General features: G+C 33.8%; 2 protein-coding genes and 1 pseudogene across 3 annotated transcripts; 1 reads left to right on the top strand and 2 right to left on the bottom strand.

Moving 5' to 3' along the window:
• Positions 1–12,901: 12,901 nt before the first annotated feature.
• LOC138312510 (prestin-like) lies at positions 12,902–38,525 on the top strand. 2 transcript variants are annotated; one of them, XM_069253357.1, is made up of 19 exons: positions 12,902–13,101; positions 17,921–18,312; positions 18,579–18,689; positions 19,173–19,423; positions 19,781–19,945; positions 20,746–20,901; positions 22,589–22,671; positions 30,465–30,612; positions 30,833–30,946; positions 31,143–31,220; positions 31,723–31,818; positions 32,095–32,201; positions 32,372–32,441; positions 32,602–32,766; positions 33,076–33,255; positions 33,492–33,546; positions 34,398–34,519; positions 35,772–35,851; positions 37,246–38,525. In XM_069253357.1, coding segments are annotated over exons 2-19 (2,334 nt in total). In that variant the 5' UTR covers positions 12,902–13,101; positions 17,921–17,960; the 3' UTR covers positions 37,247–38,525. The 2 variants fall into 2 exon arrangements, with proteins under 2 accessions (XP_069109458.1, XP_069109459.1); XM_069253358.1 differs by lacking the exon at positions 35,772–35,851.
• A 536-nt stretch (positions 38,526–39,061) lies between these two features.
• LOC138312511 (serine/threonine-protein phosphatase 6 regulatory ankyrin repeat subunit B-like) lies at positions 39,062–47,382 on the bottom strand (annotated as a pseudogene).
• Positions 47,383–56,325: 8,943 nt separating this feature from the next.
• LOC138312512 (microfibrillar-associated protein 1-like) lies at positions 56,326–61,628 on the bottom strand. Its single transcript, XM_069253359.1, has 3 exons — positions 58,339–61,628; positions 57,779–57,907; positions 56,326–56,713 (listed from the first exon to the last, which is right to left on the bottom strand). Exon 1 carries the CDS (start codon positions 61,562–61,564, stop codon positions 60,608–60,610), a length of 957 nt encoding a protein of 318 aa, XP_069109460.1. The 5' UTR covers positions 61,565–61,628; the 3' UTR covers positions 56,326–56,713; positions 57,779–57,907; positions 58,339–60,607.
• Positions 61,629–61,666: the final 38 nt, after the last annotated feature.

Genomic DNA, 61,666 nt, shown 5'->3' with positions numbered 1-61,666 from the left:
AATCTACAACTACTCCTATATCTTTTTCTTGGTCTATATGTTGCAGTGTTTTTCCATTGAGCTGGTATTGTATAATTTCCTCACGTTGGTTTCTTGTTCTCTGTTTGTGTATCCTCATGTGTTTGCATTTATCTGGGTGCATTTTTAGAAGCCACGTTTCACTCCATTTCGACATTGTATCTAAATCACTTTGCAGATCTAAAGCATCATCTTTGCCACGGATAGCCTTGAATATTTTAGTATCATCCGCAAATAAGTATACGTCTGACTGCACTATATCTGGAAGATCATTAACAAATATCACAAATAATAAGGGTCCAAGAACCGATCCTTGTGGAATTCCTGATGTTACACTTGACCATTCGGAATTTTTGCCATTCACTGTTACCATTTGATGTCTTCCTTTCAAAAAAGATGAAATCCAAGTTTTCATCTGCTGGTTGAAATTATATGAGTTTAATTTATTCAGTAAACGGTTGTGCGGAACTGTATCAAAAGCTTTCTGATAATCCATGTATATACAATCGACTACGTCACCTTTATCTAAAGCAGTTGTCCATTTATCCAAAACTTCTAAAAGTTGTAATGTTGTTGATCTACCTGATAAGAAACCGTATTGTTTGTTGGAGAAGTACTTGTTTTTCCTCATAAATGTTACTATATGATCCCTTATTAGAGTTTCTAGTGTTTTACAAATAACTGACGTGAGACTTACAGGCCTATAGTTTCCCGGTTCACACTTATCTCCTTTTTTGAAAATGGCACACACTCGAGCCCTTTTCCAATCATCCGGGAGAGTTCCTGTTGAAATTGATTGGTTGAATAACTTCGTTATTGGATATGATATTGTACCAGAGGTGTTTTTCATATGTGACCACTCATTTATGAAAAAATACTGCTAGGGACTATTTACATAATGATCAAAATACGAAGCCTCACTCACTATCAGCTGAGCAGGGAGTACCGGGTAGTAGGCCTTGGTACGTACAGAAGCGGTCCGGAGCCGCGTGCTCGTTTGAACTGTTCTCTTCACTATAACAAGTTGTATTAACACTCTCCATGCGTCGTAATGTTTACCGAGTCAGTTGTTGGGATTGTCGCTGCTCCATTGCCTTTCCTTTCGCATTTTAGGTGAGTCAGTTGGTTGTTTTGGCGGAGAACTTTTGGTTCAAAACTACGGTAGCCATATGTTTTGTTTACTACGGAGAGTGGTGGATGTTGCGCATGCGTTAAGATTGAACTGCACTCATAGCCGGTCGGGAGGACTTTTAGGATTCCCATAGATATTATTTTCTTCGCATGTACAGCGATTTTGACGGAAAGTTTTATTTTTCTAATTCATAAGAAATTATACCGGATATATTAATACCATTTTTACCGATTTTACAGTCACTTGCCCGACTATTCGCTTTAACACACTGTATTTTACTTTCAAACAATTTTGATGTAAGTCCGAAATTTCTGTTTTTTACTGTTTTCGACTTTCATTTCGCCCCAGACGTTTCGCCACATGATTTTTGAACATTTAACATTCAAGATTTCGATTGATTCAAATTCTAATATATTATTTTATTTATTATTTTCAAAATGCAAATATATTCATTAAGATTAACATACTGCAGTTTACTATTCACAATTTTGGTATTAGGTCAAAACATCAATTTTATTTTTATGTTGGGCACTGAGTGTCGTTACAATCGGAACCCCTCAGGCATTCTTTTAAGAATTTTCTCGTTTACGGAAAGTGCCGAAGGTTTTTTCCCGATTGAGTGTCGTTAGTGAGCCGAATGTTTGTGTTTCTTCCAAATCACTTGAACGCTTGAAAATAAAAAGCAATACATGAATAAAACGTTCGTCGAATCATAAAAGCGTTTTAACCGCTCGATTATATAATGAGCTGACTTCAAAGCATCGCAATCACGCTGATGAGATTTTTTACAGTGGTTAAATAATGGCGCCCGCAAACTGAAGCTGTCAGTGTGGTTTTTTCTTATATTTTCATTATGTGTTACCTTAGACCGAAGGACTATTACATAGATATAGAGCTGTCCTTTGTTCCGTTATCAAAGCGTTGGTGTCATTATTACTTTAAATTCCAACGGACAATAAAAAACGCTTTTACAGATTAAATGTTATGTGTGCACCTGCGTGATTCTTACAAACACTTGCCGTTAAATCATTTGTGCATAAGTTGACAAAGGTTTCGTAAACTAAGAGACAATAAAAATATGCGTTCTGATTTATTTCTTCAGTTAATCTTCGCCACTCTTTCAACTGATTTATTATTAATAAACCATTGGGCGTCTATGCGGCTCTATTGACGACACATTAGCGAAAGCAAAGGAACGTACTGATACTCCGATACAAAACAAAGACATCAACTTGAAGTGGGCAACCAACTATACGTCATGTATAGTTGTACAGGCGTCATCATCCTTGTATACGTTTACATCTATCGGTTACGTCAGACCCGGATGTTTAAACTACTGAGGAATGCTTTTGTTGACTGTAAATACTACCTGCACGTAAAACAAGTTGTCATACCGCTTACTTGTATTTGTTAAGTAACTTCCGTTAATATGATTTAAATGAATAAATATACCCGAGGACAAGACTGCATATTCTATTGTTGAATTAAGTTGGAATAACTCCTACTACCCGTGTTTTATATCAAGTCTATCACATAATTTTCTAATTGTCTGAACTGTTGTTTAAAGTATCTCTTTTTTTCGAAACATCTTATTTGATGGATAACTTCATCAATATACAGCATCTGTTGGCATCATGGACACGTTAAAGACACGCCTACAATATACAGTTAATTAATCGATCTTCTTACAACATGATACCTTGTTCTAAAGACAAAGGTCTATTTGTCTATTTTGTTATCTATTTTTCCATTAGTTGGACAATTATTAAATACGCTTAAAACTCGTTTTTTGTAACGTTTTAGCATTTTTGTCTTAAGCAGGTTATCTTTGACAAAATCGGTTTAAACAGCATAGTTTTGATACTGAATAGGTAAGACGATTTTGTTTACATCCAAATGTAGAATTGTCCATGACATCATTTTTCGGTTTCCTCTATACTATTCGCGGACGCCATTTATAACCATCCCAACATACAGTTGGTAGTAGACTAAAGGTTACACCCTTGTGCACACGGAGTGCACTACGTTTAGACTACAGGTAGACACGGAGTGCACGAGGTTTAGACTACAGGTAGACACGGAGTGCACAAGATTTAGACTACAGGTAGACACGGAGTGCACAATTTTTAGACTACAGGTAGACACGGAGTGCACTACGTGTGAACACGGTGTCCACTACAGGTGGACATCGTGTCCAGGTACATTGAGACCTAGACAGACAAGGTGATGTGTTACAGTTAGGGATCGGGGAAGAATAAGTTCTTCAATTTGAAATAATACATAATTATAATTTTTAAGTGTTTATTTTTAACTCTGGAATGATACATAATTAATACCGTGTGGTTGATAAACAGGCATTAAATTATTGCCATCAGAAACATTGTAAAAAATAAACAAAATATTGCCATCAACAGGTAAATATCTGTGATGTCTGACATAGTGCACGCGCTCATGTTCTGACATGATAACATCAGCCTTGTATAATTCCACAGGTGTCCGATAGATGTCGCTCTGTTACAGGTGTATAAAACCGTTAACGCAAGGTTCATCACTCTATGTTCAATAAAGATACTGTATGTACGGTAAATTTACTGAACTATATAGACGGTAATGAATGAAAAAAAATTAACGTGCCTTATTTAATCCGATAGACTCATATGAATGAATTATTAGACTTGTAATTATGAAAACGTAAGCACACATGAAATTACTCGCTTCAGGTTTGCAATGTTGGATGCGAAAAAGTAAATCAAATACTGATTCTCAATTGTGTCCTACTTCACACATCATTATTTTCATACATCTCCTTTTAGGACAAATCCTTGTAATCTGTAGTTGGTTATCGTAATATTGAATAAATTGAAGAAAAACCATCACAATTTAGTATTTTTATTTTCTTAACTTTTACAGTTTTCTGTTTTTTATAAGGCGAGGGATTTTACAATTTATTTATCTAATTACATTTTGAATATTAAGTTCATATCAAGAAAATAACACGAATACGAAACCAAATAGGGTCTCTCAAAAAAGTTAATAAAGCGTTAATGCACGGAGAGTAACTTAATATGAATGGCAAACATTGGCCAAGTCTTCAACATGAAATGTAAAAAAAACCGAAATTTATTAACATGGAAACTGGAAACTGAACATTCCACAAAATAACAGCTTCTGTATACGATTAAAATCACAAAAATCTATACAGTATTTTCTGTGCTCCAAGTGAAACTATATGAGTGCAATTAGGCTTATCAATTGTATAACTTGGAAATAAAAAACTATAACACACATAGTTCACAGACTGTAAATAACTCTAAACATGGAGGTATCTATGTTGGAACCCTGTATAAAGGTGACACCAGCCATGACATCTAACACCTCGGTCTGTAGTAGAGATGCTATAAAATGACGCCATCTATTACATGGATGGTACAGCCTAATCTCCCAGGTGCACCTACCGTCACAGTAAATCACAGTGATTTATACTAATGGACCGTCACTGACCACCGAATTTGTTGATGACGCTCGGCCGGTCACGGATGAATGACCGTCTATATCAATATCTGTTTCCACATAGGAAAACAAACCAGTCGATGGTTACAAGTACAAGGTGCCGGGTCGTCTGGAGGTAAGAAACTGATTGGTTATGTTTCTTGGTTTTGTTACAGATACTTGAAACAAACATTGATTGTCCTTGTAATACTGCAGTTAGCATACCCATATTAAATTATATTTAAGAGAAAACGATTTAGGAATTATTCAAACAGAACTGCAGAAAAAATAACATGGTGTCGTGTATTTAATTTAAACATTGAATTTTTATGGAGTGTCATTATGGTCATTACTGAGGATTTTTGTTCGTTATGTCTAGGTAATGTGGATTAAGAAATTAATCATTTTCAAATTAGGAAATGGCTGGTTTCCGGTATATTTTTTGTTTATATTAATTTTATAAACAACATCCAATTCATATATATTTTCAATATTTTTATATATATTTAATATTTTATATATATATTTTTTTAAATATATATTTTTAATATTTTTGATGAAACCATGCTTTAGCATTAATACCATGATCATAAACTTGATTTTTGTGAATGCTTTTGAACAAAATATTATCTAGGAATTCTTTATTCTTGGTCAATATTTTTTTTTCGTTTCATATTGAATGTATTATTATTTAAGTCATATTCCAAATCGGAAAGCGTGACAGACAATATTAAAATGCGTTGATCATTTCATTAACATGACGAGTTTAATATATATTGCAGACACGAAATTATAATTAACGCTAACGATATATAACTGGTAATATATCAGTGTGATCAATATCATAGATATACATATGGTGCTGCTTCATTAATAATTTTCAAAAAGTATTAATATGCAAAACTGTGTATTGTTTCCGACAATAACCAAAATGGTTACAATTACTTATGCGAACAGAAAACAATATCAAATTGTAAAGAATAGTGTTTTCACAATTATACACGTGTAACTTGAAACGATCAGTACATGCACACTGCAAGAGCTTATCACTTGCTCAAACTGATTGGTATTTTAATATATTTTCCTGTTTAATCAAAATGGACTATACTGCATACTGCAAGCGAGTGCGGTAAAAGGAATATATCGTTATTGTCATCAATAAATGTTCTTTTCTTCCCTCTGATCTATGGACTGATTTATGTACTCAGAGAGATACCAAACACAAATACCCCACGGATTGTCAATGTCGTTATAACAATACCCATTCTCCTTACAATGGCTTATGGCGATTGTGGATTGATATGTTCCCCGTGTATGTTTGTCCCTTCTTGTTTCCTGGCTGTTTGTCTTAGCAGAATCTTGAATGTGGATTGCGTTAATGGTAATTATTCAGTATTCCCTCTTACCATTAATTTGATGTAATATTGTAACAGTTTGGTAGGTATTATTTGTTTTCACCATAATTTGCGGTACATCTATAGAAAAAAACATCACTTTTAATAAACATTGACTCGTATGTATACATGTTTTATGTAAATAATCCGTGAAGATTTCTGTGTTATTTCTAATTAGATTAAGAAACTATGCAAAAACATTCTTATAATTCAAACTATAGATAATCTCAAAATTTCGATTGCATTTTGTAGTTCTTTTTTCTATGATATCATTACGCCATTTTATCAGCCAATCACAAGCGACGTTACAGTTGGCGATGCATTTTTTGTTTTATGGAATGATAAAGTAAATAAGCATATTGAATTATATAGATATAGGCATGATGACATGCGCTATGTAATAAATTATCTCAGACTTATGAATAAATTCATTGTCCGTGCAAAAATCAAGGAAAGGGACTGTTGAATTTAAAGGTAATCAGCCAAATATGAAAATGTGTCGTTTCATGATATATACATGTACAATACATGTATTTAAACAATCATAGTTTCCTAATTTCCACATTATCATCGGGCACGCTGTGTCTATTCCATCTTTCATATGCCTCTGACATTGTGACCTTCAAACTGAGCCCCAATGTCGGAGTCAGGAATGCGTCCATAGATTTATTAATTTCGTTATGAGGTATACATCACAAATGACTATCTGTAGTGTCAGCATCTTCTGGTTTACATTTGTCTTCAGTAAGAAGGAAATGTCGGCTGGAACTGATATGAACATAACCTCGTGTGACTTTAACACCACCGTGAGTCCATCCATCGTCTAACCGCCAGAATTATGAATAGCTCTGTATGACATTCTCACTTCCATTAATAGTAGGTCCCATGGAAATATAATACAACCTCAGCTCAAATAGGATTCTATACCAATATTTGTATTTATCAAATTATGAAGGATAAATGCCATTTGGAATAGGACGGCTGCTTGCCGATTAGCTACATATGTAACCGGGATTAGCGAGGTGCGCCCCTTTAAATGTATTCCTTTAAAAACTTAATAAGCATCTGTGGATTATAATTATTAAAGCGTAAGCGTCTCTAACTTAATTATTAGTATTTAATTTACAGATTACCCATATTATGGCTGATGTCAATGCAATAACGTACTTCAGTCAGGGCACAATTTCAAAAGTCACAATATGTTTGTTCCACTGGAGTTAACAAAATACTAATGGAAATATCCGCTACAATATCATACTTACTTAAATAAAAAAGACGTTTATGAAATATTTTAATATCTATATTTTTTTTAATTAACAAATAATCCACTAGTTTCTAAAGCATCCGCAGATGTAATATTCAAAATTCGATACAAAAGAACTCCTCTTTATAGACATGGTTAATTAGAGAATGAACATCTTTCTGTAATGTTGTTTGGTGACTGTGACCACACAGAAGCCGATAAAACACTGGTGTAGGACATTATAACACAAACTGTCTAACAACAGACTGTCTGCTCCATCAGGACAGTGACTCACACATCCGGTGATTTCCACGACAGCTAATGCTACTATACCTGTCCCGTATGTCCGTCACAGACAATAGACCTGTCCGTCAATCCCCAGGTATCACAGGTAATACATGGTAATTGATTTGTACCTTCTCGTAATCTTATATTTTATCGTTTATAAGATTATGGACTAAAATATCAGTTATTGTTTCATGTTTTCGACCACAAATGTTATGTTAAAAGAAACTTTGTCTTTGCCTTGATGTGTTATCGAACGAAAATGTCCATTGTTAATTAGTTTAAACAATATTTATTCATTTAGTGATAAACACATCAAAGAAACACAATTTAACAAAGGATGACAATTTATTGATTATTACTCGTGCCCTCTCCGGGCCTCGAACTCACGATCTACGGCACCCGAATAAAGGACGTTTCAATGACGAAGTTCGATATGCTGACATGATCACTGAGAAAATTGTCAATTATATTTATTTGGATTCCTTGATCGCATTGTACAAACATACATGGATAGTGAACATTAAATATTTGGGAATTGGAAAATGAGTTTAAATCGTATATAAATTCCTTTCCGAGAAATTGTTGACTACTTATCATTATGATAATTTTGTGGAGAACGTAAAAATGAAACTGACGCTTCAAATATGTCGGTATGGCGAAATATCCTGTTTTTTATTGTTTCTTTAATCGAAGAAGTGTATTTACTGCTGAAGAGGTTATGATGTATCAATAAATGTGTTTATATACAACATATGGATACATGGAACTTTTTATAAATAGCTAACGACCGTAGCAATTGAACATGGATTCTTCACCCAATTTCATAGGTCACTAACCCGTAAGAATAACTGGTACATTGTGTACGTCTTTACGCAAATAAGAATAATAGCATTTTATTCAAACGACACCGTTATGCAGTGAACAATGTATTTTATAAGCAAGTACAGGTAATATCTGTATAGCAACAGCTGTTGGCCAAATAATGCCTGTAGGGTATAAAATCGATTACTGTTTGGAGATTAAGGTTATAGATATTTTGCAACATTTCGCTATACACAAAAACACAAATCGAATCAACTGTTTATATGATTCTGATCTAAGCTTCATTTTTGTCTTGTTTCAAAACTGAATCATATAAAAGTTGCTTAATCTATATTTAGTGTAATGGTTGTTTCATTCAATCTACCAAGTAATGGAAATGGAAAATATATTGACACTATTAAACTTTTTTCTATTTAATTTTTAATGTTTTTGATTGATGGATGATGACAAATATTTTTTTTTTAAATATACACATTTTAACCCCCTTATCAATTGTATTACGTAAATAGATGTCACGACAAAATTACCAAATTAATGACTGCGTCTTGAAAGCAATCCAGATCTACGTAAGTAAACAACCCGGTAAACAATACTGTATCCTGTGGCCATAGTACGAAAATATCACCATGGATACCTGAAGGATATGGCCTTTGTATCCTAATTACGTCATAAGTTCTACAATGTAAAAAAAACAACTACGACATCTCTGACGAAAAAGTCTGGATTACGAATTAAAATCCATATTAACTTACAGAGAGTTTCAGGAGAGAATACGATTTACCTTAACATTTGAATCACAGCTATGTAATTACACGTAGTTCGAGAGTAGTGTAATTAACAGTACATATTTAGACTAATAAAGTAAGTGTTCATTCCTAGAGAAGAAACAATGAGGTAAAATACATGCATATCATGGTCATTCTACACTTTTGTTTTTGTTGAAAATCGGAATTGTTTAGAACGTTCATAAGCTCTGGCTTCGCAATAGACGTTTTTGAATAATTTTCGATTTTGTGATAGATGCGTCATTTGCATGTTTCTTATTCCTGCTGCTGTTGCGACACTAGTTCGAATTATGTGATCTGTTCCCGTTCATGTTTGATTTTATGAATAAATCTCATCATGAAATCGATATTATTCTTTAGATTTTCGATACTACAATAACAGTTTACTCTAATTCCAAAACCATAGAAACTAGAGTATAATGGATAAACAGTAACTATAAAATGGTCAATTTGAAAATAATTGTATTTTTCGTATGGTCATTCATAAGTATTGGTAAATTAAGTATCTTAGAAACTCGACATTAACACCAATGCTATCAAGTTTTTAGAAGTATCACGTGTGAATAACTTTATAAATATATCAACACAGTTATGCCAAGTATGTAAATATACCTGGTGTGTAAATCATGTTAGTTGGGTATAAATTAAAGGAGACAGATATCATTTTACAGTGGCGGTTCTAATGATACATGCATTTAGTCGCACATCATCGAGAAGATATACTGCGGTCTGTCGGTATAAGTTATGGGTATATACAAAACTCGGATGTGAGCATAAAATCACATGAGCCACATTTGTATCATCTGCAGAATCATTGCTTACATACCTGGAAACGGTTCTCAAGTTCATCAGAACATTCTATCAAGGTTTATCGATATTTTTATATAATGTTTGGTACTCTTATCGTTCGCATTCCCATGAAGGAAAATATGAGTCTAAAGTCATAATTTAAGATAAAATTGATAAAATGACAACGTAATTACTGAGCCGTATGTCAAATTGAAAAACTATTCCATGATAAGATCTAGGTCACGATGACATCCATCATACAAATCGAGGTCAAATGCAGACCTCTAAAGTCTTACGTTCTTAACATTCAATATGTAAATTAGTACGTCAGGTAATATCCTCACAGTTTCTTCATATAAAAGGGGTCATTTTCATATTTACTTATAAATTAAATGACCAAGGTGTGCAATTATTACTGAACCATAACCTACCTTGTTAGTCATATGTTTATGAAATGACTTTTCAACAGCTTATTGTATGTCTTTACTAAACATATAGTTAGTGCTTATTCGTGAAGATAAGTACAAAAAGGTACAGTATATAGTTATTGTGACACTCGTGTGCTATTAAGTAGTCTTAATACTTCTTGGAAAATAGAATAGACAGCAGTAATATCCTAAATATAGAAATTATGGTGAACTTACGTAAGGTTTCATTACCGATGTGGCCGGGAATAAAACAAAAATCTAACAATAACTACAATCTAAACGTACCCAAACATAGAACACACGATTACTGAATAAGAATCTGATCTGGTGAGGGTTCAATCTCGTTGAAGTCTCGTTTCAACATTAATAAAAGAGTTCTAGTAATATCCAAAATCTAATTTTCTCAATCTGTAGCAAGTTACCAAATAGAAAATATATAGAAATAAGACTTTTATTGCTTGTAGAATGTTTTATACACATATTTTAAGAAATGATCAATTTGGCGGCCATTTTGAAAAGGTGCTTTTCTTACATCAGTAGTACTTCAATATTTTTACTTATTCCTTATTAATTTTTTGCTCGCCGGTACAACAACATTTTTAGCTTTATCAAATTAAGTTTTGCTGTAAATATTTTTTTAGGTTTTCCAAGATGAAAGTGATCAGCATTTAAGGTTGGGATCATAACCTATATGGTTGAATTTTTTTACATTTTAGTAAAGATATGATTTTAATTTTTAGCAAAAAATGTTGAAACATAACACAACGCCGGCACATAATCCTGGGCACCTAAGAATGCCATAGCCAATAGATAATTAATTAAATATATATTTATTGTTATATCATGGTGACAGCAAGGACCAAACATTTGTTTTTCAGTACCTTTCAAAAATAAATGGTACATTTTCAGTTTACCAAATATAAAAGACCTTACCTCATGTTGGAACTGGAAGTAAACACAGTACATGATTTTGCCCAGTGCACTATATAATATATATTTTAATCATATTCAATGTATTTAACTGACCATTTAAATTTCAATAAAAATAAAATAATTGAATTAAAAATTAGTTTGAAATTTTTAAAAATATCAAATGAAAAAAATGTTGGCATTTTTTTAATCGGACGACACTTTCCGCCATTCTTCCACTATCGCCCCATTGTAACACGGTACGACTGCATTTTAAATTAAAACTTGAGATTGTATTAGAATTAATATTGCCATTCTGTACTTTTTTATGTCCGAATAAGTTTGTTACTTTATTAAAATTAGCTGAAATTACCAGTGCGCAAGATCATGTGCCACACAAGATCATGTTCTTTTCCTTTACTTTGTATCGGGACAAAAATCAAGCTCACTGACGCCCTATTTTTATGATAGTTTTAGAATAAGCAACTTGTTTTCATTTGAAATGCAAAATTTTAGGATAAGTTATTCATCAGGACTTGTTCTGTCATGCGTTGAATCTGCCAAATATTGTAAAAAAAGGAGGTATTTTCATCTTCAAATTATAGGGAGTATCGGGTAACATATACAGCTGTTCTGAGCAAATAAAATGGTTTAGTGTGTTGTATTATAATTTCTTTTGGAGAAAACATTGGTTTTGTCAATTTTGCGAATACTCATCGAACAACTTATTTGCAAAATATTGCTTTAGGGTGTCGTATGTATGTCCACAATAGTAAAATTCCGGTAAAATAACAATTTACATCAAATAGCAATATTTTAATTGATAATAGCTTAAATTCAAGCACACCACCATATTATTTTAATACAATTTTTATTTTTGTATGAATTTCTATTTCAAAAAATGTATTAGAAAAAAAGTTAGTCATCAGAACATTTTGATATTTCACCTGAGCAGTTCCTTAACCGACAGTATTGATTAATGATAACAACTATAAAACATCCTGAGCTTGCAACTTAATTTGAATATCGTGATTGTACTCTGTATTTTGAAATAAGCGACTGCTGTTTTTATTACATGCTATAAAATACCGGCAAAATGTCATCGGGATATCATACTCCATTGGCTTATCAGTGGTTAAATACATAAAGAAGTATATGTAATATTTGTAATATTTGATATAAAACATTGATAGTTACAATTATGATACACTGCAATCATACTCGATCTTGCATTCTTCATGTGTTTCTTCTTCTTATGGGTAAAAAGTGAATGCATTCAGTTTTTAAAAATACCTGAAGTTGGCTACCTTTAATCTTACATACTGCAATTTAAAGGAAATTTGCTCTATCTCTGCCCCCATTATATTCTAATACATATATAGATACGAATGAATGCGTGTGTTAATTTGGTGGAGTTAATATAACGCTGATATTTAAAAGAGTATCGAATACACCAGAGACTATTACACACGCGTGTAAATGTCCCGTATATATATATACACTGAGAAAATCCGTGTTGATTTTGTCTCTATTCAATATTACGACGTGTATAGGAATTGAACAATAGATCGGACATGAGCCATGCGCACAGCGGAATGTTCATATGTACAGTTACTTTGACACGCAGGCTAGGTATTTTCGCCGAGCTGTATAACTTAAAGCCGAACACAGACTGCAATATAGGAAATAGACATGTGGTAATTAATCTGATCATGGAATGATTTGTACTGATTGGTACTCACACGTGGAACATGAATGACGAGGAATATAAGACTGTAAAAAGTTAGCCACTTCTCACCACAAGGTAAGTTTACTTACTATAGATCTGGGTACGTGGCTGCAATGGGTTTATTTTTTATAATTATTTTGATATGTTTTTTTTATTCAAACATTTGAACGGGTTAATATTTTTGTACAACAGTGCCATTTATTCCAGGGACCACAATCTATGAAGATTATCTTTTTAATCGACGCCTAGTCAACTTACCACACACCTGTCCACTAGCGAGATCAACTAGTGTAAAATATCAAAACAGTGTTACTGAAATTCAAAACACTGTTCAATCCTACTATTATTTATCTATATAGTATAATTGAACAAAATCAACTTCCAATTATATCATGATTTCGTCTGTCAAATATATGCTAGCATTAATGTTGTACTTCTTTCATTCTAAAGTACAACAATACTGTATACTATGTTGAACATGTAAATGTATTACACAGACATCACTATATAAAACACCATATCAAGGTCAGGGTCAGGTTTCTGAACCAATATCACCCTCAGGACACCCATGGTCAAATTAATTGAATGTGATCTAAGTAATGCACTGTCTGCAGGCCTCGGGTTTAATGCAGTCACCGTTAAGTGAGAAATGAGAACCTTATTGATATAACTGTTCGACTCCCGATATACCACAGGCAAGTCTTTCTTTTATCCAGTGCCGCTATGTTTGGATAGTACGACAAAACGGACGATAAAATAGTGTTCTTTTCGTGAGTCTAAACAACAACACACACCGTTGTATATGGAAATATCACGTCCTTATAAGGTCATAACTAGTACCTTAATAATGCAAAGTATTTCATTAAATAGCGTCTTACATTGGCTTGTAAGTCGCTGGCTGGAATGTACTTATATATATTATATATATATATTATTTAGATCGTTTACAAAGCATTGAAGACATGAAATGTGTAAGCCACACATCTATGTATATATGATCTTGTGTTTCCATTTAAAAAAACGAGAACAATAATATTACTACTATAAACTATATAATCAAGAGGGCTTTTAATGCTCCTTCCTCAAACGTCACTAGATATCATAAAGATTAACATATTCCATATTCTAACTTTTATGTGAGTTGCTAGACAAATCAAAACTGATCTGAACTCGAACCTCAAATACTTGTAGCATCTAAGCGTAACACTAACATGGCTATCAATTTTACACTTTTTTTCACAACCATTTAATAATTTCTATGATTTCCCGAGAATATAAAATATTCATAAAGGACATTTATGTTTCGCGATAATTTTAATATCGGCTGATTTAGTGATATGTCCCCCTTTACATCATCAATGTTTATGCAGGCAAACACAGCGCTCCGTTACACAGATGTCACAAGTATTGATCTGTACACAGCCATTGTCCTCAGCTTAACCAAAAACCAAACAAGTGTATATTAACGTCATGTGTACAAAAACTACGTAAACATCTACAAAAACATGTGTCCTTTGCAATGATGGATTGGTTTGTGAGTTAATAATTGTCTTTTGCGGATCATAACTACAAAAAGTCACTATTGCAGGCTGTTCAAACAATTAAGTTAACTAATGCCACGTATGTCTGTTGACATTTCGATATGAAAAAACGTTAGTGAAGGCATGTAATGATATTTCATGGTACTTTGATGTTGGGAAACAAGTATGTTTTATCTTGAACCTAATGCAGAATGATATTCAATAAACATAATTCTACTTGTGCAATAAAATACTGGACCAACACTCGCTTTATTTCCTAACCTTCAGTGTCCACATGGCACGTACCATTATATGATATGATGAAATCATCTCTGTCAGATGTTAGGGGGTTTCGGGTGTCTCCAGTCACAGAAGATACATTTGTATTACATGCTAATGTGGAGTATCACATTTACATAAATATCTACATTTAAAACAAGCTAGTACTGATTACGGAACAGCAGCGGCACCAGTACCGCCAATGAGGGAAAGCATTCTATCTTTATATATATATTATATCAAGGTTTCCTTTTTTGATTCCTGGCTCCAGTCTTGATATCGCCATATATTTGAAGATTAATTCATAAAATAAAGACAACGAATAAAACATTTTCAATAATCTTAGTACATCTCGCAATATGTAACCATGCCATGCATTTCTGTATTGTTTTATAGCTAACTAGATATGTATGAGGCCATTTCATTCTTATGTCGTTTAGACCATAAAAATATTCGACTTTGCATTATAGTAAAACCCTGAATACAAAATAGCATGATCCATACAAAATCATCTCGAAGGCTGCCCCCTCTGGTTAAAAGTGCGCAATGTTAAAACATGGTTCAAGGTATCGGTGACTTTCCCGTTGACACCAGTCCGATGTAGCTGTCACTCTGTTAGATGGGAACAAGACCTTTAATCACAATCCCCTCCCGATTGAGTGACACTGCTTACGTCAAAACATGTTTATTTATTCATCTTTTTATTACTATGGTAACATTAGACAGGATCTCGGTGGTGATACTCTATCATACTTGTTATCAAGCTATTAGAAATTTCTAGGTAGGCAAAGTTAAGTTTTTGCTTGTATACGTACATTTTATCATTTCAAGTTTCGGCTTCGACTGTTGTATGTCCTGTTATTTTCATTCAGTTTTTGTCATTGTTTATTTATTGGTTAGTTAATAGTTTTATCTTTAATATTTGTAGATAAAGTTTTAAGTACATTTTATTATCTTCATATCAATTATTATATCATTATAAACAGTCAATTTAAATGTTCCCTTTAAAGAGGTTTATGGTTAAGGTCATTTTAAGATACACTCTCGTTTTCTTTGTTGAAAGAACCTGGTATCGGTATTTGGCCAACATAGGAGTTCTAATTTTTACACCCGGGGACACACCGAAATACTCGGCAAGTGCGTACATCATGCTGTCAACCTTTTCGTGTATATAATCGGTGTGCTATGTCGATATCATGCTTTCTATCTTGCACAAACAACCTACGGTGCCCAGTTCTCTGCTTGGCCCGTTAAGCTAACATAGAGACTTGTGACTGTGTGCTTCCTATATCCTAATAACAACAATCGTCCACAGTAAATGTTAACATATTTAGGGACAAAGAAATAAGGCCTTTTAAAGGCCCACTACATTTCCGGAGCAAAATTTAAAGTTTCTTAAAACATTAATAACAAAAGAAAATATATATCGATGGCTTAAGATGAGGTTACAACACCAAACATATGCAAGATTTCCTGTCTTATGTACGATAACAGTGGAGATTCATTTCGCTGTTTTGCCGTCTGGCGCAGTGATAGTCAACTACCGCGCGGCATTTAGGACGACGGCGGGAAACATAAAACGACCCGCGTTATGAAAATTAACATTTTATTTATTCTAATTAAACAGTTCTGAAGGTGATGATAAGTGTGCTAGTAAACGTATAGTTAATAAATCCTCCGACTCTACAAAATTATTGATCTCGTTTTACATTCCTATTTCAAAAATTAAAAGCCGTTTCGGAAAGGTAGTGGCCCTTTAAATGTCTTGGAAGGCATACTTAGGTTAAAAAGCGGCAATTCTATAAGTACAATGTATAGTGTATATAATAGTAAAAAGACAACGCTTATTCGAAAATCATTGACTCACAAATACTATTTCGTAATCAAAACCCTGTGTTAAATTACCTTCCGTTGTGTCAGTATACGTGCCACATACATACATACATTGTCTTTTCGTTAAATTACACAGGCAAATTTTCACAGGTAGAAATTACTTTAAATGCATCTATAGTTGACTCAAACAAGGACCTGTCATTAATTTGGTGTGGTTTATTATTGTCCTTCTAATGCGAGGATATAAGGTGAAGGGGGAACCTTAAGTATCCGGAGAGAAAAGACACACGGCCTGTAACCACGACCTAGCAACTGTCACACAAGGTGTTCGACCTCTTGAACTCGAGATGAAAGGCTTTTAGTAATATGTCGGAATATCTTAATCACACCCTACCGTAGCCTCTTATCAATTAGTAATATTTTGTTTCATCTAAGAGCTACTACACAAATGTAGATACAACTTGACAGCGCTCTAATTAGAATAATTCATTTGAAACATTGTACATTAATTTTTTTTACGTTAAATGTGATGATAGTCATTGACATAATAATACACTGACAAACTACATTGATTACTACTGTGATGTATCCGTGTTCTAACAAACCGGTCAATATTACTTTTTACTATATCTCTGTCATCCATTTACGTTTGACCAGAAACCTGTTTTTCCTATCCAGGATAATACATTCATATTCACCCTGTCCTGATATATTCAGGGTGACAATCATTTAACCCCTTCATATCTACCCTTTGTGTGTTTCTGTAAATTCTATAAAAGTAAATCAAGAATTCCCCGAAAGTTGTATGTTCCGTTATGTATATATCGTGTAAAACTCTCAACTGCCCTGTGTCTGCCCCTAAAACTTACAGACACTAATGGTATATCCACTGGTCAAGTCTGACTGAAAGGCCTTACGTCAAAGATGTTGATTTATTCATGTGTTTTGTTTACAAAGTAACCGCAAACCCACAAGGCAGGTTTTCTCATCCTTTAATGTATTTAACGTTGAATGCTAATTCTACGAAAACATTTTGATATTCCTATTTTTTAGTAATCATTTTGTTAATTGTACGTTTGTTGTGGAGATAAGTCGTGCGTGTTTTCAGTGGAAATGATTCCATCTTCTTTGTTCGAATGACAACTTGTTTTGCTGAATATCACATGACGAAGTGCAGAATGCATTCAATCACCAACAATGTTGGTTTTTTTTATTATACATGAATTATATTCTCTATAAGATCTTTTTCATTTTTTTTTCAGTTACTGATATTATTGTCGCAAATTATCGAGACCAGTAAAAATGGACAACATGTCGGTCCCTACGTATCACGTGGTCATGGACGTGGACTGCACAAGTCATCCAATCATGGTGGATCCTGAAAAAGACCCGTATGTGAACATCAAACAGAGGCTGTATCGCACTTCATCATTCTATAAAGACTTCAAACAACCCGATGATGAGCCTGCTACAGTGATGGACAAGTGCAAACAGGAAGTCTCTAGCATGTGCGCATGCACGAAAGAGAGACGAAAAAAGTTCTTATACAAACTTTTCCCTTTTATCAAGATTTACCAGAAATACAATTGGAAAGTCGATCTCCCGAGTGACATCATCGCTGGCTTCACTGTCGGAATAATGCAGCTTCCACAAAGTAAGGAGTTAAAGCTCACTTAGAGCATCTGAACTTTTTAAATTAACAAGAGAAATATTTATATCGCATAATTATTTTTTCAATAAACACATTTTAATGTTTAATGCTTAAATGTAGTTATACAAGGTTTGATTAAATGTTAACATTTTGCTTAAATATAGAAATTCGGAATATAAGTGATACCTTGAAGGTTTATATCTCCTTAAAACACCACGCTGTATCCGCCCCATTCTATCGTCAGTTGTTATTTCCCACTTTACCCACAGGTATGGCCTACTCTATGTTGGCGGACCTCCCTCCTGTGGTTGGCCTCTACATGTCTTTCTTCCCAGTCCTCATCTACTTCTTCTTCGGAACATCAAGGCATATATCAATGGGTAGGTCTACAACGTGTGAACAGAACAAATCGTAAAGTTGATCCGAAATTGATAGTAAATATCATCATTGTACCTAAAGGGACGATTTCAAATTGTGTCTGCTTTAGTCCTGTTTTGCTTTTCGGTATAACCATTATTTCTTTTTATGCTAGTATCTTGGGCAATTTCAATTAGTTTGCATTATATCTGGACATATTGAGCACGGATGCCTTTTCATTACCATTCTAGCTGATTATTCAAAATAATTTACCATACTTGTATCCGTTGTTACCAGTTCATACTGAACAATTAGTAAAATAATGACGTTTCCAAAATGCATAAAATGTGCTTAGCCAATCACAAATGATGAAACTTTTTGCACCGTTATCTGTGATTGGGTAAGTCTTACGTTAAGATTGGTTTCGTCTGTTTTATGATCTTTGGGTAATACCCATACAGGAACAAGATTTATGTTTAAAAACAATTACATCGATATGATTACAGGTACTGTTGCTGTGGTCAGTTTAATGACGGGGTCTGTCTTGTCCAGACTTGGACCTCAGTACACGGAGTCCGTACCAGGGAGTATGTGGGCAGCTAATGGGACAGAAACGTTCCTTGGTGCCAACTTCAGTTCGGATTTATCGACAACAACGCCGGGCGCCCCACCGCCACATCTATTGTCCAGACATGAAATTGACATGCAGAGGATAGCCATAGTATCGTCCTTCTGTATCCTTGTAGGAATAATACAGGTAGGTCACATGGGCAACCAGTCGTAATCTGCTAGTCTAAATTACACAGGCTAGTCACGTGTTCTCTTCCTCTAATATATACTTTTGGACTGGGCACTTATATTGCGATATTGCAATACTTTATCATAATTAGTCATATTTTGTATGCAAAAAAAATTGCAAGAATTTATTTTTTCGCAATGTTGTATGTTAATGTGTCTATTTCGGGTACTCCTGTCATATCTATAATAATATAACATACTTTAACGAACTGCTTAAGCGTTTAGTTGAGTTATCCTTTTGACATACATCAAGCGTTCAGTTGAGTTATCCTTTCAACATACATCCTCAATCCAATGATTTTTTTTGACTTTGTAGGTTATATTCGGGGCGTGCCGACTAGGGTTTGTGACCACCTATATGTCGGATCCATTGGTCAGTGGCTTCACCACAGGGGCAGCTGTCCACGTTTTCACCAGTCAAGTCAAGTATATCTTCGGACTGAGCATTCCAAGATTTGGAAATCTCTTCCAAATAGTTTTTGTAAGTTGATACCATTAGTCAATATATATACGATTATAAAAGAATTGTTAGATTGCATTCATTGAAGAATAAATGCAATATGGGTGGCAGATAAAAAGAATAGTGCCGTCAGGGCGCTATGACAATCCTTTAACAATCCTTTGATTGTTATATTTACATTTTACTTTCTAGTTCAAAGTAAAACATAATTAAGATGCGAGTGAACATTTGTATTTCCCGCTTCAGCCATTTAACCTCAACAGCCAAGTTCAATGTGATAGAAAATAGTCCCTATAAAAATTGAAAAGATAACAAAGTTTCATTGTTTTTCAATAGCTTTTCAGTTTACTTTCATCTTTACAATTTACATTTTTTTCATGAGTTTCATATCCAAAATGGTTCATTCAACTATAATGTAAATTTTCCCGCGCTGACTAACATGGTGTCAGTAAAGACTCCATTTATGTAGTTATTACTACACCAATTCAAGTCTAGGCTGCATTTATTGGCTCATAATGCAGATCACGATTATCATTACAGTAATGGGAGTGGCAGTGGCAAAATGTAAATATGTTTTTCTGATATAGGATGTTTCCATACATATAGTTGATCTTTTTCTAAAAGACTATTTCGTAAGACTTTATTACAAGGTCTTCAAAAATTTGATTCGTAAAAATTTATAATGCTCTTTTTTATTTTAAAGGAAAAAGCGATACAAGTTATTAGTACGCGTGCTGTCGATATGTGATTGGAAACGACAGTAGTTTACCTTTAATCTATCTTTATAAAAAAAACTTAGTGATCGTGACATTTTTTTGCAGACATATAAAGCCATATTCAGTAAGATTCATGAGGTACAACTTGCAACGGTTCTAACCTCAGCAGTCTGTATCGTGGTGATATATATAGTCAAAGTTCAAATTAACCAAAGATTCAAGGACAAACTGAAGATCCCTCTCCCCATAGAACTGTTAGTGGTAAGTATTGACATTGTATCGTTGTGATGCATCTAGTCAAAGTTCAAATCAACCAAAGATTCAAGGGTAAACTGAAGATCCCTCCCCCACTCTGATGAGTATCGATACTGGGGGCACTATAAGGTAATGATGAAATATGTATAGGAGAAAAATCTAAAACTGTGGAATAGTCAAGATAATGAATTGTTCGAGGCCCGTAAGGGCATAGAACTATTCATTGTCCTGACTACTCCACAGTTTGAGGTGTTTCTCATACTTAAAACATGGCACTGAATGTCACTGGTGCTCTCCACTATTCCACTGGGTATTGTTTACCTATTCCACAGCTCCAGGTAAACCCTTACTACCTATTCAAACCTGGATACCTATTTGTGATTTATTTATTTACCTCATTCGGAGAACAAGAATCATGATTTGCATGATTTTTTAACGATCCATGCACAGGTACTATATGGTACTCACACTGAAACATTTCCTCAGTTTAGGTTTCACTGTTCAACATGGAGGACCATAGATATGTAGCTCTGTATATGCAGTAGTGATGATTTTTGGATATAAATTTGAAGTGATTTGGGCAAAAATCTTTTCCCACGCAGCACAGGCCTTAGAGGGAGATAATTTTGAAAAATTTAGAAGAAGAAGAAAAAAATCCCCCAAGTGTTTGATATATACACAAAATAGTGAACTCATGTAGCAAAAAAAGGATGTTTTTTTAAAGTATTCCTTGTGAATTATTATTTTCTTGAAAAGTGTTGGGATGTAAATTTGTTTGATTGATGCCATTTTTATGGAATATACAAAATATGAGGAAAAAGCATGTCAAGCATCTGCACTATCATTTTGGCAGAAAATTCAGCATTCGCCTCATGGGATTTAATCTTCTCAAATCTGTTCAAGTGAATTCGTTTGTGGGTTATGGATACAGTGGCTGTGAAAGAACTTGTGAAATCTATTTTGGAATTAAGTGATAAAATTGTATACATATATATATATGCATATTGGTATTATGAAAATAAGTTTCCAAATACATCACAACATTGACAAGTACCTGGGTTTATCTTAAGTTAATCTCTATAAGGATTTAATAAATGAGGATGTATTTCTGACTTCATGCTAAGCTATATTCACAAGTCGCTACATTTACCTTCAACTGTGGAATAGTTACCTTTTCCCGTGGAATAGTTCACAAACTATTCCACAGCAAAAAGTAACTATTCCACAGTAGTAGGTGATACTAAATAATGGTAGACTTTGCTCCAACTATACCTCGAGCTATAACAATAGATGATATCACAGTCATGTTTTAAAACGTTTTAGAATTATCAAATATGCACTTTTGCACATTACGTGACTTGGAAATTCTAAGATATGGCAGTTATAAAAAGTGGAAATAACAGATGCAAAAACCTTTGATTATAGGTGTGAAATGGTACATGAATAGAAACCAAGATTTTTTTATAGAAATTATCAAATATGAAGAACTGTATATTATTACATTATTGTTTTTAACTTTCTACAGATCATCCAACCCAATCAAGCTAAGTAATCTTAAATGTCTGTCTGTTGCTTCAGACAAATATTTTTTTTATAAAATGCAATATGTAGATTGTGAATAAGAATTGAACTATTTGGATATTTTTTGTCTATATCAGGATGTCTATAACTAATACTCCTCATCTTATAACAGGTTATTGCAGGGACGGCGGTATCACACTTTGCCAAATTTAAGACAAACTACGACATGAAAGTAGTAGGAGAGATTCCTGCTGGGTATGTACTGTTCTGTGCTTACTGGGTTTTCCCATGTTTGAGAATGAAAATCACATTCGGCATTAGAATGTTTTGTTTTAATCCGCACGTTAGGATGAAGATGTTTCGTTGTATTCACCAATTATGCTTCGTCATTCTCATTACTTAATGGCTTTCAAAAACAATAGGTTTCATCTGATAATATACATTCGGATTCAATAAACGCTAATAAAGTCATTCCCCGCATGAACTGAAATAATTATTTTAACTGCATAAATCCTTGAAACTTTTAGTGTAAAGTTTCTGTTTTCAAAATGAGAAATAACAAACGTTCCAAATCTATCTATGAATGCGAGAACAATATATATCCTTTCAGGGAAAATGTTCAGAAAAAATGTTAATAACAGTTATATTGAACATTCATTTCGCAGGATTTATTTGTAAGTAAATACAGAAATTACCAAAAGCGGTTATTTTTGGGTTGTGACGTAATTTAAAGAGTTTGTGGAGCACGATCTTAAGTCGATATACTAGTCGTACAATAATCAGCATTTTTGTTACCAATTCTTTGAATTATTACCAAAACAAAATTAGAAAATGATGTTTTTTCCCAGGACTATTATCTTTTCCTTGTTGACCTACGTACAATTGTACAATCCGAACAGGTCGTGCTTTACTAAACTATTGGGTACAGTTGTTCAAGTGATAGTTTTGGCACAGACTTACAATATAAAAATTGAGGTCTCTCTTTATCCTAATGTAGAATTGTAAACCTCTGAGTATCATTCTAAGTAGTATGCATGGATATGACCACAGGCTTCTGAAATTTTACTTTGTAAGTGCCAGTAATTGTTTGAACAACTGATGACAAATTACATCTTCAATTATTGATACACGTATTTTCCTACTGATTGTTTCGAAGGAAGGAAAGTATGCAAAAAAGTGCCCATTGATATGCAAACACAACACGCATGCACACAACTCTTTATAATGTACACACATTCTCCCACCTCCTTCAATCTAATTTTCTGTCTTTGTACGAACTGTGACACTTTGACAGTGATTATGCTTTTTGTCCTTACTGATGATTTGCAATGGTTTCATTCAGGTTTACTGATAAGAAAATAATATTTTCATTCTGTCAATGTGAAAAAAGTAAACTGTCTTATTTTAATCATGCAACATTTCTTACGATACATTCAATGCATCTTACCCTGGTTAGTTTGAAGAGAACGCATGGCATTTAATATCTTAATCACATCGCTACTAACACCGGTGAATTTTCAATGCAGACTTTCCTCTCTATGTGCAAACACTACACAACATTCAAAACACATACTATAATTATTACACACCTTTTATGCGGCAATCAATGACCACTCTTGTTCAATCTGTAAATGGGTGCCTTGACCAAATCGGTTTCATGTTTGGAAACCTTTGCCGACAACACCAACTCAGCTATCAGTGAGCTACACGAAAAAACTCTCCCTAATCTAGAATCAAAATTAACAGAAAAAATAACTGAAGAGGAAAATAGCAGGATAAAACTTGATATGTGGACCCGTAAGTGGAACCTAGTCATTAGAGGGGTACCGGGACCCCTGAAGGAAGTACCGCGAGCTACGGAGAAGATCGTACGCACATTTCTAGTTGACTCGCTTGGTTATACTCGCGAAAGTGCTAACCAATTACTGTTAACGGCCGTTCATCGACTTCCTGGAGGATCGGACGGTAAGAATAACATCATTATACGACTCAGCAGTCTATTAGACCGTGACGAAATACTTGAGGCAGCCTACAAACTTCCCCGTGGAAGTGGCATCAGTGTAGTCCCCGATGTCCCCCCGTCCGTCAGTAAACGCCGAGCTGAGCTCCTGAAGTCCAGACGAGAAATGCCAGTACATGAACGGTCCAAATACAAGCTAGTGTACATGAAGGAATTCCCCTTTGTTGACATGATAAAAAAACGACAATAAAATATCAATAATTAGTTGAAAAATGATAGAAATCGTTTTATTGTTGAAATGCTTTGATCCGGAATATATACATTTGTACAAAATATTTCCTAAAACGAATTCTGAAAAAATACATTAATTTTGATTAAGTTTAATTTCAATAAGAAATGTATGCATATTGGTAATCCAGTAAACACTGCGATTTATCCTAATTATTACTGACTTCGTTGGTAAAGACATGTTGTAATAAAGTACATATCCATACCCATGATGGGAAGAATATAAATACATATAAATATGATGAAGTGGAAGATAACTTTAAGTAAAATCCACAATATCTGGTCATATACATATATATATATATATATTTTTTTTCTTTCATTTAAAATCCCATCTACACACGTATATATATATATATGCTTGTGCAAATAACGAATATGTGTATATGAAGAATTTACATTGAAAATGGTTTTATTCCCTTTCCGCATGTGTTCTGATCGTATATTATGGACACGCGCGCGCACACACACATGCAGGGAATGTTTTTGTCGTATTCTTGTAGGCCTGTGGGTGTCAATGTCGATGATATCGAATAGTCACGTGCACCTCTACAGCTAAATTTATTAGTAACACATGCAAAATGGGACTAAAAAACAGATTAACAACCCTTATATGGTTATATAATATGGGATGTACACTAGTGTTTGAATTAGTGTTTATGCAAAATGTACATGTTTGAGTGCGTTGTACTATGAATAAATATCTATTAATTCATTTAAAAGTCCACCTTCACATGTATTTATATAAACTTATACAAAATAATGAACATAATATGTATTATTATGTGACTGTATAGGCGTAGTTCGATTTGAAAAAGGTTTATTCACTGATGACTTTCCGCATGTGTTCCGATCGTAATCTCTGAATACATATGTGGACACGCGCGCGAGTACACATAAATGCGGTGGATGTTTTTTGTATTATTTTGTAAGCCTATGTGTGCCAATGTCGATGAGATCGTATAGTCATGTGCACTCTTACAGGTAAATTTAGTAGTAACACGTGCGGAATAGGACTAAAATTATCGGCGGGGCTCAAATTTACACCCCTATATGGTCACATATTCCGAAATGTGCATTGGTTTTTGTATAAGTATATATATACAAAATGCAGTTGTATTTTATTTGGAAATATGGATGAAATTGTAACATACAAAACAATTGTACATTACATCCTAACCCCTTTTCTCAAGGCTCGTTGTATGTATACATACACTGAATAGTAAGACTACTGTGTAGTTGGCAAATACTATTCCAAATCATTTTCTTACTCGTGTTTATTTTCATATTATATCACGATTGTTTTTCGGTGTTTATTTTCTATTTCATTTTTTTATTATTATTTTCTTTTCTATCACTACCAAGGGAGGTAATTGGTATAACTTGCTAAATAATATGCTATTATTTACTCTTTTGTTCAGAATATAAATAAGGTGTGCAGAATATAAAAAAAAGAATATGGATTTAGAATGTCAACAACGGAAGAGTTTGAAGCGTTTTGCTTAATGATTTATTTTCTAATATCTTTTTTGTTAAAATATTTAGCTTCAAATTATCAACATGTATCTCAGAATATGAACAGTCATACATACTATCTAATCCTCAAATATAGCCAAGATAAGTCTCCATATCTTAAGGTTTATGTAATTATCACTCATGTTTTACTTCCTCCACAATTACATCTCTTATTTACTATGATGATTTTTGATAATGGTTGATAAATTACATTGCTCAGATAGGGTAGGAACAGTGATTGACTTCTTATCAGACTGGCTCTCTGGTGTATTTCTGTCCTTTTTCAAAAATATCAATTTCCAATTATTCAAATATCAAATTTTATCTATTTGTGGTGATATTCACCCGAATCCCGGTCCACAATACAATACTCAGTTAGAAAACTTATCTTTATGCCACATCAACATTTGCTCTTTACGCAATAAACTTGACACTCTGGAAGCAGAATTCTCAGATTATGATATACTCTGTATATCTGAAACACATTTACATGATTCTATACCTGATTGTAATATTTCCTTGGAAAATTTTGACAATATGTTTAGGAAAGATCGCGATAATAATGGGGGTGGTGTGCTTATTTATGCTAAAAATAACATTAATATTAAACGCAGACCGGACCTTGAGTCGAACAATCTTGAACTCATTTGGACTGAAATATCTACTAATAACAAGTCTATTTTAATTGGATGTATCTATAGGCCCCCAAACTCATTAGTGAATTATTGGGAACTTCTTGACGATAATCTCAACAATGTAATTGATTTACAAAGAGACCTTATACTAGTGGGCGATATAAATCAAGATATGATTAATCTCAATCCAAATTCTCACTTTCATAGAATTCTATTAAAATATGGATTAGAAAATACCGTCTCGGAACCCACTAGAATTACTTCTTTGTCTTCAAAATTAATAGATGTTATCATAACTAATAATACTAATCTTGTTTCTAATACCTTAGTGCATAGTCCGTCCTGTAGTGATCACTGTCCAATAACTACGGAGCTAAATTTTAAATCTCTGAAGAAGCATGCTTTTAAAAAAAACTCTTTTATACTTTAATAACACAGACTATGATGGGTCTTACACCTTTCTTAATTCTATCGATTGGAATGAACGCTTACAAGGTGATATTAATAACATGAATGATATTCTCACTGATACAATTCTTTCAGCTATTGACCAATATGTTCCCAAAAAAACTGTAACTATTAGGCCCAATGATAAAATTTGGATGACGAATGACATTAGAGTAAAAATACGACAGAGAAATCGTCAGCATTCTAAAGCTAAATTAACCAATACCCCTGCCTCTTGGACCAAGTTTAGAACCATTCGAAACCAAGTAATTTCTTCTATCCGAGAGGCAAAAGAAAAGTACCTTTGTAAACTCCAATCATCCTTAGTTGATAAGTCTATCCCTCCTGGTAAATGGTGGCGTATCGCCAAATCAGTTATGAATTTAAAATCAAAAAATGAAACTGATGCCCCATTGGTCATAAATGGGGAGTTAAAATTACATCCTATTGATAAAGCTGAATCTTTTAACGATTATTTTACTTCTATATCTGTCTCCAATAAGAATGCTGATGATTTACCCCCTAACTGTCCCCAACCTCAACATCTCTTCTCTAATATTAATATCACTGAACAAGATATTAAAGACCAGTTACATCTCCTCAACGTTAATAAACCAGCTGGCCCGGATACTATTCCCCCCAAATTTATTAAAAATGTATCTAATTCGCTAATTAAACCACTACACATCATATTTAACAAGTCTATTTCTACCGGTACTCTTCCAAATGTATGGAAACATTCCAATGTCACTCCAATTTATAAAGGCAAAGGTCTACGATCTGATCCATCAAATTTTCGACCAATCTCTGTAACCTCTATTTTTAGTAAAATACTAGAAAAGATTGTTTTCAAATACATGTTTAATTTTCTTTCAGAGAATAATATCATTTCCAAAAATCAATCTGGGTTTTTACCTAAAGATTCAACTACTTTTCAATTATTGAATATATATGATACAATTGTTAAACATATGGATAAGGGTAAAGAAGTAAGAATGGTTTTCTGTGATATTAGTAAAGCATTTGACCGCGTTTGGCATGATGGTCTTATATATAAATTAAAAAAATATGGTATTAGCGGAAACATGATTAAGTGGTTTTCATCGTACTTATGTAATAGGATACAGAGAGTGGTCGTTGATGGGTTCAGATCTTCTTGGAAAACCATTCAGGCAGGTGTACCACAAGGTTCAGTGTTAGGTCCCTATCTCTTTCTTTTATACATAAATGATATTAGTGAAAATTTAAATTCTAACGTAAAACTATTTGCTGATGACACATCATTATATACACTTATAGAGGGAGACGGACATGAATCTGCAAATATCTTAAATTCTGATCTTAGAAAAATCACTTTGTGGGCAAACGCTTGGGGAATTGCTTTTAATCCAGATAAAACAGTAGCTCTTCTATTTTCAAGGCGGACTGACTCCCAGGCTTTACATCCTGACCTAGTCTTTAATAACCGTACAATAGTGAATGTAACTAACCACAAACATCTTGGTCTCTTCTTTAATTCTATGGCTAATTGGTCGAATCATGTCAATTTCATTTATGAAAAAGCATATAAAAAGATAAATATACTCAGAATGTTAAAATACAAAATAGATAGAAAGTCTTTAACAACTATATATACTTCTTTTATCCGACCTATTCTTGAATATGCTAGTATCGTGTGGTCAAATTGTACCCAGGCAGAATGTGACCTCTTGGAGTCAATCCAGCTTGAAGCAATACGTATAATTACAGGTTTAAGAAAGGGGACTAGTCATAATATATTATATAATGAAATTGGTATTGTACCTCTCATTAAGAGAAGACATCTTCATCAAAATATCACTTTTTATAATATCTTCAACAATAACTGTCCCAACCATATAAAAGACCGACTACAACCATTCATTAAAACCAGTACTGCCTATACTTTTCGCCATACTAGATTGTTTAATATTCCAACCTCCAGAACTCAAATATACAATAACAGCTTTTTTCCGTCTTTAATGTCAGAATGGAACTCTCCGTCCTGTCCGTTTCCCTCTATGTCATCCATACGTGCAATAAAAAAGGAATGTTTACAAACTGGTATTACCGATAATTTTCCAATATGTTCGGAAGCATTTAAATATTCTGGCGAGAGGCAAACAAATATTACATTGTGCCAATTAAGAAATTCCGCTAGTAATCTAAACTCTGATTTATTTAACTCTCATTTAACCGACAGTCCTGCCTGCCTGTGTGGTTTTCCAATTGAAGATTCCTATCATTATTTCCTTTATTGCCCTCTCTATAATAATCAAAGAACTCGCTTGTGTAATTCTATTCTTGCACTAGATATCAACATTCCTCATTCTATCGACACTTACCTCTATGGATATAATTGCCATTATTTTAATTCAAATGATAAACTATTGAAAATTGTACATGAATACATTAGAGATACCAGACGTTTTGTATGAGATGTCATTGACACTGAGAACATTTAATTCTATTCATTAAGATATTGTGAACATTTATTAAATATGCTTTTCCACCAACGAATGCTATTTTCTCTCCATTAAATACATGAGCAAACGAACTGATGTTTTCTACAGAAAGTCTTAACTTCTTTTCTACTTCTAAATAAAAATATAAAATAATTTATTACATCCCGAGAAATGTCCATGCCACTGTGCTCTATATGGAACACATTCACCAAATGTATTGTAAATTACTTCAATAGATATATATTAACATGATTAAATGCTAATTATTGCTCAAATAATGAAATTCATTTATTCCTTGTTGGTGGTGGAGCATCTTTAAAATATTGTAAATATTGTGATACTTATCTGACAATAATTTCTTATGTTTTATTTTAAGCTTATGAGATTCTCCTAAATTAGTTGTAATTTCTGTTAACGAGATGCTATTTCTATTGATGGATTTTATGTATTGTACTGTTATTCATGTAGCTACCGGGGAGAGGGCTAATATAGGCATAGCCTGTTGCCCAATCCCAATTGTAATACTACAATAAAATATTCTGAAATGAAAAAATCTGTAAATGGTCTAAAACAAAAATATAACAGCGAAATCTCACAGTAAGTTATAGCAAAATTACGAAATAACGTCAAGTTAATATAACGATATAAAATTTACTTATTGTTTAAGTAATTAGCATTACATTACTATAATATTATGTTATGTATATTCTATACTTGCAGGTTACCTGACCCGATCCTACCCACGTTTACAGGTATGGGGGAATACTTCAGTGACGCTGTGATCGTGGCCATCGTCGCGTTCGCCCAGTCTGTATCATTGGCAGCTCTGATGGCCAAAAAACATGGTTACGTCATAGACTCTAACCAGGTAAATTATCATTAGGAAACAATTAAAATCTAGAGAACATTGCTTATAAAGAGGTTTTATCATGACTCAAAATAAAAGGGATCTTAAAATTAGTCAAAAGTTATTTTCATGTTTCATTATCTTATATAACTGGAAGTTATATAACCTTTAATCATTTGGTATAACTTTAAGCTGCATAATAAAACCAATTTTCACATTCAGGTTGTGTTTTGCTTTGCAGGAGTTCATAGCTTATGGTTTAGGTAACATATTTGGTTCGTTTTTCTCCTGTTACCCGTTTGCTGCCTCTGTTTCCCGAAGTTCTGTACAAGACTCGGCTGGGGGAAAATCTCAGGTAATAACCAGGAAACAAATATTTAAAATATAGATGAAACAAACGCATACCGATAAAAATGTATTTCCGTTTAAAATATATTATCTTTAAAGGTAAAAAACGCATTTTAAGTACGATTGGCAGGTTGTTTTATAGCATAGCTTATTTGAGAAGTGGTTAAGCATACTTTAATTGTTCTCTTTTTGTTCTTTTCCAGATGACGAGTTTATTTTCCGCGGCTCTGGTGCTAGTTGTTATTCTTATCATCGGACCTCTGTTTGAGTCCCTACCCAATGTAAGTATCTTTCTAGATATTTAACATACACACCCATCTAGTAGTTATTCTTATCATCGGACCTCTGTTTGAGTCCCTACCCGATGTTAGTATCTATCTTGACATTTAACATACACACCCATCTAGACTTCACATTTCAATGTAATACTTTCATAATTCTATATACTGTAGATACGCTTATGATATAAAATGAGAAAAGTTCAGTAACGCAAAAACGTGGGGAAAACTTTGATAATACGCACACTTGCTTCTCAAGAGGAGGCCGAATTACGAATGTTCCGGACAGTCTTTTCAGAAAATTCGTTCTCTGGCATTTTGTGTAATAGCACATATGTAATAATTATATAATGTTTTGTATATTACATATTGTGTAATGATCGTATATTGTAATAGTTATAATTTATTGTGTTTTGTCTGTTACAGTGTGTATTGTCGTCAATCATCGTTGTGTAATGATTGTATATTGTAATAGTGATAAGTTATCATGATTTGTCTGTTACAGTGTGTATTGTCGTCAATCATCGTTGTGGCTTTGAGGAGTATGTTTCTACAGATATTTGAACTAAAAAAGCTGTGGAAAGTCTCCGGTTTCGACTGCGTTAGTATTTATCTTAATGTATAATTTATATGGAGAAATGTTGACATTACAATGAAATATATTGCTTAAGAGTTTGGTCCATTTTGTCTAATATATAGTAAATTAATTAACAAGGAACAATTAACTTGTAAAATCCTTGACCACATAATATGATAATGAGACTACTGAGAAAAATATATATGTATGTTAACGTAAGCAGTATTAAGGTTGATTTTAAGTTTTTGTTAGTAATTGGTAAATAATGACATGTAATACACACGTGTGTGTTATTTACAGATGATCTGGATAGTGACCTTCCTGGCAGTAGTTATACTGTACGTAGATCTGGGGTTGTGGATCGGACTTATCTTCTCCTTCTTTACTGTTGTACTCCGCACACAAAGGTACATACTGTGTTACTCTATAAAGGAAATATTGGTGATACAATTATAATGTATTTGATATTCATCTGGTGATATTCACTATGTATTTGGTACATTGTTCAAGTGGATAACTTTAAAGTAAGGATGTTCAAAAACAAAAATGTGTCAGACAAATTTCGATTGTGTTTTAGGGCTAAGGCCGTCACACTTCAGCGTATATCAGATGTTGATATTTATGCTGATGACAAGAAGTATATGAAGGTGAGTAACACTATAAAGCTACTTATTGTGGGTTTTACCTACGTTATCAATTAAAAGGTATTATATATGCATTTAATATACATAATAAAATATAAATCTAACGCAATCCAAAAGATGTATGGCATGGATTCATATAACCTGACATTTGTATGATAAACAGACACGACAGAATCCCGGTGTCCGAGTTATTTCCTTTAACTCCCCTCTCTACTACGCCAATGGAGATATATTCCTCCGTCAAGTCTTCACAATTTCCGGAATGAAGCCACAAAGGGTGCGAAAGGAAATCAAACGGTTCGGCTCAGTAGCGGAATTTAGACGAAATGTAAGCATATTTGATATAATATGATTTCAGATGACGTTGACATTGATTTTTTTGCTAGGTCAATATTATTGTCTTGTTGAGAACTGAGTAAGTTGTATTCCATTTGTATTTGCACTAGAGCTAATGGTATTCGGTAAATTGATGACCTTTTTTTGTACTAAATATAAAGGTCAGCGGAAGTATTTTATTTTTATGATAATATTTGTAAATCATTAAATCTAGATAATTGTTTTTCTGGAAAATCTGTCAGGCATCACAGACAAAAGATAATTCAGATAGTTTAATTATTATGTGATTTATATGTTGTAGACCGCCAGACTACAAATGACCCGTAAAGACGCTAACCCTAGCCAATCACATGGCGGAATGTCCAACGGCACGAGCGACAAGGACAGTAACGATAACTCTGCTACATTAGTACACCATATAGTACTGGACTTTTCTTCTGTGTGTTTTGTGGACTCTGTCGGGTGTAAAGTTCTTAATCAGGTACAACACTTAATACTACACTTGTAAAATAATAAATAAATAAAAAAATATAAAAAAAAAATAAAAACCTCTGCCTAGTTCACTTGTTCTCAGTAAATTCAATTCGTTAATGATGAAATTCTTTGTTTATCTCATTTGTATTTTTTGAGTTCTCAGTTTTTGAAATCTATCTCAAATATTTCTATAAAAAGCACATGAAGTGTGTTGTTATATTTTTTTTCTTTTCTGTTTTGTAGCTTTTTAATGACTATAGGTCTATTGGTGTCAAAGTTTTCCTCGCCTGTGTCAGTGGTATGTATTCTTACTTTTATTATTCTTAAGGTATTTGGTCATTCAATAGTATGCAAGATGTTGTTCATTTATTTACTTTTTCAGCTTATTCTTTCTTATGAGTGTAGAATCCCACTAATACTATGAACATTCGTTTTTCACAAAAAAGTGAGATGCTGCATAGTAAATTGCCCTTTGTTTTTTTTCTCTTTTTTAAATTTTTGTTATCAAATGTGAGAAAAATATTTGTCAGTGAATTGTTTCAGATTTTGTTTTAGTTCAATTTTAGTTTAGATTTGGTTTTAGTTCATATTCAATTGTTACAGTTACTTCCCCTAAACCTTATCACAAACTATTCCAAAGGAAAAGGTTACTATAAAGAGCTAAATTTGGCAAAAATGGCTGAAAATGGTGTATTTTGTAGCTCAAAATTAAGGGGTAGGGGTAGCATATGTTGTTATTTAGAGAAAAAAATATGAGTCTTATTAACCAAAACTTGTATATTTTAAAAGAAGACTAAAGGAAAATAAATTCTTCAAACTTCCATACATAAAGAACATCTCGTTAGGAAATTATGGCTTTAAACTCTTGTGTATATGGTCAAAACGGCAAAAATCCCATAAAATCTAAGATTTTGTCAACATGGTATCTTTGAGTGACAATATCTCAAAAACAAGCACACCGACATCTGTTTTTTCTTCCATTTTCTTGTATGGTATGAACTCCAATTTCCAAAAATCTATATGAGAAAAAAAAGTTTAATACAAGAAAATTTTGACTTCTCAGAGGTGTACATCCTTAACAAAATGATTTTCAAAATAAATGTACTAATTTATCAAACACTGCTAAAAGAATGTTTTGTTAATTTGTAGATGATGTTTGGTCGGTATTAAAAACTACAGGATTTCTGGAGAAGTATGAGAAGAACGTCTACATGTCAGTAAACGACGCTGTGGTGGTGGCTATCTCCGAGGGAGAGAGCCACAATGAGGAGGTGAGTGTGACCTATATATACATAAACTAATTAGTGTATCATACCGTAGTCCAGAAACACTGACCCAGAACGTTTTTGTCTCTGTTTGATAGGATCAGGCGTGTTTTGGAGTAGTGTGGAGCTACAAGAAATGCTGTAAATACGTATTTTATATAAAAACGTATTTATATACAGGCATGATCGAAGTGTATCCTTATTGATGCGTTAATCACATGTATAACAAAAGATTTCCCTTTATCATAAACAAAAGCAAACGCACATTTATTAAATCCTATATAGTGTACATACGTCTGAAAACTCGTCGCATGCTTTGTAACAGTAAAATGTGTATACTGTTGATCGATAAATCAAAAACCATTATATGATAGTCAAAGTTATTTTACCTCCTTTGTTTGTTGGTGTTATATCATATGGGAAGAGTTGATAATATTCCGGAGGAGGAAATTAATTTAAAACACAAAGCTTGAGTTTACGTATTAAAAAGATTAACTTCTAATATATACGATTATAAAAACAGTTTTACATTGTTATCAACAATTGTAAGTATCAATCTACTAACGGTTTTTCTCATATTTAAACTAAAAAAATTTTAAAGAATTAAACGTAGAAGGATAGGAATACGGTTTTGAATTTTAAAATTATATGTTTTCTTCGGGAAAATTCACGGAAAAATAGAATTATGATGTGCGTTTGCATTTTGCATGAAATACGAGAAATAATAACAATATTAATATCAACACGGAAGGGGCGTAATTATAATTTATGAAGGTTTTATAAGGTTGGTAATAATAATATGCATGTAGAATACAAGGAAGGTGATGGTACATACAAATGTAAACTCGCAGCCTTATAGCAATTTAAATATACAATCTAAAAATCTTATAGTTAACTGCAAACGTCCATGCTTATTGCAAACGTCCTCTTAGTAAATAGATTGTTACAGAAGTGACCGAAAACAAATTGTAAAGTTGAATTCTTGACGAAATCTTTTGCTTTGAATATGTACAGAAGATACATGTGGTGTATCGTATTAAAGACGAAACATATCAACATTTGCCTTATTAGGCGCGAAAGCTCGTGGTGTATGGACAAGCATGTGTCACGCATTTGTGCAGTTTTGGTGAAAGAACAGTATTAACAGTCGTTCATTTGACATCTTGCACCATACACGACATAAAGAATACCTTAAGGAATGCTTACCTTAAATGAATGCATGTATTAAGAGAGAAAGAATGCATGTGCTGCTTTTCAGGAAACAGAATCATCCGATAGTGGCCCAGAAGAGATCGAGTCGAGACCAGAAGACAGGTTACTGGCTGGTCAGCCGAGATAGTGAGTTCCAGGAGTGGACGTCATCTTGTAGAAATGACGTCAGCTAGTCTGTCTTTGTGACGTCAGCTGTCTCCTGTAGTGATCGCTATCCCAGTTCACCTAACATCAGCTTTTAAACAAATCTGCATTTTCTATTTTGTTTCTTTTTTTTAACATTCATATTTGATAGTGGTATTCGGTTTCCCTGTTCTGATTTTGCTGTATTAATATATGAGCTCAATTCGCGTGGAACGTTACCCGATTTTTTTTTTTTTTTTTTTTTTTTTGGGGGGGGGAGCGGGGGGGGTATTTGCTTTCTTTCTTTTTAATTTAATTTGTGTGTTTTCTTTACAAACAGACTTACGGTCAATGCATATATAAAATTGCGTAATCTAAATCATTCATCGCGTTTAACCGTATATACGAACAGAGGAACCGAATATAGATGATTCTCCCGATAGTCTGCTGATATTCATATGATTTTGTTCTGACTTCTCCTCTTCTCTTTTCACATCCTCCTTCCCTTCTGTTATCAACCTATTTCATTTTAAATCAAAATGCAACACATTATATTGACAATACATTGTTATGCTTTTACTGATAGATAACGTTAATATGTCACAAACACCAATACACGACCAAACGATTCTACTAATATACAGTGCATGTTGTCTGAAATCTAACGTAGATCTATACTAACACGTAGTACCATTTGTAGTTCTGTAGACCCCACATTTCGATTCCTTTCTGTACCACGGTGTGTGTGTATTGGCGAGTGACATACATTCCAAACATGATAAGTATTTTTAGTGAATTCAGTTTGCATTTTGATAGAAGGCTTCGATGGTAGAGTTCTCGACTGCGTTATGTTCCGTTTCTGTAGCTCTGTTTGCCGGTTTATTTTACCGTTATTCATTATGATTTTTATAGCTTTGCGAATACTTATTAATACACTAGTTCATATCTATCATAATATTTACGCTTTCAGATATTTTATATTCACTTATATTCTAAACATTGAAATGACACTTTATCGAATACATATAATTTATCGTTATTTCAATTTTACTTCTAAGTATGTGCTAAACATTAAATACCACTTAATTAATCTATTGTGCATTCAAAAATGTCTAAACAAGTTCTCGGAAATTATTTTGTTGGACACACTATTAATTGTGTCCATATAAAGTCTTATTTACTAAATTACAAAAGGATTAAATACAAAATTTAATGTGAACATATTATCAGAAAAACATAATGATATATAAAAATATACATACATATAATCCGTATCATTCATTTATATAATGTATCGTTTAGATATTCAATTGCAACGGTGTTGGTCAATATGGTGACAATATAACTCACATATATTCAAATACATTTATACTAAATATATATTTATTTATTTGTAGGGTATCGCACATATGTAAACTATTACCGGCGAAAAGAAATGGGAAATCAGGAGATTCACCAAAACGAAACGATCAGTGACGTCATCTGAAGATAAACCGTGACGTAATGTGAATCTAAACAGTGACGTCATGTCAAGATAAATCCTGACGTAATGTGATTCTAAACGGTGACGTCATTTGATTCTGAATATTAATGTTGACGGAATCTGATGCTAAACGGTGACGTCGTTCCATGCTGAACGTTAACGTAATGTGATGCATTAACTACACGTAATGAGATTCTATTTTGCCAGAAATGCCCAAATATTTCTGATGTGTAAATGCTGGTGACTTTAAGTGGTTTCTTTTAAGGAATCGCTATAAATGCAATTCAGATATTCCATTCTTGCAATTATCATTAATGATGTCACTCTCAGCGTCGACGGTATGCATGATCTGCTCATTGACTGTGATGTTTGTGCTTCAGTATCTAATCGTCATTGTTTTCGAGTTTCGCCTTTTAATACGCGAGAAGTGCTGCTTGATGTTGTAAATATTTGTTGTTGTTTTTTGTAACATTGTATCATCTCTGAATCATTGCTAGTAGATAACCTACATAACCACATCATCCATGACCTAGCATGTTGTCATTAAAGTAGTACGTTATATAATGGTAAATAATCACATCATCCATGACCTTGTATGTTGACATTACAGTAGTACCTTAAATGATGGTATACAGCAGAGTTTTATCTTGCTTTCTAGTCAATGTCGCATCACTATATCATCATTACACATTAAAATATTACAAATATGAATAGTGGATATTACCGAGACATTTGTGCGACGTCGTATTGTGATTATGGCGTCATTAATACCTGTGATTTCACAATAGATATTTATAATAATATGTATTACGATAATTATGAATTGGACGTATGACATGGCCAACTGACCGGTAATGTGATGAAAGCAATAAAACATTGATATACGGAATTAAAGAAAACCGATGGCTTGATACTTAGATATTGAAACTACTGAACCAAAGGATTGTAATATTCATAGACATTATGAATTTTAGCTCGTTTCATTTTAATGTAGCAGAAAAACTTATTTATTATCATCGAACTATTTTCAATTGAACTTGTGCTTCCGTATATCGTAGAAGGAACCGTATACATTGAGTGTGTTTAGATCTTAGTTTAGTTGGTGTCAGTCAATGATTTATTATGTTAATCATTTATTTTTAAAACGAATGACGTTCTTTACAGTTTAAATAAAATGTCATTTACTGTTATTGTTAAACAACATACACATATATATACCAGGTATTTATTGGGACGAAATAAATACTTTTAAATAGATTGTGTTTGTTGATGTTTATATGTGTTTATATTTAACACATCTGAATGTTTCTATAATCATATCTGTGATCATAGGATATAAAATCAAGGTCAAGGTTTTTATAAAGAATGTAATTGATTATATTCCATGTGTTTCTCTAGCGTGTAAAAATCAGAAACAATCCATCTTAGATTCGAACAAACTTGCTCAAGTCATAAGATACACGATTCAAAAAGAATATGAGCTTGGTCACCACAACTGTATAAACTTCCTGTATCTGTTCTGAGATCATCGTGAGAAACCTTACATTTTAATCGTTTAGCCAAAATAATAATGTAATTGATTCAACGATGACATTCTTGTAGATATATACCTAGGTAAAGAGCAGGCAAAATGAAAGGAACAAATGTTCACTTTATATTCTTACCTTTACCATAATCTTTATGAATATTTCTATTTTTCAATTTCTTTACAATAAAGGAAACACAGTACATGTTTTGCATAGTTTTATGTGTATTTTGATGAAATATCAAATTGATTACATACATCATTAAGTAAAATGTACCATTGGAGCAATTTTGGTATGGGTAGTTCCTGAGTTTGCTTGTGTAAGACACCAAATTTCTTTGAAAGCAGATTGTTCCGTATTATGTGTCGGCACTGTACTTTTAAACTAGGAGGATTGGCCAATGCCTCCTCCAGACATCTCTTCAGGTCCGGCGACAAGCGTCGAGTGCAACAACATAACCTGGCCACCTCTCTAAATCTGAGATCAATTTGAATTAAGGCTTTTAATTTATCACAGTTATCCATCTTTGAGAAAGTAATAGGTTTGAACGGGTGAATATGAGCACCATATTTCATCATTACCACACACTGAGACAACGTCCCCTTCATTATGCCGTAAAACCAGAATGAACGTTGATTAACATCCAGACTACTGACGTCAGCTCCGAACAGAATCAAATGTTCCAAAACAGAAATATCATCGTCATCATCAACTATGCCAGGATCACCGTTTCCGATGCATTGTTGTGAAATTTGACAATTATTATTTAATGTTTGGTGACTTTTAGAATCTTTATCGTTATTATTGTCGATACAGGGACTATGTACTTTATTTCTGTTATAAGCCTGAAGTTCCTGGCTGAGTGCGTAAAACAGCGGAGTCTGGTGAAGTGAATCCTTCACATTTGGCTCCGCCCCATACTTAAGTAGCAGAAGCACTATGTCTCGTCTGCCTGTGTAACATGCCAGAATCAGCGGCGTCTTCTGTGACACCGTGCGAACGTCCACCAATGATTGGGAGGAGTCACAGAAAAGTCGTACCACATCAAAATGACCATTAAAGACTGCAATGTGGAGAGGGCAGAATCCGGAGTTCGTGGAGCAAGTAACAGCGGGGGTAGATACATTAGCACCTGTAAATATGGAGTAGGAATGATAAGCCGATTAATATTAATTGCATTTGCCTGTCCTAGGAGCAAATTTTAATCATATAAGTGTAACAATCATTTTTTATAAAAAAAATAGCTTAAACATTGGGATGCGTTCTATGTCTTAAAGGGTTATTTAAAGTTCATTACTAGAGACATTGCTCATTATTTATTTTCAAAAGAAATTATATAGCTATATTGATATATACTCAACACAAATAAAGAGAATATAAATGTTTCATGTAGATTAATTAGTTTAAAAGTGATATTATTCGTACTCTCAGATTATGTGAAAGCATGATACAAAACATTTAGCCTAATAAGTATAAACAGAGCAGCCAAATGGCATGGAATCACATGTACCTAATTACCTTCAGGGCAGCTATGCAATAATGCTGATAACTTGATATATTATTGGCGATAGGATGCGACATTGAAAACTGAAATCCTAATTGATTATTACAATGAGCAATATTTTCATAAATAAGAAATACAGTTCATGGTTTTACCTGAATCCAATAGCTTCTGTACAACAGTCGTGTGGCCATGTTTACTTGCTGTATAGATAGGCGCCACCCCCGTCCTCGTCAACACAGTCAATCCCCGCCCCTCTCTCTAGCAACAGTGACGTCATCACATCGTTACCGTTACACGCAGCATAGTGAAGGGCTGTACGTCTGTGGGTAGGTAAAACGTTCTTTGAATACTCATGTTATCAGATAAACCGCTTTTTTTCGTTTTGTTTCTAGTCACGTGGTACTTGAGGTAATGGTCAAACAAAACCGGATAGTGCTGAAGCTTTATGTATCTTAAAAGACAATGCGAGTCAAAAACTCTGTGTGCTACGTATACTTATTTCATTAGGCAACTTTGCATAATATCATATGAAGAAAATGTGTTATAATGTCACATTTGTGAACGCATGCCTTTCACTGATATCGTATCGTTAGAATACGAATATGTATATGATATCGTTACACAATTATATAAATGTGATGGGATGTCTTTGTAGATGGATTCAATTTTCAATTTCAATTTTAACCTATTACTTACCCCTGAGCGTCAGTAAAGTTAACGTAGTTAGAATGGTGCTGACACAACAAATCCGCCACGGCATTATGGGATTGCCTCGCCGCCATGATTAGGGGTGAGGTATGGCTATGTCTGTAATATCATATAATAGAACATTCTTGATTAGACAGCACATAGAAAGTTTACTTGTGTAAAGTTTGCAAAATATTGAAATTCAATATATTGGAAATAAGAAATGGGAGGTAGGGTGTAGGGTTTTGGTTAAAATAGCATATATAGGCAAAATTCAATTCAACAATAGTTGAAAATCTACCGGATTTAAGTATAAAATTGTAAACAGCTAAGCAGATTACCTTATTTTCGTGTACAGGTTGTGTGTTTCGTTTCCAAAGAAGGTCTACAGTAATAGTATATGGTAATAAACGTATGAATCGTCTTACTTCGTCATACCTAGTACATTCTAATAGGAAGTGAGAATTGTTTTCAGTTTGACCACAAACACATCTTAGTGACAGCACGATATTTTTGTTAAAAATGGTGTTCATTGATGGAACTACATTCCATGCGTAAACGGGCCTGATAAATTTGTCCCATACGGGTTCCAAAGTTAAAATAAATAAGTACGTTTCTTGTCAAGTTTCTATCAAGAAATGATTTTAATACTGAAATAGACAGATATTTTCATTGCTTTATGAAACAAATGATAAAACAAATTTCCATTTTAAAATTCAAGATGACAACCTGTTTGCTAATTTGTTGATAGATCGGTTCTTCCAAAATGCAATATGCATAACTAGGGCGTATATAGGTAAAATTTAAGACCCATTCCTTCAGTGGTTCCTGAGAAATAGTTGCAACAAGAATTGGTTACGGAATGACGGAATGACGGCAAACAGACGGACAATGGGATTAAAAAAAACTAAAAGAAAATACTAATGTATTTTAATGGAGAACAAAAATAGAAAAAAGCAAGGATTACCCCATCTTTGATTAACTATAAGGTGTCGTCTTAGTTTTGATCTATCAACTTACTTAGCTAACGTATTTACATTTGCTTTGTCAGATTTACTTGCCTTGAAACGAAGGGAAGTAACTTTGATGGATCGAAATTGCCAAATTTCCTAATTTTAGAGTACTTAAACCGCAATGATGGTGTTAAACTTACACAGCAGGGACTGAGTTATCTCCCGATGGAAGAGAAACGTCTACATCAGGGTGTTGTAGAAGATGACGCAGTATGTTTACATTTCCCGCGGTAGCCATTGCCCATACGGCTGTCATCCCATACTGGTCCCGCCTATTGATATCCACTCCAGACGACAGCAACTCGAGTATAATGTCAACATAGCCAAGCTGACATGCGTGATGAAGGGGACTCTCTACAAAATACAATTATAGGATGTTAGTAGAAGTTAGAGTAATATTTGCATGCATGCAATCGCTTAAGTTATTATCGTTACATAGTTTGACCTCCGCGTATTTATCGCCATTAGCTTCAATTGAATTTCTTTTTTCAACGATAAACATCAATTATAACAGTAGATATTGCCCAGCGCGTACACGTATTGGCTACGATCGAAAGATAAAAAGAATGTAACGGAAATGTTGCCCATATACGAAAGGTATGTATTGGGAATCCAATATGTTTTATCTTTTATTCTGACAACTACAATAGGAACAAGTAACACTTATTTACTCTGGATTAGACAACCTGGTTTAATTTCTGTTAAGAAGCTTATTGAGTGACTGGATGATAGAAATACAATATAGGATGGTCCAGCTCTTATAACACATAAACACATCATTCTTTACTGCTGAGCTTTATCTTAGAACTGCATGTATAATATTGGCATGAATTATAACGTCTACCAGTAACGTAATGTTGCTATTGTCCTTTTATAGTCGTCTTTATTGCATTCTGTTGTCGGAAAGGGTGGGTCACAAACGTTATCATTATAATTTACAACATTAATAAACCATTTCAAACTGCAATTCAATTTCTTAAACGGTTAAAATATTGCTTTATATGACTGTACTTTACCACATTGTAAATTACGAATCATTCTAACACAACTCCAATACAATGCAGCACATATCACACACCGAGTGGCGCCTTAAAATCCTAAAATTTGACTAGGAAACCGTCCTCAAATTACCCAGGCTGTGAACGGGATGTGTCGGGAAAACGATATGATTGTATATAAGACCATGGGTCATATGGAATACACTGTGACTATAGTGGTCCTAGTTTATAATATCGATCAGCAGTACTAGTCATTACACCAATCAAAGTAACCCTTATTGATTTTAAAGGGCACGTTCCGTGTGTTTACTCGTTACCATGGTAATGGGGATTACATACAATTATTCGAAGAAGAATCGATTTATTTATCGAATATCGTTATCATTGAACATGAAGCTCATGTCAACATCATCATCATACATTGAACACTTTACCGTCATCATTCGGGTATATAAATGTGTTTGACTTTATAACAGAATATCTATAAATATCAAAATAAGATTTCTACAAAAAGGTAGGAAAGTTCAAACATTTAAAAGTCAAATCCAAATCTGTTTCGACAGAACGCACAATATTTCGAACAACTTTGTCGATTCTTATCGATACAATCTTCATTGCTTTTAAATCGAAAACTGATCATAACATTTTTGATTTATCAAAAGAAACCAAAAGCATATAAACGCCAATTGTCCTATGTACTGACAATGAAGACGCCGTATGTTGTACATCTACAGAAAATGTCTTACACCTTCAGGGTAGGATATTTCTGTACCGATAAAGCAAAATGTTTATATTCCATTTAGAATTACCGAAGTAACACGATGCTCCCGCGAGTAATTCCCTACGGGAAAGTCATGATAGGAACTCTAAAGCGCTTTAAGGTATAAAGGCCTTACGGCATGGTTTAATGCTGTGAAATATCTAGGTGTTAAAACCAGTTTTATCGTATGTTGTTAACTTTGATGTCGAATTGTCAAAAGTTTACATAGTCTATGTATGGTAGTACATACCAAACCATTAACGGTTTGATTTACATTACTTCATGTCATATGTATTAATCTTTTCATGTCTTTAATATTGATTAAAATTCATTTTTACTCCATTTCCACTAATGGCAGTCCTCACACCATGCTGTTCAATTAATACATTATTTTATCTAATATTTGATAAATCACTGATATAATATGCTGTATATAATTGTATCAAGAATCGTAATGTTGAGTTATTTTCATTAAAAACTTACCGATCTCAAACATCGAGGTCGGAAGGAATCTAGCAGCTAGCGATTCTGAAAACAAAATTAGTTAAAATAACTGTTTATACTAGAGTATAAAGATAGTGAATGGTGACTTTACCAAGTGAATCAATTAAATGGAATATACAATTATATACTTCTGTATATTGGGAACACACAATTTATATAATGATACCGTATAAATGTGTTGTATTATATATAATGTGTGCTAAATATTTTTTATTTATTTATTGATCTAATAATTTATATATATATTTATTGTTATTATTTTTATTGGTTAATTTCATTATATTTTATTTATTTATTTAACTTTATCATTTATTTATTTTGCTTCATATTGTTCCTTTCTTTGTTTTTGTGTTTCTGCAATGTTGTATTGGACATTGATAATTTTGACGATATGTAAAACAGAAACATGGCATGCAGCTGTATCACAAATCACATGAAGTATATAATTGACATGGTTGACAGTTACGGTTGACTGAAAACTTTATTAAGAGTGTTTACAAATCTATAAATCTGTCAGAGTGAGATATCCATTCCAGAAATAGTCACATCACTAGTCATATTCTCCTAAGTATATCATCCGTAACGAATGTGTAGTTTGATAGCCAGTATATATACAGACTTAGACATCAAATCAGTACATCTAACTACGCTTCATAAAGACCTCCACAGCGTACATTTGAATTTACTCATTTATTATTTAATAATTGTTCAAATTTTAAAACATTTAGTAAAATCGTTTCAACTGTACTTAATCCAAATGCAATGCTCGGACATAAAGAGTCAGCTTGATAATATGTTTCGATTGCCGTTACTTCACTCAAAATCGACAAAATATTTATCAAAAATAAGAAATTAAAAAAATGATACAGTAAAATTGGTATCCAACACAATAAAATAACTATGAGTGCGTTGCTCAATTGATTAAATAAAAAGTTCGAACATTAACGTTTCTTATGACACTAATTTTACACTGGTCGTCTTGCTGTAATCTGGAGTGATGTTCAATATTAGATATGAATCCGTCCATAGACTACCTCATATTTAATTTATTTTTCCAATGTTTCAATAATGACATTAATTTTTCAGGCCGTCAAGTATAACAAACCAATCACTCTATACCACTTCCTTTACAAAACATTGCAATAAAGACGACAATAATAAATACACAAGTAGTGTAACATATTTTGCGATATTTGCAAGATATCAAATCATCATTACCATTGATGATTCCTTTGTTGATGTCACATCCGGAATTAATGAGCAGTTTAACCACGTCCACGTGACCACTTTCCATGGCTTTGTACAAGGCTGTTGCAGAGTCGACCTGTTGATTTGAAACCGTATGGTTGGTAAAACTCTTCCAGACTTTAATGTTATTTTCTTTAGCTATTCGTCTTTTAAACTTATGTCCTTAAGTTTTGTCTTATATTTTTATTTCAAGAAACTGTACATTTATAAAGATATGAGTAAATGTATTTTTGCATTTCCAAGTTGAACTCAAACAAAATTAAATTGTTCTCAAAACTGACCCATAGTGTGATTAATGTATTTAAACATGCTGCACTTTAGGAATTTGTCTTGTTCATTCAGGTCCACTTGTACTTTGCACTTTTAACGATTAGTTCGTGAGTTTGTTTAAGTATGTACCTTGATACCGAAGCTAAGATAGCGTTGTATGTCGTCCATGTCGCCTCTTTCTATCGCCCGTAAGAAGTCATCAAGATCTTCCGTTCGACTTGTACCTACACCCATTTCCTCTTCTCACATCAATAATGAAGTTATCGTTAAGTTCATTAATTTCTAAGTTTCAAAAATCATATATGAATAATTATTGTCTATCTAACATGTTTAGAAAATATCAATCGCGATAAGTTACCATAATGTCCTACCTGGCGATATTTTGTTATGTTAATCAGAAATAAATTGTTCAAAGCACACCAATATCGATACCATGGCTACATGTACTTCATAAAACATTCAGTCAAGGGATATCAGTTTATAAATAGAGTCAATAAAGCATTGAATTTGAGTCCATTATACTTTCTATAAATAGCATTCGAACCATGACCTTGTGGTATTCAATGGAGCTATCTCTAGCGCCCTGTATACCGTTTTTGATACTTAATGAATTTACTCTCAAGATGACACAAAATTGAACTGAATTGAAACTTGACGGTTTCAATAATGAACAAGAAATATCTTAAAAACGTAAATTGGCGGGTACTTAGAATAATGAAGTGTGATTTATCGTCAACATATATTAATATCTAATACATGTGGTACAGGTATTTTACATTGATAAACAACAGCAGACAGGTAGTATGGGGACTACTCAGGTGTAAAATATAAAAATGCAATCCAGGTGAGATTAGAAATAACGTGTCCTTACCTGGCGTTCTGTTTGGAGTCTGACTTCAGCTATATACCAGTGTCATCCTGTACACCTTCGTATCTGTAACATATGTAATATCACAGGTGTCAATAGTTTACCTGGGTCTCTACAATAACCGTCATACCCAGGTATTAGCAATACAAGTACCCCAGGACTATACATACGACGCGTGGTATCATTGCTGTTCGAAATCTCGTTCACACATCGCTACACAGGATCGCTTTACAGGTGACAGTATACATGTGTTCAATAGAGTCTGATTGAATAACATAAATCGTGTGATTAGTACATGTTTATAAGGGTATGTATAACTGGCTGATATTATATAGATCAGGCAATATACTGCACCACCATTTAAACTTGCATGTAAGTTAAGTATATGTAAACATGCACATTAAACATAGCTATTGCCTGAAAAGAATTACATCTATAATAAATATGATACCAAGTTTGTCATACTACTGAATGACTACATTATATACAAAGATATACATCGATGGACATCCGTATACATGGATTGTATACAATGGCTATGGTTCGGAGAACATATAAAGATGAGAAGGTTATTAAATTTACATTTGATAAATGTTTACAGTTGCAATTAGCATATCAAACACCAAACATGCCTTCTTAAAAATTAGTTATCTTTGTGTCTTAACAAATACATTACCACGACTCCGCCAACCTTTTTGAGTATATATTTCTAACTAGTTTGAATCAAATATAGCGAGACAGAAGTTTAAAACGGAAGTCATTCAAAGTCGTGTGTATTTTCTGTACTTCCTTACATTGAAGGTTTATCTTAATATTTGTATTTTATTTGGGTCAGATAAGTAACATCAATGATTTCATCCTAGATATAACGGACCTTTACAAACACAGAACTGTAGAACAATCATTTCTTGAAGTGATATATGTAGGGTATATGTACTTACTTTACTGTTTATGATAGTGTATGTAGGGTGTATATGGTGATGGAGATGTCAGTGTAGTAATGGTGAAAAAGATATGCATGTATTTCAATGACGATCAGGTGGGGTTAGGCTGTAAGGATTTTCTATTGAGTGAATATGCTTTTGTTTCCTTTACTGTCACACAATATCATTCGTTTGATACCAACAGACTTCCCATCCACTCCTTGATATTTTATTTTATCTTTTTTTTACGTTTTGAATTTAAAACAGAATTAATGTTTCGAGTCCTCTCGTTATAGTCAGATTTACCTCTCCTAATACTTTAGTAGCTACGTAGTTACATGTAGATTCAGAATAACGACTTACTGTCTAACTCTATCTTGTCCTCATCTATGTCCTATATCAGTAATGGGTTGTGACAGAGACACGATAATCCATATAGGATACCCGGAATAGCCCTGTCATTAACACGGTACACTTGATTATTGAACAATAATGTCCATTGATGGCCATACACAGTGGAGTTGACTATCAGCAGACACATTCGCTCTAGGTCATCGATCTTATACGAAATTTCTATATGTCCATTATTTCAAACGGTCTGATTAAATATGTGTGCATTTTTATAATATGGCCATTGATTGGGACTCCATGATCGCCTTTACTGTGGAAAGTAACACCTGTATATAGCTGAGTTGAATTACCTGCCCGTAATAGACACGTGACACTTATGGTTACCGTAAGGTTATGGTCGATAGCACCATTGATTCTAGTTAAAACAACATCTAAATGACAAAGATAAACGAAACCGCAATTCTGACTTGAATCAATAAATATATGACTCGTTATTGACCACATATAAATTAACTTGATTGAAACAGAACAACATGGAATCATGACTGGGTGACCCGGGTGAGAGAGCGCCAGTCACTTCATACAGTACTCATGTGCATACTACCCTCATTGACTGATAATAACATGTTTAAAGCCGGGTGAGAGAGCGCCAGTCACTTCATACACAGCAGTACTCATGTGCATACTACCCTCATTGACTGATAATAACATGTTTAAAGCCGGGTGAGAGAGCGCCAGTCACTTCATACACAGCAGTACTCATGTGGATACTACCCTCATTGACTGATAATAACATGTTTAAAGCCGGGTGAGAGAGCGCCAGTCACTTCATACACTGCAGTACCCATGTGGATACTACCCTCATTGACTGATAATAACATGTTTAAAGCCTTTTAAAGACTTTCAAACTTCATCATTAAGAGTGGATGGTTCATGAGGATTGTGTTAGAATGATAGATCATATCCGCACTAAATAAACTTTAATGCAATGCATTGATTTGATACTAATAAAATTATAAGATTCAATAGGATATGCTGATGTTGAAAGGGCTATGTATAGTTTGTATTTTGTCACTCCTTAAGTTGTACATTTGTATTTGGAGTGCCTAAATATCCTCAGTAAATGTTAGTTTTTATAAGTTTGCGCTGTAGTGTTTCTTAGACAAAAAAGACACATTTTTTGTATTTATGTATATTTTGGATGGTAAGCATGGCAACTAAAGCTACAAACATCATTACAATTACATCAGCGATATACTTAATATTTCAAATACATAGGACAACAACTTGATTTCTTAACGCTTAGTTCGAACAAATAGATGGACTTGTCCTCTGGTTGATATAAAAATGTTAGTGGTATAAGTACAAGTTTTAAATTGATTGTCAAATTCGAACGGGTACCGAAAATGTGTAAGTATTGCGATTACTGCAAAAACCATAAATGTATTAACATTAGCAGTCATCTAAACAATCATTAACAGGATCGGTGACCAGGTCAGGAATAACGTTCATTTCGTTCAAATAATCCACAATATATATCGAAAATGGGCATACGACGGATTAACAATTAAGATTGTACTTCTTAAGACATGGTAGTAATGGCTAGGACAGGGAAATTTAAGCCTAGATAAACCTACAGGTATACATATGATATATTTTGGATGAAATACCCCGGTATCCAACGTAGTTTATTAGCATACATATGTTTGCAATATTGTTTACATTAAGTAACACAATATTTATCATTTACATAAGAACATGAAGGGAAGTAATTTGTAACTAAATAGGACATGTTAAATATACACTGTGAAAGGACCTCCGTGAAGTTGATTCCTAGTTCCCAGTTCCTTATTCCATTACTTATTCGATTCCCTGATTACTTTTTCGATTCCCTGATTACTTATTCAATTTCTTACTACTAATTACCATCAGAAATGGTTCAAAATGCATTATTATGCATCACAATAATCAAGTTGACCTTTTAATTGCTCATTAAGGGCCCATTACTTATTCGATTCCCTGATTACTTATTCGATTCCCTGATTACTTATTCGATTCCCTGATTACTTATTCAATTTCTAGCTACTAATTACCATCAGAAATGGTTCAAAATGCATTATTATGCATCACAATGATCTAGTTGACCTTTTAATTGCTCGTTAAGGGCCCATTACTTATTCGATTCCCTGATTACTTATTCGATTCCCTGATTACTTATTCGATTCCCTGATTACTTATTCAATTTCTAGCTACTAATTACCATCAGAAATGGTTCAAAATGCATTATTATGCATCACAATGATCTAGTTGACCTTTTAATTGCTCATTAAGGGCCCATTACTTATTCGATTCCCTGATTACTTATTCGATTCCCTGATTACTTATTCAATTTCTAGCTACTAATTACCATCAGAAATGGTTCAAAATGCATTATTATACATCACAATGATCTAGGCGACCTTTTAATTGCTCATTAAGGGCCCATTACTTATTCGATTCCCTGATTACTTATTCGATTCCCTGATTACCTATTCGATTCCCTGATTACTTATTCAATTTCTAGCCACTAATTACCATCAGAAATGGTTCAAAATGCATTATTATGCATCACAATAATCTAGTTGACCTTTTAATTGCTCATTAAGGGCCCTTTACTTATTTTGATTCCCTGATTATTTATTCGATTCCCCTGATTACTTATTTAATTTCTAGCTACTAATTACCATCAGAAATAGTTCAAAATACATTATTATGCATCACAATGATCTAGTTGACCTTTTAATTACTCATTAATGGCCCATTACTTATTCGATTCCCTGATTACTTATTCGATTCCCTGATTACTTATTCAATTTCTAGCTACTAATTACCATCAGAAATGGTTCAAAATGCATTATTATGCATCACAATGATCTAGTTGACCTTGTAATTGCTCGTTAAGGGCCAATTACTTATTCGATTCCCTGATTACTTATTCGATTCTCTGATTACTTATTCCATTTCTAGCTACTAATTACCATCAGAAATGGTTCAAGATGCATTATTATGCATCACGATAATCTAGTTGACCTTTTAATTGCTCATTAAGGGCCCATTACTTATTCGATTCCCTGATTACTTATTCGATTCCCTGATTACTTATTCAATTTCTAGCTACTAAATACCATCAGAAATGGTTCAAAATACATTATTATGCATCACAATGATCTAGTTGACCTTTTAATTGCTCGTTAAGGGCCCATTACTTATTCGATTCCCTGATTACTTATTCGATTCCCTGATTACTTATTCAATTTCTAGCTACTAATTACCATCAGAAATGGTTCAAAATGCATTATTATGCATCACAATGATCTAGTTGACCTTTTAATTGCTCGTTAAGGGCCCATTACTTATTCGATTCCCTGATTACTTATTCGATTCCCTGATTACTTATTCGATTCCCTGATTACTTATTCAATTTCTAGTTATTAATTACCATCAGAAATGGTTCAAAATGCATTATTATGCATCACAATAATCTAGTTGACCTTTTAATTGCTCATTAAGGGCCCATTACTTATTCGATTCCCTGATTACTTATTCGATTCCCTGATTACTTATTCGATTCCCTGATTACTTATTCAATTTCTAGCTACTAATTACCATCAGAAATGGTTCAAAATGCATTATTATGCATCACAATGATCTAGTTGACCTTTTAATTGCTCGTTAAGGGCCAATTACTTATTCGATTCCCTGATTACTTATTCGATTCTCTGATTACTTATTCCATTTCTAGCTACTAATTACCATCAGAAATGGTTCAAGATGCATTATTATGCATCACGATAATCTAGTTGACCTTTTAATTGCTCATTAAGGGCCCTTTACTTATTCGATTCCCTGATTACTTATTCGATTCCCTGATTACTTATTCAATTTCTAGCTACTAATTACCATCAGAAATGGTTCAAAATGCATTATTATGCATCACAATGATCTAGTTGACCTTTTAATTGCTCGTTAAGGGCCCATTACTTATTCGATTCCCTGATTACTTATTCGATTCCCTGATTACTTATTCAATTTCTAGCTACTAACTACTATCAGAAATGGTTCAAAATGCATTATTATGCATCACAATGATCTAGTTGACCTTTTAATTGCTCGTTAAGGGCCCATTACTTATTCGATTCCCTGATTACTTATTCGATTCCCTGATTACTTATTCAATTTCTAGCTACTAATTACCATCAGAAATGGTTCAAGATGCATTATTATGCATCACGATAATCTAGTTGACCTTTTAATTGCTCATTAAGGGCCCATTACTTATTCGATTCCCTGATTACTTATTCGATTCCCTGATTACTTATTCAATTTCTAGCTACTAATTACCATCAGAAATGGTTCAAAATGCATTATTATGCATCACAATGATCTAGTTGACCTTTTAATTGCTCGTTAAGGGCCCATTACTTATTCGATTCCCTGATTACTTATTCGATTCCCTGATTACTTATTCAATTTCTAGCTACTAATTACCATCAGAAATGGTTCAAAATGCATTATTATGCATCACAATGATCTAGTTGACCTTTTAATTGCTCGTTAAGGGCCCATTACTTATTCGATTCCCTGATTACTTATTCGATTCCCTGATTACTTATTCGATTCCCTGATTACTTATTCAATTTCTAGCTACTAATTACCATCAGAAATGGTTCAAAATGCATTATTATGCATCACAATAATCTAGTTGACCTTTTAATTGCTCATTAAGGGCCCATTACTTATTCGATTCCCTGATTACTTATTCGATTCCCTGATTACTTATTCGATTCCCTGATTACTTATTCAATTTCTAGCTATTAATTACCATCAGAAATGGTTCAAAATGCATTATTATGCATCACAATGATCTAGTTGACCTTTTAATTGCTCATTAAGGGCCCATTACTTATTCGATTCCCTGATTACTTATTCGATTCCCTGATTACTTATTCGATTCCCTGATTACTTATTCAATTTCTAGCTACTAATTACCATCAGAAATGGTTCAAAATGCATTATTATGCATCACAATGATCTAGTTGACCTTTTAATTGCTCGTTAAGGGCCAATTACTTATTCGATTCCTGATTACTTATTCCATTTCTAGCTACTAATTACCATCAGAAATGGTTCAAAATGCATTATTATGCATCACAATAATCTAGTTGACCTTTTAATTGCTCATTAAGGGCCCATTACTTATTCGATTCCCTGATTACTTATTCGATTCCCTGATTACTTATTCGATTCCCTGATTACTTATTCAATTTCTAGCTACTAATTACCATCAGAAATGGTTCAAAATGCATTATTATGCATCACAATGATCTAGTTGACCTTTTAATTGCTCGTTAAGGGCCCATTACTTATTCGATTCCCTGATTACTTATTCGATTCCCTGATTACTTATTCGATTCCCTGATTACTTATTCAATTTCTAGCTACTAATTACCATCAGAAATGGTTCAAAATGCATTATTATGCATCACAATGATCTAGTTGACCTTTTAATTGCTCGATAAGGGCCCATTACTTATTCGATTCCCTGATTACTTATTCGATTCCCTGATTACTTATTCAATTTCTAGCTACTAATTGCCATCAGAAATGGTTCAAAATGCATTATTATGCATCACAATAATCTAGTTGACCTTTTAATTGCTCATTAAGGGCCCTTTACTTATTCGATTCCCTGATTACTTATTCGATTCCCTGATTACTTATTCGATTCCCTGATTACTTATTTAATTTCTAGCTACGAATTATTATCAGAAATGGTTCAAAATGCATTATTATGCATCACAAATGATCTAGTTGACCTTTTAATTGCTCGTTAAGGGCCCATTACTTATTCGATTCCCTGATTACTTATTCGATTCCCTGATTACTTATTCAATTTCTAGCTACTAATTACCACCAGAAATGGTTCAAAATGCATTATTATGCATCACAATGATCTAGTTGACCTTTTAATTGCTCGTTAAGGGCCAATTACTTATTCGATTCCCTGATTACATATTCGATTCTCTGATTACTTATTCAATTTCTAGCTACTAATTACCATCAGAAATGGTTCAAAATGCATTATTATGCATCACAATAATCTAGTTGACCTTTTAATTGCTCATTAAGGGCCCATTACTTATTCGATTCCCTGATTACTTATTCGATTCCCTGATTACTTATTCAATTTCTAGCTACTAATTACCATCAGAAATGGTTCAAAATGCATTATATTATGCATCACAATGATCTAGTTGACCTTTTAATTGCTCGTTAAGGGCCCATTACTTATTCGATTCCCTGATTACTTATTCGATTCCCTGATTACTTATTCAATTTCTAGCTACTAATTACCATCAGAAATGGTTCAAAATGCATTATTATGCATCACAATAATCTAGTTGACCTTTTAATTGCTCATTAAGGGCCCATTACTTATTCGATTCCCTGATTACTTATTCGATTCCCTGATTACTTATTCGATTCCCTGATTACTTATTCGATTCCCTGATTACTTATTCAATTTCTAGCTACTAATTACCATCAGAAATGGTTCAAAATGCATTATTATGCATCACAATGATCTAGTTGACCTTTTAATTGCTCGTTAAGGGCCCATTACTTATTCGATTCCCTGATTACTTATTCGATTCCCTGATTACTTATTCAATTTCTAGCTATTAATTACCATCAGAAATGGTTCAAAATGCATTATTATGCATCACAATGATCTAGTTGACCTTTTAATTGCTCGTTAAGGGCCAATTACTTATTCGATTCCCTGATTACTTATTCCATTTCTAGCTACTAATTACCATCAGAAATGGTTCAAAATGCATTATTATGCATCACGATAATCTAGTTGACCTTTTAATTGCTCATTAAGGGCCCATTACTTATTCGATTCCCTGATTACTTATTCGATTCCCTGATTACTTATTCAATTTCTAGCTACTAATTACCATCAGAAATGGTTCAAAATGCATTATTATGCATCACAATGATCTATTTGACCTTTTAATTACTCATTAAGGGCCCATTACGTATGCGATTCAGTCATTACACTTATTGTATTATATTAGAAATAATTTACTTTAAAGATGTATGTGCCATAACTTGGCGAAAATTTCGACATGTGTTTCTTCATTTATGTATTGAAACCCACAAGGTTTGGTGAATTAAGCCGTGAAAATCATTCAAATGGCTTCAGATGCCTTATAAACGTTAGTTAAAACACAGACATTTTGTACTGTAAAATTGTTGTTTTTATGCCTTATGTATGTTTAGATGGAAACTTTCCTGCAGAAATAATTTTACAATTACTAATAACATAACATTTTGCTCACTATAGATGTAAATATAATCATTTTCTGCTCGTATTTGTATTTGTAAAATAAAAACTAATGCATTGAAAGTACTGTAATTTTCAAAATGTTAGTAGCTTTTGGTGATGAATAACATATTAAAAGCTTCTCTTGATTCGTGAGTATGAAAAATACGGCACATATAACTTTAACTAGAGCTGTGACATATTTTCCATTTTTTTATGTAACGTATTGATCCATATTGATGTCTTATCTAAATGTACTTGCTATTTCCATTTTCCATTATCGTAATTTCCTGCGTATTACTTACATGAGGGTATACCAGCGGACAGAAAATAAATAGAGGATACTCCCCGTTTCTTGCTGCATACAAATTACATTTCATCGAGTGAGGTGAAAACTTAAATATCTTTCATGAGGTATTCATCAAGAAACAAGGAATATTCTATTTATTACATTTGTTTTCTGGATTTCATTTTTAGAAGACCATCACTACTGTTTCGGCCAAAGGTTATTCCGCCATTGTCTTTTACAAAGTTATTTGCCTAAGCGATTATGTTTAGTATTTTTGTGAGCATAACGTCATATTTTTTTCAAATAATATGGCGACATTTTTGCACAAACTAATGGCGTAATAATCAAAACGATATTTTCAATGTCAATGCTGCATTCGGATTGGTCAAAAACGAGTGAAAATATCACTCCTGGACTAGTAAAAATATCACTTATATTTTCATAACGAAACCCTTTCACTGCAAAAAGGTTATAAAAAGACATTTTTTTATGATTTTATCAAATAAGCTCTATATAACACGCACTGATTTTGACATTGGGAGATAGTACAATTTTTACATAAATATATAGTTTGCATGCTTCTTCTATTATTAATATAGATAGATACCTTATCTTTGATGTAAATAAAACCTTCGGCAATACAAAAGAAATTACGGTTACGATGGTTAGTTCTATTTGCACTGTATTAACAAGGATTGATTGAAATGATAACAAAATGCGATTTTTGAACGGAGCTTTAGTTATTTATTTCAACCCCCGAACGTAAATGGCATTTACGGGGGTGCAGCCTTTGATGCAGGCTTTGGAAAACTTCTTTAACGACCCAACAAGTCCATCATAAAAGATCCAGCCTTGGATAATTGATCGAATGCAGGCACTTAAGTGGCCATGTCGGTGCATGGTGACACCGACAAGCGTGTATACGTCACCAGTAGGATAATGTAAATTCTCAGTAAAGTCTTCAATGCCATTTTCCAGATATCCGATTCGTACCAAGTCGGCAATTCGCAGAACTAGTACATATGGCCGTCCATCTCCAAATACCCGAGAAATGGATCTTCTTCCTGTGCACCTGCAGAAAATAATAGCTCTTAATCTTATATCTTTTTTAATATATAAAACTGAATACTGAAAAAATCTTCAATCGTGGACGTCGCCAGGTCATTTGCAACCTCCTGAAATTAGTCAAGCGATGAAGAGATGAATAACAAGCTTCTGAGGTTCTTCATCAGATATCACAAATAAAATATTGCTGCGGAATCGAAGCACTTTCAGTTTTTTTGAAGTTTTAATGTTACACTCTATTATCTTAAGGCATATGATAAATCGTTTGGAATTGAGGCTAAAAAGCATTGAGATACGTTTTTGCCGTATCATCCAAAAAAAGAGTCAAACAAAAATCCTTTCCCCACGTTCAAACAAACGATAAACAAAGGAGATAAAGAAACAATAGGAAAAAAACGTGATATTAAATTGCAATATCTTTTTTTTTAATTTCGTTTGATCGTCGTATGATTAAATCATTGATCCACCATGTATTGAAACATTCCCCAGAATGGAATTACCTCATTTAGCTGGAAGGACGGATTAAGACAAAGCACTATACTTCTCCTCGTTTTATCGATATAAACAAGGAAATGATATGTACATCATGTTTTACGCAGTTGTCTCATTCACAAACAATGTCCCAACCTGATAATGTTTAATACCGATAACTTTTGAATATTTCTATACAAGATTATTAGATATTTAATCTATTAAGAATTCGTGTACTCTTTTCTATAGATCTAAAAACCTAGAATGATGTAGAATATCCTGTAACCTAGAGGAGATATCCGAAAAAGAGACAGATGATGGACCAGTAAAGATCATTCTGTAGTGGACATTTTTATTCCCAGCTCTCCCTGATTTCTGTTTTTTATGTATATATTCATTTCATTTCAGAAAAAAAAATGTTTATTGATAAAACATAATTGATTATATTTTATCCCGAAAAATTATTCTTTTCATAGTGCCGGTGTCAAGTCAACATTCATCAGTACAGAGTAGTAAATTATTTTAGTTATAGGAGCGCACACTCTGGCTTTTCCACCAGTCACGTTTTAAATATATCCCTTTTCACACTAACTTTTCTCACCTCATTGCACCAGTCTCTCCGGAAACATTCTCCACCTCAGAATCAGAAAGCATCGTCAATCCACAACTCGAATCACTAGGAGCAATCCATTCTCGGAACATCTGATCGATGGTACTGGGACAATTCGAACTGTTAAAAACCGAAAGGGACGTATCACTTGCTATAAATGGTTCTATATTTATTTGCAATAATTGTTTCTTCTAAAATCAATCAACGCAATATTTAAGGAATATAAACTAATGTTTCAATTGACAAATTTCAATTCCTTAATGACACAAAAGACTTTATGTAACTGTACGTCACCGTCTTTTTCCTCGGATAGAACATAATGATTAGCATTTATCTTGAAACTGTGAATGACTATTATTGTTGAATATGTAGTATCACATTTCATTACGTTGACAGATGAATTAGATGAATGACTATCATTATTGAATATGTTATATACCATTTCATTGTCTATGATTAACGACAATGACCTTTTTTTAATGAAATGGCAACAAGACATAAATACCATTCTCTACAGTGAATGAACCCGTAAAGTTTTTATTTCATGTTACCTTAGGAATATCCCTGTCCTTTGTCGTTCGATGTACGGATGCGGGCAAGAGGGGCTGCTGCATTTCTCCTTGATCATTGTTTGAACTGTTTTGTTGAAAATGCCAGCGAACATTTCATCTTCCTCGCCATATAGGTTGATGACTTTTTCACGAAGGGATCGCTCCTTTACCATGGTTAGCCATGTAGTCTTGGCGTCTGCAAAGTTTCCGGTTGACATTAGATGTAGAGAATTAAGTAGAGTGTTCAATATCGGATTTTGGCGGTTGCAATCTGTAAATAGGGACGGGTTGTCCAAATGAGTGATATACATGATGGTCAGAAAATTGTCAATGGTGCAAGTGTTCCTAAGATGTTGCCCGATGCTGGTTACACCTCCCCACCGAGGCACCGGGGGAAATTTCTGAAGAACGCTCTCATGTTTCGCTACTGTTTGTTTTTCATTTTTAGATCTTGTATCTTGTTGTTGTCGGCTGTCCCCAGAACTCCTTGCAGTCTGTTTTGGTTTCTTGGGAGGTTGATTACCTATTTTTGCCTCGTTTTGTCTTTCTTGACCATTATTCCTCGGAAACATCAATAGTTCTTCTCTTCCTTTTGGCACATCTTATTTCAGGTAGGTTCAGTTCCTTTATTCGAGCATTGATACTCCGCTTGAGTTTCGATGCAAATTTGGCCGGTCTTAGACGCTCCTTTCCTTTCAATATGTCCTTCCTAACAATCCTGAACCAGGCTTCCACATTTGCATTTGAATCGCGAGTTTCATTTGTTTCTATTGGTAGTGATTCTGAATCGCACTCATAGCGTCCAAGTGAACCAAGAAGGAGACCATAGTGGATAAATGGGAAAGAATCTCTTAACTAGAATATCTACTATTTCTGGACAGTAGAAACTATTCGAGGGTTCTTTTTCGTTGATGCATCTTGTGAGATCTCTTTTTTGTCTGTTCAGCCATTTGTGTCCATGGCGATGATTCAGTTATGGAGACATCTGGATCATCCAGTTTGACACTATGCTCTATTTCATCTTCAGTGTATACATAGTTTTCATCGGTCGCCCAGTCTGAATATTTCTGATATCTCTCAATGACGACTTCTCTCGCTTTTTTGACATCATCTGTATCTTCTGTAGATAGCAGTACCATGAAAATTGATAATAGATCTTCCTTCACGCTTTCAAGGGATGTTTCATTGGAGAGAAGAGCAAATGACTTCATAAGAAACCTAAAGAGTTCCTTGTCTTTTCTGGAGGTTTGACGTGCGTGTTTACAAAACGTCTTGGTCATATGGGCAATGCAAATGTGTACAACAGTTAAACTAGATAGGTCTTCATTCTGCATTCGATGATGAACTATGTCCCATGCAACTTTAAGATAGCGTTTTACAGACATGCAGTTGAAGGCCATAAATATACTGTTTATCAAAGCCCAACTCCAGTCAACTTCCACCTTTCTTGGCTGAAATGATTTGGATTTTTCCTTAACCGCCCTCTGGAAAATGTGAGAAAATGTATAATGGAAGGTTGCGAGTGGTCTGTTGTTACCATGTCAGCAATGGATAGAGGTGGAAGGTTTTCCTCTGGTTTGATAACAACAGAATAGAGGTAAGGCCTCTTCTGGTCTGGGAATGATTTGATGAGACATCCTGTTGAATCGATATATATATCTGGTCTAGCCATCTTCACAAGAACCTCAATTTGGGCATGGGAAAACATTATTACCGTGAAAGGATCGACTGCAACATACTGAAGATAGCCCGCATATCTGGATGTTGGATCAGCGTCATCATCAATGTAACTTTGTCTCAAAGATATTGTTTCTTGATGATGTCCTTGTGAAGCATTTCTGCTTGTACAATCTCATTCACGGCCTTTCTAAGGACTGTCTTTGATGGACAAGACTTAATATCGCCAAGTTCATACTCATGCTTAGATGAGGCCTCAATGTTCTCATAATACACGTTGTCAATCCCTACGTCAAGAGCTTTCCGTGCCATGGAGGTCCTTGCATCACCAGTTAATGGACGCCTTTCAGGTTTGTCGTGACAGACTTTACCATTCAATGTAGCATACATTAAGACATTATCAAAAGGTTCTGTGAGTTCATCGTGGATAATCAAATCAATGCTTCTTTCACGCTTTGAACGTCTGCATTGTGCTTTTCCCCTGAAAAATGGCGCTTGGTATTTTCCGCTGTGTTCTGATTTTACTCTGTTGTAAATATATGAAAAGACACATCCCTCTTGGTATATCTCTTCAAGTTTACTGCCAATTACTTTATGCCAACCTTTCTTTAGGCATCGAGGTTGGTTTTCTCTTTGTTGGTAATGGCGCAATAACTTCCCATTCCGTTCTATCAATAACTATTCCTGTTTTAACATTTTCTCTAACGTCGCTGAGGTTTTCGAAGTTATCAGTATTGTTCGAGACGGTATCTTCAGTGGAATGTGATGATGGAAGACGATTCCGATCACCAAGGGGTTTTCTCCTTTTACCGAAAATTGGACTACAACGGGGTTTCTCATCAGCATTGTCGTCCGATGACTCTGCGTTGCTCGGGTCTTGTTGCTCATGGGAATGTGGTGCAAAGCGACGATTTTGATCCCCAAGGGGTTTTCTCCTTTTTTCGAACATGGGAACACGTTGGGGACTCATATCAGCATTGTCATCCGATGACTCGGCGTTGCTAAGGTCTGGTTGATCATGGGAATGTGTTGCACGACGACAATTCCGATCACCAAGGTGTTTTCTCCTTTTACTGAACATTGGACTACGACGGGGTGTCTCATCAGCATTGTCATCCGAAGACTCGGCGTTGCTAAGGTCTGGTTGATCATGGGAATGTGTTGCACGACGACGATTCCGATCACAAAGGTGTTTTCTCCTTTTACCGAACATTGGACTACGACGGGGTATCTCATCAGCATTGTCATCCGATGACTCAGCGTTTCTAAGGTCTGGTTGATCATGGGAATGTGTTGCACGTCGACGATTCCAATCACCAATGGTTGTTATACTTTTACCGAACATTGGACTACGACGGGGTGTCTCATCAGCATTGTCATCCGATGACTCGGCGTTTCTAAGGTCTGGTTGATCATGGGAATGTGTTGCACGACGACGATTCCGATCACCAATGGTTGTTTTTACTTTTACCGAACATTGGACTACGACGGGGTGTCTCATCAGCATTGTCATCCGATGACTCGGCGTTGCTAAGGTCTGGTTGATCATGGGAATGTGTTGCACGACGACGATTCCGATCACCAAGGTGTTTTCTCCTTTTACCGAACATTGGACTACGTCGAGGTGTCACATTAACATTGTCATCCGATG

Source organism: Argopecten irradians, unplaced genomic scaffold, assembly GCF_041381155.1.
Source record: "Argopecten irradians isolate NY unplaced genomic scaffold, Ai_NY scaffold_0349, whole genome shotgun sequence".
Taxonomy (NCBI): Eukaryota; Metazoa; Mollusca; class Bivalvia; order Pectinida; family Pectinidae; genus Argopecten; species Argopecten irradians.
The sequence above is the reverse complement of the archived record's forward strand: the minus strand, read 5'-3'. Positions and strand labels throughout refer to the sequence as shown.

Bases quoted from the DNA above. Each gene is read 5' to 3' on its own strand.
- LOC138312510 (XM_069253357.1), top strand. From the start codon at position 17,961: ATGGACAACATGTCGGTCCCTACGTATCACGTGGTCATGGACGTGGAC. The intron at 32,442-32,601 runs GTGAGTAACACT...TATGATAAACAG, and splicing joins ATGACAAGAAGTATATGAAG to ACACGACAGAATCCCGGTGT. The intron at 34,520-35,771 runs GTGAGTGTGACC...GCTGCTTTTCAG, and splicing joins GAGAGAGCCACAATGAGGAG to GAAACAGAATCATCCGATAG.
- LOC138312512 (XM_069253359.1), bottom strand. From the start codon at position 61,564: ATGATCAACCAGACCTTAGCAACGCCGAGTCATCGGATGACAATGCTG.